This window comes from Manis javanica, chromosome 11, assembly GCF_040802235.1.
Source record: "Manis javanica isolate MJ-LG chromosome 11, MJ_LKY, whole genome shotgun sequence".
Taxonomy (NCBI): domain Eukaryota; kingdom Metazoa; phylum Chordata; class Mammalia; order Pholidota; family Manidae; genus Manis; species Manis javanica.
The window spans coordinates 100,460,956-100,512,645 of NC_133166.1; the positions used below are offsets into that span (position 1 = coordinate 100,460,956).

The following is a 51,690-nucleotide window of genomic DNA, read 5'->3' on the forward strand; positions in this document are numbered from 1 at the left end:
GGCTGTCCCCACACCCACAGCAGCTGCGGCAAATGGACAATGACACCACAGTCTCTGGGCTCAAAATCATCAGCATCCAGATGACACAGGGAAAAAGCAAAAGTGTGCCACGTATTATGTTCCATGGTGTTAAATGGTTTACATGGATATCCTAACTACTATAATACGCAGTAGACAAAAATGCAGAAAATGGAGACTTTTTTATTCTTAATATATACTGTTATTTCATTACCTCTTATGTCAAGGCGTCACAACAAACTATAGCATAACCATTTCTAATACCTGTTGGTGTATGTTTTTAAATATTTACAGAAGGGAGTGGAATCAAAATCCCATTACGGAGGGCTTTCAGATTCAGCAGGGAGACACCCATGTCTAGTAACTCTATGTAGTTTTCTGAGCTGCACTACATTCATCGTAGTGGCAACTACTAACCATGAGCAGCTGTTGAACACTTGAAACATGGCTAATGCTACTGCAGTGGTGCATTTTTTATTTTACTTAATGATAATAACTTGCATTCAAAAACCACAGCAATGTAAATATTTTTCCAATGACATAACTTGACCCTCCCGGTAGGACTGCCTTGTATGTTTACATGCCAAGCACTGTGCACCGCTTCTAGTACTATGATGGAAACAGTTCACTGATCTAGCTGATGTCCACGTATTGATTCAGTTTCCATGATCTTTTCCTATACACCAGTATAACATTATGATGTGTTTATTTGAATATTTTAATGCATACAGTGTAAGTTACAGGGCTATCTCCATAAGTCATAATTGACATTTAAATAAAAAATAATCTTTTTGAAATTCTAACACAATGAAATTATTTTTCTAGGTTAAAAAAACAAGTATGGACCAATTTTTAAAATTCAAAATGAAGGCACACTACTGACACTGAATTGCTTGGAGGTGCAAAAACTAGTAACAGGAAGAACAAAAAAAAGATTGGAAATAGGTTCATTTGTAAATCTCACAATAAATGACAATTGTAATTTGCTGAAGTGGAGGAAAATGAGAAAGCTGATTGTTATATAAAAATATTTAAAGATAATAAAGTGCACAATATTAAGAAATATTTTCAGCAAATACCTAGTGAATTTGATACATTTCCTCTCAATATTCAAAAAAGAATTCATAAAATTAGTTAACTCAAATCAGAATTAAATGCCTAAGAAAGAATGTTTTTCTTTTTTTTCCCTTTATAGACAATCTATCTTCTTTCTCTTTTTTCTTTGATCAATTTGACATGTTACCATTTGTAAATTTAAGGTGCACAGCATGTTACTTTGATACATGTATATAGTATAATATGATTGCCATTGAAGCACTGTTTCTCACGTTACATCATTATAGTACAGTATTACTGTATTCATTATATTATGCATTAGATCTCTATGGCTTATTTACTACCTGTTACATTTGCACCCTTACATGCCATCAATCTTACCCCCAGCCACCACCCCACAAGCCCCCCCAGCTCCTGATAACCACCATTTGACTGTTTCTTTACAGGTTTGTCTTTTTTAGATTGTGTATATCTTTTTTTTTCTTATGCTTTGTTAAGGTGTAATTGAGAATTTTTAAACTGCAGCAACTTAATGTATATAATTTGATGAGTTTGGACATAAGCAAACACTTGTGGTATCATCACTACAATCAAGGTAAAAAAATACCTATTACCCCAGAAGTCTCCTTGCGTCCCTTTGCTGTGTGTATATGAGTGTGTGCGTACCAAAAACACTTAACATGAGATTTATCCTCTTAATTTTTAAGTGCACAATGCCATATAGTTCACGTCAGGCCCTATGTTGTACAGTAAATCACTAGAACTTACTCATCTGGTGTAATTGTAACTTTATACCCGTTGGACAACAATTCCCCATTTTCCCTTCTTCCTGCCCTCTGGCAACCAGAATTCTATCTTCTGCTTCAATAAGTTTGATTAGTTTGCACACCTCATGTAAGTGGAGCCATGCAGTGTTTGCCCCCCTGTGACCAACAGATTTTACTAAGCATAATGTCTTCTAGGTCCGTCCATGCTGCTGAAAATTTTTAAGACTTTTTAAATGGGATCTGAGCTTGTCACTTTGGCCAGATATAAAATTCCTCACATATATACACACATACACCTATGTTTTTAGACAGAGATGGTAAAAGAAACCACATTTTTAGTTATAGAAATTTTGTTAGAAAATTACTAGGAAAATACTAAGGAAAGATATTTCACAAAAAACAAGAATGTCAATTAAGCCACCAAATAATTGCTTATAAAAATTAAAACTTCTTTGACAATATGAAAATCAATTGATTCAAAATCTGAACAGTTGCAACATTTTGTTTTTTGTTTTATTTTGTTCTCTAGATTAAATGAGTTACAAGATATAGAAGACAATGCCCAATTAGTACTCTGGGTATGTTTTGACTCTAAGGGCTTCTTAATTTACAAAGAAATATTGTCCACTTATGGTCTGAAACATTAAAGTCATGCCATAGGTATTTTTCAGTATTTTAACAGCAAAGAAGAATTTTGGCTAGATATTAAAAAAATCAGTTTTAACACAACAGTTTTCCAACAATGTTAGGTAGTAAAACCAGATTATTGTAATTTTTAAAAAGGAACAGATGTTTCCTTAATATCTTTGTTTCACTGTATGATACACCTTACAAATATTTATGCTCACTCTTCTGAAGCATACTCCATGAAATCTGTCCAGGATACAGTTGTTAAATCATTCACTGTGTACATGCAAATACAATGAATCATTACAAGTGAATAGACATATTGAAGGAAATAGAAGAATTTATTAAATAGTGAATTTAATGACATCACAACTACTTTGCCAATGCTCTTTGGTTGAGTCATGGAAGTTTTACAAAAATTTACTGTACTGTTAACTCCAATTAAAGATTTTCTTGAAAATAAATGAATGTTTACCAAGTATCCAATAATCAAAGACAAATATGGCAGTGATTTATATTTTCATACCAATATTACACTGCATATGAATGAACTAAATTCAAAGCTTCAAGGAGAAGAAAATCTTTATTGTGACCCATATAGCCAGATGATTTTAAATTGAAATGTAAACTTTTCATAATATAAATAATAATAATGATTTTTAATTTTTTTACATGAGTCAATATGAAGATTTTAATTATAATTGATAACATTATGTAAACTGGCTGCAAAAACTTCTTACAAAAATGTAGAGAACTGATATCAATACTGATAAAGGGTTAGTTTTCAATCTGTTGATACCTATTGGGTTCAATGTTAATATCAAGTTAACACAGGAGTTAATGAATTTATTTAACTTAGACAATCATGGATTTAAAAATATCTTTTGCTTTAAAGTCAAAGTAATTATTTTAAAAAAGATGAACCAGTTTAAAAAATGTGAATATAAATATGAAAGGAGAATGATTTTTCAGCAATGAGAACTTTTAAGTGTGTTTAGAACACCTTAAGTGAATATACTTTCCCAATGGTAAATTTTATAAAATCATACACTTCAAATATTTCCCATGACAATGGAGCATACACATGTGTTGTGCTGTCCCTGTAAAGTATACACAGTAAGAAAAAGGAATCTAAAATATGTCCTTAATATTTTTTAATATTGATTATATATTGAAAGACTATTTTGAGTATATTATATATAGTATAATAAAATTAATTTACCTGTTTTATTTTTAATTTTTTAATATGGTTACAAGAAATTTTTAAATTTCATATGTGGCTTACATTTTAAAATTATTATTGAAATATAATTGATAAATAATGTTATATTGGTTTCAGGAGCACAATATAGTGATGCAGCAATTATAGACATCACAAAATGCTCAGCATTTCTCAGACAGTGATGACCTGGGGGGAGAGTCTGTGCAAACCACCCCAACAATAAGTACTACACTTAGGTGCTTCAGTTGCAAGGAGGAAGTCAGCCTGCATGAACAACAGCTGCCCTGGCGACTGGAAGGACTTTTTGCCCTGTGGGGTATGTAAGTGTTTGTCAGTGCGCGCCATTGTCTTCCTGCTCTTTCCTCTTCTAACCACGAAAAGAAATGAAAGAGGAAGGTCACTGCTAGAAGTTTAAAACCAGATTTCCTCTGAAAGCCCAGCTCACCAGTTAAAATACGTCAGAGTCTGTTCAGAGACCCAAGGAGTAAAATTGAATCCTTTCTCCAATAAGTGTAAGCAGATAGCTACAGGCTTTTGACCCCAGAACTATCAGAAGCCCTGAAGCAGAGAAAGGGAGACACTCTGGGCTTCTGGGACCCTTGGAAGAGCTAGGACTTTTTGACACTGGAAATTCATCTAAGTATAAGGTTGTTTTCTGTAAAGTAAGAAAAACAGGGTTAGGTGAAGAAGAGATTAGGGCTAAAAGTTGAAGTTTAATGGGGAAGGATATTGAATTTGCCCTTATGTATTTTTATTTCTTGCTATTTTTCTCTAAAATAGACAGGAATCATATTCAGTGCTCAGCAATTAATCATGACCTAGTAATTCATGATCTTATTGTAATAATCGCATTTTGAAGGAATATATCAGTATAAAGGATCAGATTGTTTGCTACTTAGTCATGGTGGGGGAAAGGTTTTGTTTGTTTGGAGAGGTGGAGTGCTGTGGAGAAATAACACATTTACCTAGTGGCAGATACATGGACTCCAGACACGGAAACTGGGAGGAAACAGACACTTTGCAGAGCAAGCTTACAAACTGGGCCGGGTGCTGGGTCTGTGTCCTAAGCAGCTCTCTGCCTGGCGCGGTGCCTGCTACCATGTGGGCGGCCAGATCATTTGTTGGATTAAATTGTAAAGTGAGGTCATGTCCACCAAGAGATTTGTTGTCTAATCAGAAGACAAAATGCAAACCATAAAAAGTTAAATAAATATAACTTGTTATTTTTTGTATTTTTGTATTTTAGATTTATTTCACGAAGTATAAATACCTTTTTTTTTTAGCTTTGTTTTGTTTTTAAGAAAAGACAATAGGTACAACAGAACACAACACAGATATTGAATTTACTACCTGAATTCTCACTCTTCAAATACCTCCTGTAATGATTTGGAACCATTTTTATCCCACCACACATTCCCCTCATTGAAATCCTGTTATAAACCATCTACATGCCAGGGCCAGTGGAAACTCACCATTTGCACACAAGTCCGGGCAAGTACACAGAGGCTACCCTGCAGTCTATCTTAGCTGTTTCCCCGGCATGATGGATTCTCTCTTGCTTGTGGTTTTGGTAGTCTTGTTTAAAACTTGCATGTGATGGCCATCATCTTCCCCACGTTATGAAAAACACCTTCTAAGAAAGTGGAAAAACCTGTGAAAAAAGCACATGCACCAAAGAAGCTTAGAAAAACCCAAGCACTTAGAGAGGTGAGGGAAAAGCATTTGGAGAGGAAAATGTATTAATAAAACAGGCCAGTATAAAGGACGACATAATGTATGTTGGCTCTTAAACAAATGGTTGTACGGAGCGTTCGTCTATACCCCGTGATGAGTTCCTGAAGTGCAGTTGGTGCTTCAGATCCCTTATACAGTTTGGAAATCCTCCATGGATTATTACATAGATTTCTAAGAGTGGTTTAGTGATCTATGGGGAAATTGGTTGGGGTTTTAAGAAATGCTTTTTCATTCTTCTCACTTGAAATAGTGAAATATGGGCTCATGCTATTTGAAATTTCAATATTCAAAATATTTTGAAGCATAAACTGGATTTATATAATCAGGGTGCCTGAGGTCACAGAGTGAAAGCATAATTAGATGGTGTTATGAACAAATCTGTTTTAGTTTTTCCATATCTAGAAAAGCCTTTTAAACTACAAAGAATTTAATATTTCTGTTACTTAAGAGATATTTGGCAAACATGTCACTCTAGATAATGTTCTATAACTGAACTTCAAAGCACTCCTGGGATGTTGAAATAAAGTTAGAATCCTAAATTAAAATGTAAAAAGTTTTTTTGAAATCTTTGCAATCTTTATAAACTCTTCTTTCCCCATAAAAGAAAATAGCATTGAGTGTAGAAGCCATAGTCAGTCCGTAGGATGCTGTGGTTGTTCTTAGCTGGTTTCTCAGTTTCTAGTCATCCTATCCCTCCCTGTCCCCGAGGTCCGCCCAAAACTTTCTGGTGAACTTTCTGGTGAAACACTATTTAATCATAATAGCTTCTGGTTAAGGAAACATCAACTTCCCATTTCTTTTGCATCAGATTGAAACATCTTTCCAATGATCAAGGTCCCGCCTTGCTAGCAAGTCTCTTGAATAGTCATCATCACTGTTCGCTTGCCCTTGTTTGTACATTACTCTGTGGCTCTTTCAAACCTCCTGGGTTGGCCGACCCTCTTGTTATCTGGGACACTGTGCAAAATGATGTCACCCTGTTCAGTTCTTTAGTTTTCTTGGGTCCTTGTACAACAGGGACACATCCCCAAGGAGCTTCAAGGACAATTCCAAGCACAGGATGTGGGATCAAGCAATGCTTGTGAAGTGAATGGATGAATATGACATTATCTGCTTGAGTAACCATCGGAAGTCTTGACAGACTAAGAATCTAAAGGAGACATCTATCTTTAATCGTAGGGCCGACTAAATACCCTCATATGTCTTGCTGTAAAACAAAATAAAAAGTAATAGACATCCTTTGAAATGTAAAGCTGAGCTCACAAGAAGGTAAGAGAAATCCCTAAAGGAAAAAGAAAACAGACACAAAACCGCTGCTCATGCCAAGATGCTTAAAAGTGTTTCTAGTTGGTCAAGCAGAGGTTTTGGTTTAAAGAATCAGAAGGAGGAGATGAAATAGGGCACATTCATTGTGTGACTTGGACCAAACCCCTGGACAGCACTGTGGGTAGAACCACAGAAGCTACTTGTTTAGTGAAAGGAAGATACGGACGATGCATACATCATGTACTGCTACCCTTTCTGAAGCCTCCTTAAAATTAGAGGAAGATACTGTTTAAGAACAAACCACAACAACAAAGAGTGAAGGACAGAATCAAGCAGGAAAACATACGGAAGAGTAGTAACTGACTCAGAATATCATTAGAAGACTGAATCCTAAACCTACCTTAGAGAAAGCTGAGAGAGAAAAAAAAAAAAACTTAAAATGTAATAAAAGAGATGAAAATCAGAGTAAAAACACAAGATAGAAAATATTATTGAGAAGATGAAGATAGAGAACTAGTTCAGAAAGTTGACATTAAATAACAAAATAGTTCAAGATATTTTCCCCAAATAAATGGATTTCCAGAGAGAAAGGATTAATGAGCACCCAGCATTATAAGTGAACATAACCCACACCAAGATATATCAGGGCTTCTCAGAACACTAAGAAACAAAGAAAATGTCTTGTAAGTTTCCAAAAAAAAAAGAAAAATGTTACATCCAAAAGTCAGGAATTGGAATAGCTTTGAATTTCTTAATAGCAACACTAGGGCCTGAATGACAATGGCTCAATGCCTTTGAAATCATGAAAGGATGCAGTTTACAATCAATAATCCTATTCTTAGAGAAACTAAGCATAAGAGTGGAATAAAGACAATCTCAAACATATAAGGTTTGAAAGTTTGCCGCTAGTACATTGATTCTCAGAAAGCTGGAAAAGGATATGCTTATCACACACGAGGGGGTACGCTAAGAAAGAGGGAGATGGGGTCCAGGAACCAGTGAACCCAACACTGGACAGCAGTAACGACTCCCTGGGATGAGGGTGAAGGGAGAGCCCAGGATAGGAGCTCTGCTTCGGGCAGAGAGCGCAGCCATCCAGACGGGGCAGATTCGAAGGCTGCAGGAGATATTTCTTTTTTTTTTTCTTATATTCACTTTATTATCATTAATCTACAATTACATGAAGAACATTATGGTTACTAGACTCCCCCCTTCACCAAGTCCCCCCCCACAAACCCCATTACAGTCACTGTCCATCAGCGTAGTAAGATGCTGTTGACTCACTACTTGTCTTCTCTGTGTTGCACATCCCTCCCTATGCGCCCCCCACATTATACATGCTAATCGTAAGGCCCCCTTTCTTTTTCCCTGTCCTTATCCCTCCCTTCCCACCCCTTCTGCCCAGTCCCTTTCCCTTTGGTAACCATTAGTCAGGAGGAGATATTTCTTTAAGAAGAAGAAATCACAGACTCTTTGGTGTGTCTGAATGTCTTGAGAGGAGACTTCAACAATGGTGAAGGATTTAGACTTGAATCAATGATGAATGCACAGGACCCTAAGCAAATAAAAACTCAAGACTTCAGGGAAGTTTAAAAAAAATAGCTCAGGAAAGGGAAAAATGTAGAAGTTGCTTGGTTCACCTGTAAATAGAGTTTATAGAATATACAATAGAGATCATATGCAGACTAAAATCATATAGACCAATACCAGTGAGACAGGGACCATGGGCTGAGAGCAGAGTGAGGACCTCTGGAAAAAAAAACAAAAGCAAGATAATCCATTGTGGGATTTGCTCTGGCCTGCTGGGGGGCCCAGCTTGTTTTCTGACTTTACCCAGGTGCTGCTTTTCTTCCTCCAGCCCTAAACAAATGATTTGCAACCTGGGCAATGTAGCAAGCAAGCCTAAAACAACATAGTAAAAACTGGAAGGATTCCATCTTGAAAAATAAGATTGCATTTTAAAACCCAATTAGTTAAAAAGTAAGTTTCTTAACATACTCTTTAACAAACAGACAATAACTCAGCCCACCCTGGGAACAAAGCAGGCCATCTTGAGTAATATGCTCCCAGACCAGGAAGCTGCTATCCTGGGAGCAAATCAGAGCAATAAATTTCTTGTAAATAACCAGGAAAACTAATAAGAAACTTAATGTTTCCTCAAAGATAAACATTTTGGGACCACTTAGCAGGTGTATATCCCTAGCCCTTTGTCTCTCAACTGCCTATAAAACCCCTAGACAACACACCACCCTGGGGCTCCCTGGTCATCTCCTGGCCTGAACCAGGAGCTCTGTCCTCTCACTTTCTTTCTAAATAAAGGCCTCTTACTTGCTCTCCTACCTTGAGTGTTTGCGAAGTTCATTCTTCAACTCTGCTAACAAGAACCGCACCATCACTAGGATATAACCACAGAAAATGAACTACTGGTTGTCTTTCCTGGAATTAACCTGCGGGGACAAGATCTTGTGAAGGGGACAATGGAGGAGAGAAGAGACAGCAAGACCTGATCTGCCAGCTGCGGATTTGCCTATAATGACTAAAAGGAAAAATCTGGAAGTAGTAATATGAACATGTTATTCAGAAAAATGGCAGTAAATACCAAAAGAATTAGCTGAAAGAGAGGAAAGGGGCTGATGAGGGAAAATAAGAGAAAAAGTTATGCTTTTCTTTCTTTCTGTTCTTTTTTCTTTAATATTTGGCAAGAAACCCTATGAAGTAATAGGAATCTTTATATTATGGAGAAATATATTTTGATAAAATGTGTGTGTTTGTATTTGCGCACACACACATATGTATGTGTGTGTGTGTATATATATAAATGCGTGTATGCACGTGCAGTTTAACTGATCCAACTTCCATTTTTAGCAGCTTATATACAAAGATACATCACAAGGGAATTTTTCTCTTTCAGTACGGACTTTGGGTCTTGTAGGGTTCAGGAGAGGAGGGGCAAAAAACTTTCTCTAGAGCTCAACTCTAGGCCTGCTCTCATAAGGTGTGGGGTAAGAATTCTTATTTTGAAGGATTCTGCTTACTAATGTATCTCATGCCACTAGCACAGTCTTGGCACTTAGTAAATACTCAATAAGTATTTGCTGAATGACGAGATAAATATATAAAGGTAGAATTAGATCAAATTGCTACAATATAAGACAAAAAGGGGAATCCTAGTACACAGACTTCATTAAAATTAATTCAAGGGTAACTTCTAAAGTAAATGAAATGGAATGTAAAACTTCCAAATTAGTATAAGAGAAAACAATTGAATTAAGAAATATGACCAATCTAAAAGAATGAGGGAAAAAAAAAAGAATAGAAAAAGTGGGACAAATGGCAAACTGAAAGATGGTAGAAATAAATCCAAATATATAAGTAATCATAATAAATGTAAATGGACTGAAAACTTACCAATTAAAGGATGGAATTTAATAAAGTGGATTTTAGAAAACTCAGCTTTATACTGTTCATTTAAGACACATCTTACAGTAAGGACACAGGAACATCAAAAGTAAAAGGATAAAGATATTTTAGGCAAATGCTAATAGAAAGAAAGCTCGTGTAGCTACATTAGTATCAAGCAAAATGCACTTTAATGCAAAAAGCATTATTAAAGATTAAGATCATTAAATATTGATGTTTTCATTCACCATATAACAATTCTATCTTTTTCTAAATCTACTAATACAATTTCAAATATACAAAGCAAAAATTGATAGAACTACAAAGAGAAAATAGCAAAATCCATCTACTCAGTGGAAGTTTTTAATACAATTCCTTCCAAAAATAGAAAAAGCAGAAAAAAGACTGGCGAGAAATAGAAGATTTGAATGCAACAATTAACACACTTATTCCTGGCTGTATAGAACTCTGAATCCAGCAATTGACAAATACACATTGTGTTCAAACACATAGGAATACTTAGGAAAACTAGCATTATATTATTAGGCCATTAAGCAAGACTGTAAGTGAGAAAGCTGTCACATGATAGACACTATGTTTTCTGACCAAAATGGAATTAAGTGTTTTTTAAAAATAACAAACCCAATATTCTTGAAAAGTTTAAAACATACAGCTAAAACATACATGGATCAAAAAATAAATCAAGGTAGAAATAAAAAAATATATAAATTAGAAGGATAATAAAATAGGACAAATCAAAATATGTGTAAAGAGCGAAGTGATATTGGTGGGAATTTCAAATGCTTAACTGTTGATATTAGAAAATAAATAGGAAAGGAAATTAATGAGCTAAATGTCTTAAGAAATTATAAAAAACAACAGAAATGTATTTCTAGGCTCTCTAGTCTATTATATTCACTTATATTTCTATCTTTGTGCTAATACCTCACCCCCTTAATTACTATAGCTTCAGATAATTTCTGATAAAGAGATAGGAGGGTCAATCCTCTCCTCAGTCTTTTCCAGTAAATAATTAATGTACTGAAAATATAAAGATCTCTTGAAGCAATTCAAAATTCTGTATGTATGATATATTTTACAACATAAACATAAAAGAGAAATTTTTTGATATTTAAATGTACATGTTTATATGGATTTCAAGTACGATGCAGCTAAAGAGAATTGGTGGAAGTAGTTGAATAGTAAAATAGAAATGATGAAATTTTCTAAAATGTATCTTAGCTTTTCAAAGAGGTAAAAAATATGAAAGGAAAATAAAGAGAAAAAGAGGATAGATTGAGAAGTTCTGATAGGTATCTAGTCAGAGGTCCAGAAAGAAAAGACTGAGTATAGGGGCAGAGGAAATACTTAAAGAGATAATGGTGGAGACTTTCCCATAACTGATAAATAAGAACACCCACACTGGAAAACAATTTGTCAAAATTTACTGCAGTTGAGCATGTTCTCTTCCTAAGAAACTGGTAATCTTACCCTTCAGTATGTATATACCATGAATAATTTCTTGCACATGTGTACAAGGTAACATATACAAGACTGTTCATTATGTCAGTGTCTGTAGTTGGAAAATTTTGGGAATACTCATCAATAGGAGAGAAGACAAATGAATGATGGTATATCCATATAATGGAATACTGTGCATCACGAAAAATTAATAAATGGGAGTTACATGTATCATCAAATAAATTTTACAAAAACATTGAGGTTGAAAGCAAATTACAGAATATATATAGTATGGTATTTTTTTAAAAACATACAAAGGATTAGCATGCATGGGGGGGAGGGAGAAAGGGGAGGGTGGGCTGCACAACACAGAGAGGACAAGTAGTGATTCTACAACATTTTGCTAAGCTGATGGACAGTAACCGTAATGTGGTTGTTAGGGGGGACCTGATATAGGGGAGAGCATAGTAAACATAGTATTCTTCATGTAAGTGTAGATTAAAGATTAAAAAAAAAAGAAAGAAAGAAAGAAAAGGGGGATTACTCCTTGATAGGATAAAACTATTGGTAAATCAAAGATCAATGCATGCTTTAAATATCCTTAATGTTGATCACTTAAAGGGTATCAGATGATCAGCTATGGAGGTACTCTTTTCTGATAATATTCCTTTCTCTTAATAATAATAAAAAAATAAAAAGCAGTTCCTGTGTGCTGACCTCCAATGAGTTCTGCACAGTGGTATAGAGGGCATGTCAAAGTGTAGGCAAAGGGTCTGTTTGTTTCCATGCAGAAGATCAAGGCCTAGCTTGGATACCCAGAAAATGAACTAAGATACGATAGGAGGAGCTTCCGGCATCAGCACTCTCTGGAGGACTTGTGCCAGGGGGATGATCATCAAAAAGCCTCCACAGGGATCCGGGTGATGCTGCGGTTGTGGCTGCGTCCATCCCACCGTCTCCTGGACTTGCCATAGGAATGGGGAGGGAGATGTCTAGGCTGGCATGTGCATACAGTGAGACAAGGAATTTGACCAGATCTGTACTGTTGGAACTCAACCAGGAGTTGGGAGGGGTGCAAGTTGTAGCGCTCCAGAATCTCATGACTATAGACTATCTACGGTTAAAAGAACATATGGGATGTGAACAGATCCCAGAAATGGGCTGCTTTAATTTGTCTGATTTCTCTCAGACTGTTCAAGTACAGTTGGACAATATCCATCATATCATAGACAAATTTTCACAAATGCCTAGGGTGCCTAAATGGTTTTCTTGGCTTCACTGGAGATGGCTGGTAATTATAGATTTGCTTTGTGTATGTCACCGTATTCCTATTATGTTAATATGTGTGTGCAAATTAGTTAGTAGTTTAAAACCTATACATGCTTAAGGTACTCTACAAGAAGATATGTCAAAGAAATAATCAACCCTCCCATGTTTTCTTCCATATGCTACCTCTATAGCTTTTCTTCTTCCTTCCTAATTACAAACCTTAAATAGAATTCGTGCCTCATATCGAATTTACCGAGTATCATAATTCCTCCAGGTGGTAAAGATACCTCGAGACAAGTGCTGGGCATAGAAGCCACAGGGCATAAATCTGCAAAGAAGTAAAAAGCTAACCTTTGCAAACAATATGGCTTCTCTCTCACTTACCAACTTTACATTTCCCTGTATGGCCCCGGAAGATGACTGGTTAGCCAGAGACGGGTAAGATTCCTCAAGGGAGGAACAACCTAAGACAGGCACAGTCGCAGGGGGGCCATCAGGTGAGAATTTGGGGATCAACAGAGGTGAGGCTCAGAACCTCATCCCCCCCTGCTTTGAGAGAAATCTTCTGCATCCGTGGATGCTTTGCTGCCCTTGTCTAGCCTGGATTAATACTTAGTCCATAGGCACAGACCTGATCATCTACATTTGCCCTCTTACAGCACTAAACTATGTTTTCTACCTTTATCTTGCATCTACCTACCACTTCAGCATTTTATTAAAAATAAAAATAATAATAATAATAAAGGGAGAAATGTGGGATCAACATATAAATCAAGTATAAAAATCAAATGAATATTCATATTTGACCTGATTGTTTATAGTTCATAATGTGTGATCAAAACTGAAAGTTTCTGTGATGACTGCCCTTGCACTGTTCACCATGTAAGAATTTATTCACTATGTAAGAATTTGTTCACTATGTAAGAACTTGTTCGTTATGCTTCAGAAGATTGGCGACTGACGAGAATTAGGCTTGGGGTGGATTAATGATTGTGCATTGAGCATTGACCCCCCTATACAGAACTTTATTGTTGTTAACAACCATTTGATCAATAAATGAGAGATGCCCTCTCAAAAAAAATATGAACTGTGTCATAATGCATGAGCAAAACCGAAAGTTTCTGTGATGACTGCCCTTGTACTGTTCACCATGTAACTTATTCACTATGTAAGAATTTGTTCTCCATGTAAGAACTTGTTCGTTATGCTTCAGAAGATTGGAGACTGACGAAAATTAGGCTGGGGGTGGATTAATGATTGTGCATTGAGCATTGACTTCCCTATACAGAATTTTATTGTTGTTAACAACCATTTGATCAATAAATATGAGAGATGCCCTCTCAAAAAAAAAAAAGTACACACTTCCAATTGTAAAATAAATAAGTAACCGGGATGTAATGTATAGCATAAGGAATATAGTCAAAATATTGTAACAACTTTGTATGGTGATAGCTGGTAGCTAGAATTATCATGTATATAAATGTTGAATCACTGTGTTGTACACCTGAAACTAATGTAATACTGTGTGTCAACTACCCTTCAATAAAAAATAATTTTAAAAAAACATACAAAGGGTGTGTACTACAATATATGTTACTTAGAGATAAATACAAATGTAATGTACATATAAAGAAATGGTCAGGAATAATAAATATCTAATTTAGGAGGCCAATTTCCTTTGGATGAAGCAAGAGAGAGGGAGTTACAATCAGAAATGGGCACAAAGAGGTCTTCCATTATATTGATAATGTTCTATTTCTTAAGGTGAGTAGAAGGCTTACAAGTTCCTTATATTACTCTTTATAGCTGTTTTTATGCCTGAATTACTTCAAAATACGTTTTTTAAAGCAGCCAAAAGGCCTTTAAGATACAACTGAAGATGTCCAAGAATTGGGGTTATTGTAACTGAAATGTTAATGTAAGTTTCTGGAGACGCTTAAGGATTCATAAAATACAGTTTATCCAGGCGTTTTTCTTGACTCTTAATCCTCCTTTCTTCCCTGAAATACACTGAATTTCCTCTGGACTAGTAAAATAACATGTCTTCATGGCATATATGTTCTACTTTTTCCTCCCAACTTTCACAGTACCCTCAGTTTATAAGCACACTCAGGTCTGTACTGTCCTTAATAAAAAAGGAGCTCCTGTCACTTACACCTGCTTTGAATTCCCTGCCTCTCCTCCCACCCAGAGTTACAGGTGGAGCAGCCTTGCTTTGTATCTTTAACCCATTACTTCCATTTCCCCTGTAAACCATACAAGCTGGTTCCTGCCCACTTTGCTGGAGGAACTCACACCTGGGGTGCAACAATCACTTGGAAGTCAAATTCACAGTAACTTTCAGGTTAATAGCCACCTGCCTATTTAACACTGTTTATCTCTTCTTCCTCCCTGAAGCTCTTTCATCCCTGGGTTGTGTCCTTTTTTTTTTTTTTTTCATATTAACCATGCAGTTTACTCAGTTTTGAATTGAATAAATGTGTTGGGGAGAGAGCCCATAGGAAATGGAGAAGTCTTTCCTTGTTCTCACACCTTTCTATTATTCTTCTGTATTCTTCATCATGTCTGACTTGTCACTTTTGTTACAAATCAGGGGACCAGAGGCACATGCACATGTTTCTGAACTCTCTATTCTGTTCCATTCATCAGCTTGCCTATCTTTGTCCCCAAACCACACTGTCTTAATTACTGTAGCTTTACAATAATTTATCTTGATATGTAATAGTATAAGATCTCCAGCTTTGTTTGTCTTCAAGACTGTCTTCGTTATTACTGCCTTTTTGAACTTACACATACATTTCAGAAAATTGGCTTTTTTTTTTTTTTTTAGGTCTTTTTCCCCTAGATCCGTCCCAAAACTTTTTTGGAAATTTTTGAAATTTGAGAATTTTGGCAATATCTGACCTAGTTATTCTTACTTACTTTACAGATTAATTTAGGGGACAGCTTCTTAAGAAAAAACCTTCCCATCTTTCTCAGGATAGGCCATCAGGTTCCCATTTCATACACCAGTAATCCCCGGTGCACATTTTTCTCCAGAGATCTTTTTGGAAATAACTATTATTTGTTATAATGATTCGTATTCAGTATTTCCCACAATCCCTATGCAGTAGGTATTATTATCCCATTTACTACATTAGGAAACCGAGATACAGAGAAGTAAAACCTACCTGCCTTTCGCACAACTGTTAAGTCTTAAAGCTGGAATTCAAATCCAGGTCTGGATTCCAAAGCCTGATATTTTTCTTCATTGTTTACTTTTCCTCTTCTAACAACATATTACTTAATCACAGAATTTAAATTTAATTTGGTAGAGACTGGATATTGACTTTTAAAGACCTAATGGATTATTAACTTTATAGCAAATAGTATTTAATATCTATAAATTAGATCTCAAGATAAACTTTTTAAATATCATGTCTATATTTTCTCATTCCAAATAAAAAATATTGCTAATGTTTGAATGATTTATTGCTGAGTAACAAATCACCCCAGACTGTATTGGCATAAAACAACAAGCCTGTGGTCCTAGTCATGAAGTCTGTGAGTCAGCGCATAGCTGGAAGGCCTTGTCTCTGCCCCACTCAGCTGGGAAAAGTGGAATGGCTGAGACACCTTCCTTTATATGTCTGGTGCCTGATCGGGGGTGGGTGAAAGTCCGGGCTTAGCTGAGGCTGTCAACCGGAGTGCCTAGATGGGCCTCTCCACGTGGCATGTGGCGGCTGGGCTCCAAGACACGGGGCATGTCAGAGAGCACGAATTCCAAGAGAATAGGGAGGAAGCTTCAGGGCCTTTTTCTGATCCAGTCTCAGGAGTCACACAGCAGCACTTTGCTCGTACTCCATTTGTGGAGGCAATCACCAGCCAGCTCAGATTTAAGGGGAGGGGACACAGAGCCTGCCTCTCCATGGCAGGCAGGGCCATCAACAAATTTGGGACCATATCTTAAAACCACCAACGTTTATAAAAATATCTAGACTTCAGTCATGGTTCTGATATTTACACGCTTGTTTCTCTCTTTACTGTTGGTGTTAGGCCTAAGAGTGATGCCTTCCCGGTATCCATAGTTAGACACGTTCTGCAGGAGAGAATTGACATTTCCACAAAAGTCCCATCATGCCTCATATCAGAAAGATGTGCCATTTGGGGGGTACTATTAGAAACAATTTCTAAATCTCCCACTCCTCACCTCTAGGGTTTTCCCATTGTCATGGGCTGTGAAAAGGAGTGGTCTCATGGGGTTCCCAAGAAATGTAATAGGGAGTGCTTACCTGATGAGAAATCTTCTTTTAAATTATGATAATAATAATACATGGCATATAATATAATGCATTATTATTAAATATCTTAATACAATATTGATGTATTATATAATAATAACATATAAGATATTTGAATGAAGATAAATGAACATTTTAGTATTTCATTTGAACAGTAATAGGGTACCTTTATCGAGCACTTAGCTTACCATTTGTTAGCACTGTGCTCGGCGCTTATTGATCTCTTAACATTCCAAGCCTTTGCTACAAGTGTGGTCCTCAGACCAGCAAGATCAACATCACTTGGAAGCTTGCTTAAAATCAGGTTTTGGGGCCCCAGCTCAGACCTCTTGAATCACACCTGCATTTCTAACAAGATCCCCAGGCAAATCGTGTGAGCCTTAAAGTTTTAGACACACTGCCTTATGAAGTAGGCACCCTTACTGTCAGCCTTGCCTTAAGAAACCTGCTGAAGAGTACCCCGTTAGTGAGTTAGCAGGGCCAGAATCCAAATCCAGGTCTGACTGGCCCCAAAACCTACACTCCTAACAAATACTCTAAAAGACCTTTCAGAAAAATTTCATCATCATAGTAGCAAGGGGGTTGCTATGTGGACAACCGCCATCTGTTTAAAGAAAGCTCCTGAAAGTCGTCAGCAATTCTAAGAGGCTCTAGAACAGGTTTCTTCACCAGAGCAGCCCTGCTCCGTCGCCCCGCACATCAGTCAGTCCTGAAGTTCCTTAAGAGGTGGGGCTATTGCCCTGTTGTTGTTCTATCTCCAGAATTAACGCAGAAGCTGGCACATAACATACAAGCTGTTCCTTACGTGCTCATTAATGAATCAACAGTAGGCCTGTTTGTCCAAGTGAGCTGCATGGATTTTGGATAGTTAACTGGGAGCAGAAGCTACTCCACAATAAAAGGAGGTGCAGGGTTCTTTCTGGAATTTACTATGAGCCCACAATTTCAGCTGTAGAAACCCCAACAAATGAGGCTGCTCTTGGCTTGTCAGTGCAGATTATCTCTCCACCCAAGCAGCCCCCTACCCCAGCCAGAAACTTCCTGAGAAAGGTTTGCCTTTCTTTCCCAGCTCTGGAGCACAAGCCCTCTGGGCTATAATTAACCTCTGCCTGATTTATGAAGGGTGGGACCTGTGAAACACAGGGAGGCTAGAGCATAATCCCCAGATTTCTGTGGTCCCTCAATTTCTAAAGCTCTTTTTTATCTATTACATCTCATGTTTTCTTACTCAGAAATCTAGGGAGGGGGTATGGTGGATACCCGGCAATGTTTGGTGGTTAAAGCAACCAGACATCCTGGTTTTCTGGGACAGGCCCCATTTATGCTTGCCGACCTGGTGTAGTTACTAACAACGTCCTCTTTCACTATCAAAAATTCCCTGTTTGAATGATAACATTCTGTCATCACCCTGTCACAGGGGGCTAGTGACAGTCTGGAAGTTAACTCAGGAGCCAGAACAAGGCCAGGCTGTTACGCAGTGACTGGACTGGTAGACCAGGCCGTGCTGGTTGTTTCTGAAGGTGTGGTCTTCAGGCCACCTGCTCAGGCAGCTGGGGAGCTAGGTACACGGGCAGGTGCCCAGGCCCCGCCTTGGTCCCACTCAGAAGCAGGGGCTGCCTTTCCTTCAGGGCCTCAGTTGGACACTCCGCTCTAACCTTAGGTTACCTTGAAAACCGCTGATAACCTTCTGTCTCCCAAGTACATATCCTCTTAACCTTTGGCATCCAGACCCATGAGTGTTCAGTTCCAAGGCCTCCAGCCTCCCACCACCCTCCAGCGGCGGCCTGAACACCACTGTTCCCTGCCCACCGTGGCACTATTATTAGGTGTAGCGTCAGAAGCCAGAACTGCAGTACCCGGCAGCTCTTTGATCCCCGGAGCGGAGGAGAGAATCGCCGGAAGGGACGGCCCTGCCTGAGGTTAGATAGTCCAGTTCTCTTTCCTCTGGGCTCCGGAGGACCACAGGCCAGCAGGAAGGAGCTGAGCTATTCTTAGCCAAGGTGTGGGAGCCTGGCAGGAGCTGCAGGCACTGCCCCCAGGGTCAGAGACAGGAATTGGCCACCCACTCCGGCTGCTTCCCTTCTCTCCCTTGGTCGCCCCTCACACAAGGAAATCACCACCGCACTACCCCACGGATCAGACATGGGCCGCTCCCTCGGTCACCTCAGCAGCAAGCATGGCTCAGCCTCCCTTTTACAGGAAGAGCTGGAAGGCTCCTTAGCACCCTTCTCTGTTCCTTCATAGGCCCCTATCATTGTAGGGATGCCAGGACTGGGCCCCAGACCAGGGAAGTGATTTGTCCAGGTCTCACTGGGTGTCCAGAGTCTGACTCGCAACTCTAACCAGTGCCAGGCAGGGTCATAGGTTCTAAGAGCTGTGAGACTGGGCGAAGGATTCCAAGTGCCAGAGGACCGGGGCTACCTGTGAGAGCGTTTCACAAGCCCTCAGCAAAATGAAAAAGAATAGGATAAGACCACCAAGTCTGCTTTTGAGTTTGTGTTCTTCCTACCTTGAGGGTGTAAAGAATGACCTTATTTTTATGAAGTGACTATATTAGTACATGACAATCCTATGTCAGTCCTTAACATTGAAACATTCTTTCTCTGTTGTGTGAAATAAAAACAGATTGTGAGCCAGGAGAGTAGCGAATGCTCAAAAGAAAATAAAGACCCAGTTCATTCATTCATTTGGTAAATATTCAGAGTGTCTATTATTGGCCTGCACTGTCTTGGGGTACAAAGTGCACATGGCTTCTGCCCTGTGTGTTTGCTGTCCAATGAGGATGACAGGTGAAAAATAAGAAAATGTGTGACTGTGACACGTGATATGCTCCATGAATGAGTATTTAAAAGGCAGGGGGGCATGGTGAGAGAAAGAACGGCCTGGTGGGGGAACTTCTATTCAGTCAGGTGGTCAGAGAAAACCGGAAGATAAGGAGCTAATTGTCCAAAAGTGAGCAGGGAAGAGGGGTGGTCAGGCACGGTACAACCTGGATACAGACTGCAGGTTGGGCAAGGCTGCGGCAAGTTTTGGGAACCTGGAACAGCCTGTGTAGGGGGGGCAGGCAAGGGGACAAGTCTAGGAGAGGAGTTTGGGAGGTGAGTCAGAGGCCAGTCCCTTCAGGCCAGAGAGGCCAGGGCGAGGGGTTTGGTTTTTGTTTTAGAGCCAATGAAAGGCATTGAAGGGGGTTTAGCAGGGGAGTGAAATGGCTCTGCTTCTGTGTGAAGGATGAACAGGAGAAACTCCACCATGGTCAAAGGGAGATCGGCTTAGAGAAAGTGATCCTGTAGGTGAGAAATGAGGAGCAATGGATTTAGAGAAGTGGCAGACTCAAGGTCCCCCCAGAGGAGATTATGGTCTCCTTGTCGGGCAACCAGATGCACACACATACACACAAATACACACGTACACACACACACACTAAATGAGTCAGGTTATCTGGCAAATGCGGTAAAGCCATATATCGGGACACAGATTTTCAGAGAGAAGAGCTGAGAATACTCCAGAACCTTCCCACTCCCTCTCTAGTTCTAAACCCCTGGCTTTACTTTGGGGTCTTCAGATGGTGGGTGAGCTCTTACCCCTCGGTTAATACATCCTCAGAGCAGTCTCCCAGCCCCTGTCCCAACTGTCCCCAACCAGTCCTTGCAAAGCTCTCCGGCTTGGATATGGTCAGCTCTAGAGAGAATGCACATCTGGAAAGCAGCTGCCTGGCCACTCTCTCAAAATCATCTCCGTCTCATCCAGTTGAAGCTGGAGTGGAGAGGAGGCGAGAAGGAATAAGGAAACGCATGCAGCCCGTCCAAGCTGGGGTCTGAGCAGGGTCAGGGGCACCGCCCCAAATCTTTGGAGCCACTGGGGCTTCAGCCGGCCTTTGCGCCTTCCTCTGATCCCTGCCTGATGAGATGTGTCGTACAGTTGTCTAGCATCTGCCACCCTCCATCCAAGAGGAAGCCACAGTTTGGGGGGTTAAAGAAATGAAGTCAAGAGAATGACTTTCCCTTGGCTCTGGAGAGCCGGTTGTGGGAATGAGGAGTCTAGATGCCCCACGAAGTGAGCAAATGGCCTGGCTTCTGTCTGCACAGTGTGTCCCCCAGAACTCTCCCAGCATGGGGAAAGTTTTCAAGAAACTGCCTCATTCTGGGGTTTCTAAACTCCTCTTCTACTAAATGCTTCATAGACTCTTAGCTTAGAAATTCCGTCTTCCCTCCTTCCTCTGCCCCCTGCCCCTCTCCCTTCCTCCACACCCCAAACACTTGCACCCCAGGCTCCCAACCGGAGTCGTCATGAGTCTCACAGCATCTAGTCCAGCGGACATCTAATCCTCCCCCAAGGAAGGGAACTGTAGTCCCGTCCAGCAGATGATGTGATCAGCCCCTCCCTGGTGCAGCCCAGACATATGGAGCTTTTTAGAGACTCAGGACTTTTGGCATCCGCGTTTCACACCCTCCACGCCCTGCTGCTCTGCCCCAGCTCTGCCCAGAGCACCCGGTGGGAGGGAAGGAGCCTCGGACAGCCTCTTCCATTCTTGCTCTGCCCTCGTCCCTGCTCCTGGCAACTCTCTACTCAAGCTGGGAAACAAAAAGGGTTGCTCTCCAGGCCCAGCCTTTGGCTGAAAACAGGAAGGAGTTAAAGGAGAGAAAGGGAGAGGGAGAGGAGGGGAGGGTGGGGGACAGGGTTGGAAGAGGAGAGAGAAATGGGAGAGAGAACACAAAACGATCCTGGTCAGGTCTTCAAAACAGACGGGGAGCCCCTCAGCCCAGCTACACACTCTGTGTTGTCCTCCCCCTCTTCTCCCCTCCCACCACTCCAAGGAGAGCCGTTTATATCTCCCAGGGTTGTGCAAACAGTGCCGCTGGGTCTGCACAGTGTACAGCCTCAGCACCGTCTGCTGCATGCCTGGCTCCTCCACCAGGTAATTCGTTCTGGGCCTCTGAAGGGGAATGCAGCCTTGCTCAGTATGCTCAAAATGATGGATAAAGCTTCCACTGAGGCCAAAAGATGTCCCTGAAACTTTGCAAGTTCCTACATGCCCCCTTTCTTCCCCAGCTAGATACATAGGAGGCTGGCATGTCTTGGAGGAAAGGGAATTTTCTTTCTGGCTGCCCCTAAAAGAGAGAACAGCCTCCCTGCTCAGGGACCAGCAGCCAGCACGGCTGAGGAGAGAGTTCTGGCACCCAGAGGTCATATTGTCCCAGCAGAGACCTCTGGTGACCCCAACTGGGGAGACTGCAAAATTTGAACCCTAAGGGGTGGGGCCATCTTGGATGAAGATGCTAAACTAGGAGGGGTCTGAAGAGTTCCCGGGAATCAGGCTGGCTGTCCTTGAGCCGTTCCCCCACCCTCTGCCTCCGGGTGGTCTCTCCCAGGCCTTAAGCCTAAGCCCAGAAGAAGAGAAGTAGGGGGAGTGAGAACTGAGGAATACTCGGCCTTCGTCTTCTGGAGCCAGCCTGGACCAACCACTTTATTTTATTCTGATGGTTTCAAGACAGAAAAGACCTCTATATAAAGTGCAGGAGTCAGTAGTTTGGGACAGATGTTTCCTCACCAGACCCATTTTCCTGCTGTTTTCCCAAGTTAAAAATAGCCACTCTCTTTGCTTTGGCTTCCTTAAAATATATGACATTAAGACTCTCCATGTGGATTTGCAGAGACAAAGACTGGGAGGTCCCTGGATTTTACAGCCTGTGCGCCCATGAAGTAGATACAGTATTGGGTGCAAGATGACCCTGCACCTTGAGATAGATTCCTGGACCTTCCAGGGCGGGAAATTGCATCGCCACACAGGCCTTACATAGCACAAGAGGGAGAATTTCCAAGTAAGCTACTGAGCTTGCCAAGTTGCTCCACTTCTGTTTTTCCAAGTAAATTCTTCATCTTGGAATTTTCTTGAATCAATTACACCCCCATTCCCAGGAAAGCCTGGACCCCCTTTGACAACTCTGGCTGTAATGGACATGGAAAATGCTGCCTGGTAGCTCTCATGAGTGATGCTGAGATAGGCCTGCACTGTCTGGAAGATTTATTGAAAGCCTACAAAAGCTACAAGGGAAATGAGCAGAGACAATAGCACATTCACACACAATGGGTTTCTGACCCTTCGCAAGGAGCTGCTTCCCAGGGCTTAAAGGATCTTTTCCCAGGTTGCCCTCATGAGTGACATATTCACCCTTTAGCCAAGCTGTTTTCAGCTGTCACATGGCTGCTCCCACAGACAATCCAGGTCCTGGCAAATCTGAAAAAAAGTACTATAATAATCAAGGCCACACCTTTTTCCTTTTCAAAATGAAAATAGCCTTATTTATTATTTTTTGTTTGTAGAACTAACACAGCTATTGTAAAAAAAACAAATATATGTGCTGTGTGCAGAGGTGAGGAAGAAAGTGCAATTTATCCACGACTCCACCCCCAGGGACATCATAGTGTATGGATGTCATGCATGTGTCACGTGACACACTGAGCTTTCGCCCCCTTCCCGGAACAAAATAGCATGATGCTGTGACATGCTTTTTTCCCCACATACGTGTCAGATTACCACCTCTTAATGGCTGGAGCAATGCACACAGAAGCTTTAGATTGTGTAGCTAACATGCCACATATTTCTCTTACCCAAAAGCTTGTCCCTTAGGAGGCAAAGCTGGCATGGCAGCCATGGGCCAGTGTTTGGAGGTGAGCGGGAAGTGAAGTATTGCATTTTATGTCTCTTTTCTGAACATGATTATACTTTTGCCTTTAATGATATCCTAAGGGGCCTATGAAAGAGGCCAACAGATTCTCTTGGGCACCTACACTGGCTGATCAGCCCAAGCTCACGCTCTTCTAAGGAACAGCCCCACCTACTCAAGTATAAGAGATGGTGTTATCCCAAAGAAGAACAATCTCCAACCCACAGGAAGCTATTACATGTATATTTTAATATATGTGTATATGCATTACACCTATGAGTACTTTGAAATCTTTTATAACTCATATTTTGTAAAAACTTAAGACACAAAATTATTCATAGACAAGCAATGATATGGATCCAAAAGGGGACATGCTCTAAAGTATAGATTAATGAACTAGCGGAAATTTTACTAACAGCAATTTGAAGATTTTGAGAAATACATAATGTCCTAGGGAGATAATAAAATTTACTGGAGGAAACTTTTAAAACTGAAAGCACTTTATTATAATAATTACAGAAATGGAAATAATATTGTTAAAGTCCCACACAAAATACCAGGCTCAAATGATTTCATAGACAAGTTTTAAAAAATCTTTAAGGAAGCGATCATTCTAACTTATCAAAAACTCTTCCTGAGAAAAGAAAAAAAGGAAATACTTCCCAACTCATTTTATAAAGATACTTCATAACTCCAGTACCAAAACCAGACAATGACATAATGATGAAGGAGAAAAGACAGGGCCCATTTCAGTTATGAATATAGAAGTGAAAAATCATACATAGAAGGTTGCATTAACACATTAAGTTCTACAGGGTATAAAAATGGTAATAAACTATGACAAAGTCGGGTTTAATGAAAAGTTGGTTTAATCTCAGAAAATCTATAAATGTAATTCACTACACTGCCATATTAAAAGAGAAAACACATATATCACTTCAATGTATGTAGATCAAACATTTAAAGAATATAAGTTCATTTTTGAAGAAATAAATTTTTCAGTGAGTTAGGAATAGAAGGGCATTTGTGTAGCATGAAAGAAAGTACATGTAAAAAATTAAGCAAATGTAGTCCTAAGTGGGGAAACACTGGAATATCACCATTTAAAAATCTTGAATGAGGCAAGAATGCATAGGATTACCTCTTCTTTCATCCTTGTTGTAGATGTTCTTGCCAATACATTAACTTAAAAAAAACCCAGTAATTCAGAGAAGGATCAGAAAGAAAAAAATAAAATTATCACTATCTGCAGTTGATATGATCATTTGCAAAGAAAACCTAAAAGATTCTACAAATACTCAGAAATAATAGGAGAATTTAACAAGGTGGAAGAATTCAAAAGAAGATTAATATAAAACAATAAACTGTATTTTCATACACAGCAACAAAAATAATTAAAAAGATGATCCTATTTGCCATAGAATTAGAGGACATCAGTTACCTAGGAATAAATCTAACAAAAGATGAATTAAAACCACTACAGAGAAAAATCATAAACTTTAAAGAAGACCCAAACAATGGAGGGCTCTGCCAAGTTTACATTAAGCTACAGAGAAATTTCGATCAAAACCCCAAAGGCCGTTTTATGGAAGATACGATAAACAGATTCTAATGGATTTGGAAGAGTGAAAAGCCATGAAGATTCAGGTCCCACTTTTCTGAAGAAAATTAGTCTTCACTTGCCCTACCTACATCAGGACCCTTTGAAGCTACAGTAAATACGGCAACAGTTAGGCACTGGGATACCTGTGGTGACCAGTGGAGAGAGCCCCAGAACGCATACAGGCCCACATATGCACGGAATGTTGGCATCTGACAGAAATGCATTTCAGTTGAGCAGGGAAAGGAGATAGCGCTCAGTGAACTGAGCTGGCTAAGTGGCTATTGTGAAAAATATATGAAACTGGATTAATGCCAGTTTTTTACCCTGAGTCTCTCAGTCCCAAGCCCATGCTTCTATACTCCTCTCTACAATGCCACATATAATGCGTGTTTGCTCTAGGAGGTGAGAATATTCAATTCTGCTACAGAGGCCAAGAGAAGCCAGGAGGACAGGTAAAATTCATCTGCTGCATTAACTACAGATAGAGTAAGCAAGGAATTTGTGAGACATAAGCAGAATTCAGATGTGCCAAGAATAGGGAGCAAGTTTCTAATGGGCAAGACAAGCCAAAATAGGATAAATGGAATATATTATAAAAAGAATGGAAGAAAGATGAGTGTTACTTAGAGCTAGGAAGGGATAGGAAGATCTAGTCCTAAATCACACGGTCTAGAGCATACCACCCGAGGACTGAGAGCCAGCTCATCCCTACATTGCCTACCTATTGGTGATGCCATTCCAGCCCCTGTATGCTCTGCCCCAGAAATGCTGACAAATGGGATGGCTGCCCAGAACACTGGCCTGTGGCCAAGCCTACTTGCAAAACTCCCAATAGGGTTAATATAAACCCATGTGTACGCTGGTTCCAAGCATCTTCCACCTACTGATCCCTTTCTTAACCTCAGTTCCTATTCTCATAACCACACTATCAGAGCACAAAAGATTCAGATAATTTGGTCTTTCCACCTTGCTTGTACCCTATACCCTATACAAAGTGGGATAACTATGCCAGCTCTTACCTCTTGGTTCTAGCTGTATGTTTAAAGTAGATTCAATAACATATGTCATTTGATCATCAAAATTTGGTCGGAGCCATCGTGGTCTGATTCCCCTGGAACCAATGTCCCACAGGACCCTGGGGCTGGGAAGGTGCATAGCATATTTTCCATCCCCTCATCAGCTGGTTTCCAGTTACATTCGGCTAAAAGGAGGCACTGGAGAGACTAGAAAGCAGGAAGAGGAAAGAAGAGACACGTTAGACTTCAAGTGCTCATTGTCTCCCTCTAGCGTCTGAACACCTCCACCACCAAGGACGCACACTGCCAAACTGGGTTCCAAACCCTGAGAGCTTTCAAAGATCCAAAACAAGTTTGCAAATGGAAAAAAAAAAGAAAAAGAGTTGGTTCCAAAATATAAAACTGCAAAGTCAAAATGAGCAAAAGTTTTATTAAAAGTCTACAGAAGGTAAACTTAGCCAATTCTGTAAACTGCAATTCAACTTTTAACAGTTTTATGTACATATAATGAAGTTTGAATCACAATCACCAAATGAAGAACATATTTTAAAACTCAAAAAATTTTTAAATCATTTTTTTGACATCAAAGAAGTTATATTTAACAGGAGATGAGGGTCTCTTTTAAATGGATTGATCTGACGTGTATGTTTTGGGGCTGGGGTGCAGAGGTGTTCGGTGTTAAGAGTGGTCATGACCTAAAGGTCTATGAGGGGCCTGACAAAGCCTCCCACTCCATATATTTCTGCTGTACCCTCCACTACATGCAGTGGAGCCAACATCGTTTTCTAGCAACAGCAGAGACATGAAGAGCAGCCAGTTGTCACCTAGTGTCATAGTGCTGGTGCCATCCATACCCTTACAGGCCAGAGAGGGGCAGCTCTGGTTTCTCAGAGCAAGGAATTTGTCAGCCTTCCACCCCCCTACTATTCTTTTCCCTCCCTGAAGTCTGGGGTCCACTTTGTATCTAGTATGTCTTTTTTCTGTACCAGGGCTTTTTAAGCATTAGTTAAGATCATGGAGAACGCCTGATAGAAGTGCAGAACCCCGGGGCTTAACCTTGGAGAGGCTCTGCTCCATAGGATCCTTCTCCCTCTTCTCTGCACCCAAAGCTAGTTAAGAAATTCTGGAGACAAGTTCTTCCTTGTTTCCGGTGGTCCAGCTAGGGGACGCGAAGGGCATTTGGAGCAACCAGAAGAGATTACTGAGAATGAAGGAAGGGCCTAGTGGGCCCAGCTGGTTTTCACGTTTAGCAAGGATTGCAACCCCACTTCTTGTTTACCACCTTTCATTGGGTATGAAGCCAACCCAGCTCCTGGAGCTGAGAGAGCAGAGGACGGGGAGGAAGAAGGGGGGGCTAACTCCTTGTCTGTGTTAATTGGGAGTCCCAAGGACAAAGGCCTGATTAAAAAATGTATTTTGCAGGCCTTTTTGTTCCCAGCTGCTGGCCTGTAAGATCACAGTGTGGTCAGATCTGAATCACTATGTGCACTTTAAAACAGTCCTATCATACCACGGTGTTCTTTCAGATTTGCATCTTAAGCCTTTGGTTTCATCATATGATGAAAGGCTTTGTTTCCTATTTAAAGGAAAGTTAGGCAACAACCTCAGAATAGGGAGTTTTGGGGTTTGTCTTTAGACCTGGTCACCCTTCCCTTGTACAAACCAAATGCATAGCAGGTGAAAGGATCATAAAAATCTACTTTCATAATTCTAGGGGATCTGCAGGGCAGTAAATCAGAAAGGATCAGAGGAGGGAGTAGTGGGGGGTGCTATGTGGCGCAGACATCACAGAAGAAACTGGACTGGGAGTCAGCAATCCTGCGATTGCACGAAGGATGTCAGAGCATGTTCTCCGAGACGGCGCCTTACTCCCTCACTGGTGCCGTCATCTGCTCCCCAATCCCATCTCCACCTCCCCAATCCAATCTGTGATTAGGCTGACGCCCCGGCAGAGTTTCTGCAGCTCAGTTTACCCACATCCAGAACAAGGGGTTCTAGGATCAGTCAGGTAGTAGAGGGAGCAGTCGGAGGAAGTCTTTTTTCTCATGGGAAGTGAGATGAAGTCCCAGAGACTCAGACCCACAGCTGGAGGGGGGAAAGCCTGGAGAGAAGGTATCCCAATGCTAGGGCAGTCCTTCGTCTTTATGATGATGGGGAGGGGAACAAACTGTGTGGTTAAATGGGGACTGTCGCAGGGAAGACTCTCTGAACTAATACTAACAGATCTTGCAGGAAAAAAAAGTGTGAAGAAAAATCGACAAGGATGGTTTGAAGGGGTAAAATGAATAATGACGGTCATTCACGTGTCCTGCTCGCTCTTTATGCTTCGTTACCTGCAGCAGATTCTCTGGTACGAATCGAAGGTCATTAAATGCATCAGATGGGGACAGGTGGTAAGTTTTACCAGATTAGCAAAATGCTCACACTTGTAAAGTCACGTCCTCACAGATTCCTCCTGCAAGCCTGTTCTTGGCTTAAAACTTAAAAATAACGAAAAACAGAAAGGAAAGGAAAGGGGGAAAAAAATTAAGGGGAGACTGGCCCCTGCCCCAGCCACCAGCAAGGCTGTCACAAAGGGCTAAAATTGAAGTGGAGGTCCAATACTCGCAAAAGTAAGACGGGGCCTCCCCAAAAAGTTGAACAAGTAGTGCAGGGCCTGCACATACCTCCAGCTTTTCTGGCCTCGACGGCAGCCACCCCAGCCTCCCTGCTAACGTCCTCCGCCTTTGGGGCTAAGCAAGCAAGCAAGCTCACGTTAGTGGCAGCCAAGGAGAGGGGCCGGCCTTGCCAGGAATAAAGAGGGAGGGGAGGGGAAAAAGCAAGAATCGCCCACCCCACGGCCGGGCGGAGGGGCGGGGGCAGCGCGCCCGGCGGCCGCGCAGTGTCTCGGGTCTGTGCACCTCTTCGCAGCGGCGCGGGCAGGATGCTGGGGCGCAGGGGCACGCGCGCGGGGCGCGGGATGCCGCGGGGCTGGACCGCGCTCTGCATGCTGAGCCTGCTGCGTGAGTATCGGCCGCGCGCCCGGCGTGGCGGCGGGAGGGTGGACGCGCCCCCGGAGCTGAGCGCGCAGGAGGGCGGTGCGGAGCGCAGGCAGGGACCCCTGGCCCGGCCCGCGCCCCCGCGCCCACGGCGGCCGCGGGCTGTGCGGGGACCAGGCCGCTTGAGCCCAGCGCCTCGCCTGGAACCGGCGGGCTGGCACGGGAGGGGAAGGCGCGCGCCGGGAGCGTGAACCAGCCCAGGTGGAAACCGGGCGGCGCGCCCCGGGCTTCCCACAGCCGGACTCCGCGATGGCTCGAGTTGCCTCGTAAAAGAAAGCGCTTTGAAGATGCCAGTGTGTCTTCGCGTTGCCAGAGGTGCGGAGCGCAAGGCTGGAGCCAGAACCAGGAGAAGGAGGGGAGAAGTAGGAGGAATTGGCGGCTGAGCGTTGATTCGGAGAGCCGCGGGGTGCGGGGAAGGGCGCGCAGGCCGTCCAGCGACCACCGGGACAGGGGCAGCCGGCGCTGGACATTCACGGAATGCTGGCCAAGCCACCCGGGACGAGGCCCCGGGTCCAACGCCCAGGAGGCCCGCGAGCAGGCTAACCTCGGTGATCAAGGGCGTTTGCAGCGAAGAGCGGTCCGTGAAAAAAAAAAAAAAAAAAAAGCCTTTCATTTAAGATCGGAAAGTTCAGTTACAACTCCCTCTTCCAACACCCACACCCACCCACCTTGCGGAAGGTGGTGGTAGATGGAGTGTGTGCCGCGCCCTGCCTCCCTCTCCCCACAAGAACCCCGTACCAGGGAACAAACCTGTTACATTTGGGGTTTTCTTCCCCTGCACCCTTTTGTTTTAAGACTAGTGGGCAGATCAGCAGGCTAGTGGACAGGCTAGATCCTCCAGCCAGCTGCACATGCCGCGATTACTAAGCCCTTGCTCTTACTTTAAAAAAAAAAGAACTCAGCAAGCATGTATTCCTAATTGCTTGTATTGGGGGCAAATGTTCTCCATCCCATCTCATTGCCCTTGGAAGATTTTAAACATACTAAGTTGTTTTCCCCTTTGCTCCATATTCTGATGCCAGCCTTCCAGGGCTCCCAATTCCCTATTCTTACTGTGTCCCAAAGGCCACCCACTATGGCCCCACAGAGTGACCTGAGCCAGTCAGCTAGGCCTCCTGGCTGTCAGTCTCCTCTGCTGTCCCCCTTTGGGTTTGCCCAGTTGGAGAGAGACACTGGGCTGAAAGAAACTCTAAACTTCACCTCTGGGTTGACCTGTTTGGAAGCCCCAGACATGCATGCCCTTTGGGGCAGGGAAAAAGCTGCCACGGGTGTGAAAGGCCTAGAATGGGTAAGTCCTCTGGGTGCTAGACTGCACCCTCCTAATGGGGGTGCGTGGGTCAAGTGCTCTGATTCCTCTCGGATGCTCCAGTCTCCTTTGGCTGCACAGCTAGTGATGACCTGGTCCTGGGCTGAATGAGGCCCACCCTTTTCTTATTTCCTCAGCTGGCTGGTCTCAAGTCTCGCCTTGGCCTGCAGCCCTGGGGGTGGGGGAGCAACTTAACCTTGAGCAGATATACTGAGAATTTCAGTCTCTGCTCTGGGGGTGAGGACTGGGGAATAGGTCTCTATTCTTAATCTTGCCAGATTCCTTGGGCCAATTTGCAGCTTTATACCTGCCTCAGAAGCTTTGTGGGGTCTGTGTGGTTTATTTATTTTTTGTACTAGTAGGAGGTATTTTCTGTCCTGGGGTACATTGTGGGGAAATGAGTGACTGCACCTTGAAATGCTAACAAACGGACATTGAAGAAAGTCGCGTGTGCTCTTACCACTGTGAAATTTAGGGCGGAAAGGGTTCTGTGGCTTTCTCATTATTAACCCCGAGAAAACTTTGTTCTGGGGAGGTTTCTGCCCCTGTGAGAAGTTGACAGGGGGATGGGTACAGCAGCCAACCGAAAGCAGGCTCTTTGTTGGAGATGGGGTGACTCTCGGTGGTGACCAGAGTCGGGGCGGGGGCTGAGAGGCCACCAGGTAGCATTGCCGTAGCAGGGAATGCGTCATGAGGGAATCTCATTTGTGGGGCTCAGGGTATCACTTCCCTGCAAGCCCTCTGCGGCATGTCCTTCCTCTCTCCCTAGTGACACCCCTCATTCCCGCCCCTTCACATTCCTCTTCTTCCTTTGGGTCCTTCGTGCCTGATGACCCCACACCCATATCCTGTCTGGGGCTACATGTAAGAGGGGGAAAAAAGAAAAAGGAAAAGAATTTTATCAGATATTTTCCGGAGGAGAGAGGACTCCACCCTTTGAACCTCTGCCACATGGCGACCAACGAGAGGCAGCCTTTAGGACCTGTGACTAATTCCGTGGTCCCCAGGGCCCTCCCTTGCAGGGTCAGTCCAGCTGGCACAACCTCTGCAAAAGTCAGTCTTCAGCAGCATCCCTGTGTGGCTGATAAAGCGCCCGGGCATCTTTCTTATCCCTTTGGCTCCACCTCCTGGGCTTCCTGCTCACTGGTCCTCATCTCCTTCCTTCCCTGAGTCTGTCTCCGGAAGCTCAGGGCAAGGAGGGCCGAGTCACAGCAGATAAACCCAGGCTCAGAGTCTTACCAAAACAAATCCAAAGGGGCAACAGATTCCATGTCCTACGGTCTCACTGCCTGATTCCGGTGCACCCTGGGCCAGCGGGGCTTGGGCTTTCCTTCAAGGCTGATGGTTATCCAGATGCACCCTAGGGTGCTCAGGCCTCCCTCTTATTGACTTTCTTGGGCCTAACTAAATGGCCCTGAGTGTGCAGAGCTGAAAATGTGAAGGTGTGGAAAAAGAATAAAAACACCACCTTCTCAAGGGCTGTATCTCACCCCTTCAGGAAGCACACACTGGCCTCGGTCCATGGTGCTTGGCTAGCCCGCTGCAGCCTGAGGCCAGGGGTGCACAGAGCTGAGAAACAGGTGTCGGCGGCTATGAGGAAAATGGGAGAAGAGGTGACTGAGACAAAGGCCCCCAAGAACGCTCAGGGATTGGGGTTCCACAGTACGTGGATGGGGTTCAGGACATGCTATTTGACAATTAAAGGGAAATCTCAGTACACTGGGAAGACTCAGGCCACACACACTTGGTTTATGTTCACACCAAAGGCAGGCATCCACCCTGATGTCTGTCCTAGTCCAACATGGCCCAGACTCACTGAGACAAAGGTGCCTCCCGAATGCTCCCAGGAAAGATGTGGGGCTCACTGTCTCCCAGAGTAGTTCATTTCCATTTTGTTAAAAAATAGTCATTTTAAGCTTTTCTTGTATTGGAGTGAGAGTAGCTTTCCTATAATTTCTAATCATGAAGTCTTTTTCATGACAATCCTTAATGATCTTTCTAGTTGGCCCCATTAAACTATAAGCTCCTTGAGGTCAGAGTCTTATTTAAATTCTAATGACATGATCAAGCCATGGGAAAGACTTTTCTCTCCTTTTGTGCTTCCACAGCACTTGGCACATCACTGGTGCTTATGAAAAATAAGTGTGAATAAATCAGTGAAGTGAATCTTGAAACATTCATTCTCCCACCTCAAATTCTACTTTTCTGGATCAGAGGTCAGCAGACGTTTGCTGTAAAAGGCCAGGGAGTAAATATATCAGACTGTGGAGGCCATATGGATCTCTGATGCATATTCTGCTCCTTTCTGTGTTACAACAGTTGCAACACAAAAGCCTTTCTTAGCTCACTGGCCATGCAACAGACAGCCCACGGGCAAGATTTGGTCTAGCAACTATGGTTTGCCAACCCCCGATCTAGATGAAATAACACTAGGCCCTCAAGCATATGACTTGGTTTCTAAAACTCACTTAATTCTAATTACCCTCCCATGGATACTCCTTAATTTAATAAATTTCCTCTTAAAATACAGCACTGAATAAGACCCCTCTACCTACAGGTGGTTGGTGTGAACCTGCCTGACAGTCTCCATTCAGTCCAAGTGCTTATTCCAAGCTCAGGATCGTGCTAAGCACCCTGAGTAAAACCCAAGTATAAGAGGTGGTTCTGGCACTCAAATGTATCATGTAACTGAGATTACAACTGAGATTACAAGGAGACAGCATATATGATTTTGTGCCAGATAAGTGATGGAGATACATGGCGTAAGGTCTCTGAGAAGCAGAAGGAAAAGGGCCTGTCCTGAAGATAACCACCATTTCATGAGTGTTTACCAGACTAAGTGCTTTCACCTCTTATCTCCAGTATTCCTCAAAACAACTAAGAGAGGGGGACTATTTTTATCTGCATTTTACAGGTGAGGTTCAGGGAGTTAACAGAAGCTTCCCAAGACCACACAGGTAGAAAATGTAGAGGAGCCTTTGAACATGGTCTAATTTTAACACCCGAGTTCTTTGTTCCCGGGCAATGCTGTTTTCTCATCAAACAGGCTGTGGGCTCCCAGCAGAGGCCAGTGTATTTCTTCTTCTTCCTAGGGTTCTTTCTCTATGGGTTGAGACACCCAAAACACTCCTCCAAGAAACCCCTCTTGGGCCAGGTGCTAGAATATTCCAACAGATGAGCAGAATGGGGCTGGTTAGGGGATCAGGCAACATCATCACCAAAAAAATGGGATCGGAGGATTGGTACACCTTCGTTAAAGACTAAAAGATGCTTCAACTTACTAAGTGTAGCTAGAAATCTCTTAACAATGTATCACACACCCCTCTCCTTCCTTAGACTACCAAAAAAAAAAATGATTCAGATGTTTCATGAAAATAATTTGATTAGGGTGCAACTCAGTGATATGCTCATGCTTATTAAAGTGTATATATTTATTTACTCCTACCATAAATGATTCCAGACTAGTGTGGGTTTTGATAGTCATGTATGTTTTTCATTTATTTCCGTTTCTTCATTTCAGCCGTTGCTGCTTCTAATTGTTTGCTTCTAATAGCCTCTTTTTAATGTTTAGCTTTAGCTGAGCTTTCAGTTAACCAAGCTTTTTAGAATTGTGTGCAAAACATGAGTAATTGCCTCTGAATAAGGACCCTGACTTTTACTGTATGAATCATGTGACATTCTATTTGGCATTTTAGAATCTTCATTTTGCTAACTTCCTGACACCCTGTCTCCTCCCCTTGCTCCAGGTTCATGAGCTGAGATCAAATAGGATACCTAGGGTCCAACAGTGCCCTTAGGGAGACACAGTTCAGGAAGGTGGGAAGAGATGTGAACAGTAGAAGCTAGCCTTCCGCTCCGTTTTGAATTGTACTCATGTTCCGTTGGGTTGGGGGGAAGGGCTATTCCACCAGTCTGGGATGGAATGGAGCGAAGGTTCCATGGACTCTCTTAGAATCTGACCCATAGGCTGGTACTACTCCCCTGGGGTTAAGAAACTCATATAAACAAAGGCGAGCATGTGATGGTTTAATGCCATGGGTGTGTGTTTTAGGGGACTGGGGGAGGTAGGATAACAGCGAAACCTGTGGTCCGTCTTGATTCTTGTAAATGTCATTCCTCCAAGATCCAGTCTCCGTGGGGGCTCTGTAAAGGGAGCCCTAGGGACGGTGAACCCAAGAGGCGCCCTCACTGTCGGTTCCTACGCTGCAGCATGTTGAGCCCTGCCAAGGTGTCCCCTCGATTTATACCAAGTTGTCCCTAAGCCCTGCACTTAGCCTTGCCTTTCTGCTCTCCCTCTTTGTCCTGTTTCTCCAGGGTCTCGGAGGCTTTCCCGGTCACCCTAGGCTCGGGGACATGAATTGGAGGTCGGGGGTCTGTTGGCTTTGCGCAGGGACCCTGCTACCTGGTGCTCAGGGCTTGGCCAAGTGGCGGGTCGGGGGAGGTGGCTGCAGCCAGGAGCCCGACCCCCGGGGAATGGAGGCTGGCCTTGCTTCAGGGTTGCTTCACTCATCTGGCACAGGCACTTCTGTCCTCAGAACTAGCAGCAGGTCTCTCTTCACATCTGGAAAAGTTCAGATCTGTTTGTCTGGGTGAAGGAGGCCCTGGTGGAGGGGTTCAAAAGCATGACATCACCTCAGCCAGGCCCAGCTTCCTTTGGAGGGAGAACGGGCTGGGCCAGATGGGATTCCCAGTTACTAATGTAATGGGAGGGGGGAGAGAAAAGCGTGAGCAGGGAGAGTGGTATCAGGGGGGCATTCCAAGGGCTCACTGGAATGGTGTCTTGAGAGGGTGTCCTTCAGGTCGGTGTCCAGATGTTAAATGTCGCCCCCTACCTGCCCCTACAATGAAGTCATACCTTATAGTCAGATTGCTGAGTGGGTCCTATTTAGGGCAGGAGAAGGCTGGACCTGTTTCCCTAACTATTCTATTTTGATAACTGCCCCCCTATCCCCACTGACCTAAGCCAGACAGGACCCATCCTTTTCTATCCACAGGGGTGGGGGACACATTCCAGTTCTCACAGTGTAGACCCTCCCCAACCCACAGCTGCTGCTACTTGAGAGTCAGCTAAACCTTAGTGGCCCCCCTGCTTCTCTCCCCGTATGAACCATGGCCTTCACTCCTGGCCAAGACCTTGGTGATTCAGGTTTTAACCTCTCAGTTGAAGATAGTGGTAACACTTCTTCGTGTTCACCTGACACATAAGATACCATACGATTTCTGTGCTCACCGCTAATAACAATTTATTGGCAGCAGGTTGGGGAGGGAGGCAGATGTGAGAGGGTGAGACTAGTTGCCACCTTTGGGGGAAGCATTCATGGCTCCAGGTTAATTGCCCTGAAACTCAAGCCTAACTTCCCTCTTGATGCTAAGGGAAAGAAGAGGTGTCATTCTACAATGCTATTTACCTGGAAACTTCTGAAAAACACAGGCCCGGATCTAATCAGGAAAACTTAGAGACAAGCTTTAGGGTGGGCCTGGGACCCTCAGGAGCCTTTCCTTAAGGATGGTACTGCAAAGCGTGAGATCTCAATACCAAGTCCACCCCTAACCTTCGTAGGGCCCAAGCCAGGAGTACAGTGGAGGCCCACATACTCCATGTCTAAATACTTCAAAGTTATACATCACACCAACCAACTGATAAATAAAATATTTTCTATCTTCTTATCCTGAAAAACATACCTCCATGCGTCCTTGGAAGGCCAGGTTTGAATATGGGACTCTCCCAGTCTTGGATTGAGTGCCCCAGTGTAGCTGAGCAGGAAGAGATGGCCCATGGCCCCAGCCCACTCCTCTGCTCTCTTACCCAGGACTCTAGCTTGCATTATAGGGGAACTTGCATGCATGCAAGGGACACCCCACTCACACACTTAATAGCTAACCCTTCTCCCTAGAAAAAGCCACCCCTTGGCCACCCTTGGGGCTTGGAGGTGCAGACGCTGGCTTTTTAGTTCACCTTCCGAAGGATAGACTGGAAGAAAGGCCCATGCAGGGCCTCAAGTGGGCAAAGAGCCATTTGAGCAAGAAGTCCTAGGAGTTCTGGTCCCAGCGTATGATCTAGAAGAGAGGGTACCTCTCTGATGGTCCCATGGACTCTTCATGGTTTGGGGAAGGGCAGAGCAAGAAGAGGGACAGAGTGTAGATAGTAAAGCACAGGTCAGGGAGCTTCTCCTGCCTGGGTCTAGGGATGGCACTGCTGGCTACCCAGGAAACCTGGAAGGGCAAGGACCCCAGGAAACCCGGAAGGGCAAGGACCCCAGGAAACCCGGAAGGGCAAGGACCCCAGGAAACCCGGAAGGGCAAGGACCCCAGGAAACCCGGAAGGGCAAGGACCCCAGGAAACCTGGAAGGGCAAGGACCCAGAGGAAGATGTTCAGCAAACAATGAGAACAAGGAACACTATTATAACAATTTAACAATTGATTCTCCCAACAATCCATGTAGGGAAAGACCTTCACTTTAGAGACTGGTAAACTGAGGTACACACACACACATGAAATTACAGAGCTATTGGCTGAGCCAGAGCTGAACTCTCTGATCTTCCCACAATGTAAGATGAGAAACCAGGCCTTATGCTGTCTCGTCCATCAGCCGCATTCCCAGGTCAGAGCTTCCAGAAAGAGATCTTGGAGTTGCTTGCTGCGGCTCTTCTGGGCAAGGAAAGGACAGGTTTGAAGGCCATGAAGGAAAGAATGAAGGGAGTTTGGGAATGGGGAAGTCTGGGGAGGATGGATTTTTAAGGGGATTGCATAGAGATGGTATGAATCTAGTAATCATTCCAAGAGGTAATATGCTGGATGGAGAATAACACAAAGAGAGGGCACATTAAAAAGGAAATGAAGGCACATCCTCCCCAACATTTTAGATCCTTGCAGTATTTATTCAAGAACAATTTGATATTTGAATATTTTGTTTAACATGTTATGAGCATTGCCTCGTGTTCTCATGGTGCTACAGTTTTTTTTTTTCATAATTTTGTATTTGAAATGATCATGGTATGTTAAGTGCCTATAACATTTAACATATTGTAATTCATTTAGTTGCTTGCAGCTTTGCCTTCCTAGAAATAATATTACACCAGACACTTGGTACATACAAGCATTTCCCGTTTCCTCAGGAAAAATCTAGTAGTGGGAAATCAGTTGCCTGTCCAGGAGGATGTTTTTGAGGCCACTCCCTTACAAATGGTGGCAGTGACGTTCTAGATGGATTCTACCTGAAGTCAAGAAATTGAATCAGGTGGTATCATGAGGTTCCAGGATGATTTAGTTTCTGACCTTTCTTCCTTATCTCCCTATAGCCTCTGGGTTCACAGGTTTGGAAAACTCAACTTCTGCTGCCACAAAATCATCTCCCACAGCAATAATTTCAACTGTGGCTACAACTGTATCCAACGAGGAAACGACACCACCAAATATTCTTGGAAATACCACCTCCCACCCTGTCTTTCAGGACAGCAATGTGACTACAGCAGCCATCTCAGGTAGAGTATTGGCCTCAAGCCCCAGAGGGATGCTGCTGGTACCTGGGTAAAGCATTACGATGCCTCCCCTCCTGCCCTGCTCTCTGTTTCCCAGGCAGATAGGAATATTCAAGCCCTTTCTAATAATGGCTTGGGCATCATGTTTGGGGAACCTTGAAGTATAAGGTCTAGATAATTCTTCCTGTAGTGACAGCTTTCTGAGGCCAGTGCCTTGGTGGCTAATTCTGATCAGGAATGCTCCTGGGACCCTGCTGTCCTGCTGAATTCAGCTTAGTGATAGAACAAGGATCAGATGAGGACACCCTAGGGACCTCTGCTCTCTTCTAAGTAAAGGAAGGCATGTACAGGTTCACACTGGGGATCTGTGACTTCTCTAGGTTGGACCAGCACCCAGTTCAGTCTCAGAATGCTGAAGACGCCACTTACACATCCTAGATTACAGCTGTGGTTCCAACAGCTGGCTTGAAATGAAATGAATTTGGTAAGGGTGACATGCTGCAGCTCTACATCCCTCAAGCTCCCCTTTCTGGGTTCCAGTCCGTGCCTATGTGATTATCTAAAAGGTCTTAATTCAAGACAGTGAGTGAAATGTGTGTGTGTGTGTGTTTATGCAAATGTGCTCACATGCACACTTGTATTTTGGTCTATTCCAGAGCCTACAGTCAACCTCACGTCTACCTCTGTGATCACCCCAGTTCCCACAACTATGAACTCTTCTGTGCAATCTCAGACCTCTTTAGCCACCACAGTATCTTCTACCCTAGTCAACTTTTCGATTACAGAGACAACCTTGAAGCCCAGCCTGTCACCTGGAAATGTTTCCAGTCCCCCATACAATATCACCAGCTCTGTGATAACTCCCACTGAAACCTATACATCATTGTCTTCTACCCCAAGGACCATCAAGGTGGGTGAATTGGGCCAAAAATGGCAGATTGTTCCTTTACTTCATGTGTGTACAACCTCTCTTCCCCACAACCTGCCCTCATCCCAACAAGTGGGATTTGGGTTTGTAGGCACTAGCATGGAAAATATGGAGCTTAAATATTGCTGGAAAGGACCAAAAGGGGAAGGAGGGCAGAGTCGGGTGGCAGGGCTGATCTGTGCCATAGGTATTGCGTTTCTACGGTGTAGAGAGTAAAGGGGATTCTCAGGAGTCTACCCAATCCTCTGTGGTTCTTTTTAGTACCTCTTGGTCTGGGCTTTGACCAGGTACCATTTCCCTTTGGGCATATTTGCAGACCATCCTCCACTTAATGGGGCTCCTTTCTCCAAATATTTAGGTCAAAACATTTCCTCTATGTGAGAGGGTTGGGTGGTTGTGCCAGGCACAGAGAGGCAGTTAGGAGCTGGTGGACCGGGGATGGTGAGCTCAACCTGCCCTTCTCAGCCTCGGCGCCTGTGGCTGTCAACAGCTTTCTGCAGGAAAGTTAGAAAATATGAAGGCATGGAACCTGGGGTACCTGCCTGTTTTCTGTTTTTAAAGTCCTCGGAGCCAGGAGGAAGTGAGTGTCCCCAAGATCTGCCTGGCTACCCCGTTATCTGTTTGGCTGTGTGGCCTTACTGCAAGTGCCCAACTCACTAGAGGGAAAACAGCCCCTGTGAGAAAAGATCCTCCCCTCTCATTTCTGCACCATCCCAGCCAATGTTTACAGAGATTGCAAATAGCTACTTGCCTGCAAGCCCAGGCTAGTAACAAAAGTTTTGAGTATTGGGTGGAAATGTGGGGCGGGTGGGGGAGAGTTAGTGGGGGGGTGGCGGGAGGTGTGAAGATACAGGAAGAGTGACTATTACAGATCTCTAGACCCCAAACAAAATTTTAAATTTCCTCTTCTCCAAAACCTCTTCAGAGAATACCTCGCAGAAGTCAAGCTGGACAAGAGATGGGGATAAAAATGAGGGGCAAAGACACTGGTTTATTTACTTTCTGTTCTAATACAGGGAGAAATCAAATGTTTCCCAGTCAAAGAAGTGAAATTGTCCCAAGGTATCTGCCTGGAGCTAAATGAGACCTCCAGCTGTGTAAGTCAAACTACACCCCCCCTCCCCCTGGCACCTCGACCCTCACCCGTTCCTTCCCCCACTCCCCTCCCACAGTCCCCCAGGAGCTTTCTTAGGCTCTGGTGGCCTGGAGGGGACTCTGGTGGGGGTTGAGGTACAGTAGCTGGATCAGCTACTTCCAATGCTGAGTGTTGGGTTTAGGGAGTAAGAGGCCCCATCTGGTGGACAAAGAAGGCAAAGACAATTTTATTTCAATTTACTTTTTCTCCCCTCTGTAGTACACTTTAATATATAAATTGTCAGAGATCCGTTTGCTTTCATGTTAAGAAAGTCCTTTGTGAAACATAAATTAGTCACCTAAAATATCAATTCGTTTATTATTATGTACATATAGCTCTTTAATCCATGTAGATTTTTGTTTGCTATACTGCTGTATTTTCCATAGAACCCTTTTTCCTAACATTGTTTATTGAATGATTCCCTCTGTTGATTGGAATGCTTCTCTTAGCTTATGTGATGTTCTATATGTCCCAGAGCATATTCTTCAGATATTTTATTTGTTCAATTTGTCTTTTTTGCCTGTTTTAAATTTTTAAAAATTACTATACTTTTACATTATAATACTTTTAATATCCATTCAGGCAGGTCTTTGCTCATTACACTATAAAAACTGTAAAGTATTTTTTTCATCTACTCTTTTAGAAAAACTTTAGGAACATCTTGAGATTAAACCCTCCCAGCCAAAAAAACCTCATTTAAATTTTCATTAGAACTGCTGTAAAATGCCTCTACTTTTTCTAGTTTTTTAGTGTTAAGTTTTTTTTTTTTTTAGTTTCTAAAAATTAAAAACTAGTTCTTTTCCTTTTGGTTTTATGGATTTCTTAAGAGTATTTATATTATAGATTTTCCATTATATATTCCAATTGAATATTGCTGGTAATATCAGAAAGTTAGCTTGAGTTTTGAATATTATTTTGGGTTTATCCATTTTCTTTAACCTCCTTAGTAATTCTAAGAGGTCTTTATAGGTTTCGTTGTTTTTGCTTTTAAAATAATCTATCATGTTCTCTATCATAATGATGCCGGGGTTCTTGTTCAGGAAGCCAAAGAATGAGCTTCACAAACAGCCAAGGTAGGAGAGCGAGGTGCAGGCTTTTATTTAGAGAGAAAGTGAGAGGACGGAGCCTGGCTCACGCCAGGAGGGGACAAGAGAGTCCTTAGTGGTGCGTTGTCTAGGCGGTTTTATAGACAGTTGAGGATTTTTCGAGAATGTGAAAAAGAGTTTAGGGGTGTGGACTTGTTAAGTGGTCCCTGAATATTAAAAATTAACATAAAGAATTTCCTGCCTTGATTTCTCTCTGGGACACTGGCGTCTTGGTCCGGGAGCACATCAAAAGGCTGCCTGCCCAGCCCCCAAGGTGGGCTAAGGTATTGTCTACTTGCTGAAGAATCCTGCCTCTTGAACTTCCTGGGTGTTAAAATGCAATCTTATCTTCAAGATGGAATTCTTCCTGCCTTTTACTATGCGGTCTACAGCTGGGTCGCTCTGTTTGCAAAATCACCTCATCAGATCTGAAGGAAGAAAGACAGCACAGAGGCCTGGGCCTTGTAGCATGCTAACGTGAATCTTACACACGATTACAAATGATTAGCATAATAAAACATGTGCTACTCTTCTTTATCTGGGAAACATTAACTGATCTCACTGAAGAATGATTCTAGAGCTTAATGTTTAACATAAGAGTTTTAGTAGGGGGGGTTTCCTTGCATGTAGTTACATTGCTCTGACTGCAGACATCCTGCCCTGCCCCCTCCGGAGGCCTTTACTCTACTTGGACTACATCTACGGCCCCTGTCTCAATAATATGTTGTTTTTCTCCTTTATAGTAGTGATACCTTGTTTGAGTTTCATGTCTTATTGCATTGGTAAGACTGTACAACACCGTATTCATTTTTAATGGTGATAGTGGAGTCCTTGCTTTGTTTCAGTAAATGCAATTTCTTGGCAGTAACAACTTCCTGGGTAAAGGGTGGGATGACAGGAAGAACGGTCTTTACTTATAAAAAAAACCCATTTTCTTTCAAGTTGGGAATCCACTTAAAGGAACCGTATATGTGATCTAAGTTAATTCTGTAGATTGTAGAGGGCATTAAGTTACTGATTTTGTCCATTCTGACTACTGATACGTTATCTCTGATTTTCAGGTGGGGAGTTGTAACTCACAGATCTTTTAAAATTATACCTAAGGGAATTATTTAACCTAGCACTTTAAAAAACAACAGGAATTGTGAAGGCATACATTCACACAATGGAATACTTAAGTGCAATTTGCAAAATAGTTAACTTAAACATGAATATACAATGGACAAGTAATACTCTTTTTATGATGCAAAAACTTTTTTGCCAACCTCTTTGCAAATGATAGCTAAGGACAATTAACCCTCTTTTTTGTTTGTATCCCTCATTACAATGAGTTGCCTGTTATTTAACACCTATTATGTAACCCTCTTTTCTTTTTAGTATCATCTTGGTTGAGCACTTATTTGCTTGTGTATCAAACTGGTGTGCACCTGAAATCTACTTCCTTATACCACCACCTTAGAGCTAATTGCAGAGCATTCTGTGTGTCTGTCCGTTGCTCTTCAATGTTCACATTTAACTAGGGTCATCATAAAAGACAAGTGCTAGAAACTTACTGCTGTTCGAGAAGTCACTCCCCTTACTGTGCTGTGGTCTCTTTCTCTCTGTGGTCCAATCCATTTTGTGCCACAGTTGAGCAGGTCTGCACACTCCTCTGAGATGTGGGGAGGAGCCAGGAGTGGGGATGTGGAAAGACAGCAGCAACAGCCATATCCTGAAGAAGCCTTCCCACTGGACATTACAATGAGTCACCTGTTACGTAACATGCCATGGTATTGCTTCCGGGGTCCTTCCACCACTGTTGATGCCCCTTTCTTCCTGAGGGCTCCTCTTCCCCAGCCCCCCAAGAAGCAGTGTCTCCTGTTCCTTCCCAAGGTAATTTTTCCTGGTCAACAATTATTACTCCAGAACTTTTAGCCACAGCTCCTGATTGTGTCCCAGATTCCTTTTCCTTGAATCCTACGGCATGCTTGTCTGATAATCAGTCTGTTCCAAAAGTCGTGAGTAATGTAGTGCCTCTTAATTTTCCTTCAGTTGCATTTGTACTTGTGGTGTCAGAGGGCCTTACGCACTGGTTCTAACTGTGGGAAACTGCCTAATGAGAAGCAGGAAGGATTTGGATTCTCCTAACGTCACATCCTGGAGTAGTTATGTAGTGGCGCCGTGCTCCTGCATCTAGCATATTCCCATGACAGGAATAATGCGTGCTTGGTTCTCAGTTATGCAGATACTGATCTGTACTGGTGTAGACTGAGTACCCAACCTGTTACCTCTTGATCTGTGGATCATTCAGGCCTGTCGTCTGTATGTGTGTTCTGCAGACACTGGTCTCCCAAGCCCTCTCCTGATGTTCCCGGTCCTTTACCCGTAGGCAGGAGAAGGGAAGGCAATTCCACACTCTTCTCCCGGGACCTGTTAGCATCCCAGAACCCTCAGTAGAAGAATGTGTCCCCGAAGTCTGATTTTCATTCTCTCTGCTTCAGTGTCGTCTTAAGTTGGTGTGGTGGTAGTTTCCCAAATAGTTTCCAAAATGGGAGCTTACTTTACTCTCTTATGCTATATGCATTTATCCAGGGGAATCCACCAAGAATTTTTTTTTTTATGGTGGTGGTAAAATAAACATAGGATGTATGACCTTAACCATGTTTGGCACAGTTTAGTACTTTGTCAGGGACATTCACATTGTCGTGCAATCTTGTCTCCTTCTGCAGGTGAAAGTCTACACTCATTAATTGACTCCTGTCCCCCCTCCTCCCAGGCCCTGGCAACTGCCATCCTACTTTCTATCTCTATTAATCTCATTCCTCTAGGTACCTCTCATGAGTGGAATTATACAGTGTTTATCTTTTTGTGACTGGCTTATTTCACTTTCACATACTATCCTCAAGTTTCATCTGTGTTACAGCCTGTGTCAGAACTCCCTTCCTTTTTCAGGCTGAATAATGTTCCATTGTGTGTTGCTACCCCATTTTGCTTATCCATTTATCCACTAGTGGTCACTTGGGTTTACTTCAACCGTTTGGCTATTGTGAATAATGCTATTATGAACATGGGTATACAAATCTCTCTTTAACACTCTGATTTCATTTTGGGGGTGGGGAATATCCAGAAGTGGAATCGCCTCATCATATGGTAGTTCTGTTTTTTAACTTTTTGAGGAAGCACCGTACTGTTTTCCATAGCAGCTGCACCATTTTACATTCCCACCATCGGGACGCAAGGCTTCCAACCTGTCTGCAACCTCACAACCTCACCAACACTTGTTATGGTCTGCTATTATTATTTTTTTCTTATTGTAGCCATCCTATTGGGCATAGTGTGGTATCTCATTGTGCTTTGGACTGGCATTTCCTAATGATTAATGAGTCGAGCAACTTTTCATATGCTTTTTGACCATTTGTATATCTTCTTTGTAGAAATCTCTATTCAAGTCTTTGCGCCGATTTGTTTTTTAGAACTACCTTTCTTTAGAGCCACATGTGTTTATCGGCAGGGGTTGTATTTACTAGGTTGCTCACATCGCCCTTATTCTGTCACTTTGACTTCATCTGAGGCAGGCTGCGTCCAGATCATATGCCTCCAGCCCACGCCTTCCTTACCCTCTTCCCAAACACCAAAGGTCAGTTTCCATTCAGAAAAAATAACTTACAGATGGAGGACTGAGGGAGACAGCGTGTCTCCTGGAAAGAGCCTAGCTTCTCGCCCTTGGGCAGCTGCCCACTTGTTACATGACTTGTAACAGGTCCATTAATTACACCAGTCTCTGTATGAAAATAGAGGTTTCAACCTGCATTGTCAAACTCACACCAAAGTAGATAAAATTATTGACAGAGTGAGATAGAAAGGACAGGGAGGAAGAGAGATGAATGGTAGAATCTCTACCCTGGAAAATATCTTAAAGGTCGTTTTGAAAAATACTTGTGCTTCTCTCTGCTGACTAATGCTTAACATGTTTCTTTAACATGGTAAGAGTTTTTACAAAGTTTGAGGGTGCTACTGTCAGAAGGTTGGAAGTTTCATTATTGTGGTTATTATTTTTGCAAAGGAACACCTGTGAGCAAATGCAGTGAGGGGCTTGTAAATCTGATTCCCATGAGTGAAGAGGTGAGGCTGTGGCTTCCTGCTGCCCACTCTCCCATGCAGGCTGCCCAGGCCTCTCTTGGGGGAGGATGTTTATTTCCAGCATCCGGAGAAGCATTGTGCTTTGTTCAGGATCCACCTGCTCCTCTCCAGACTCAAACACAATTCACTGATGCTGTTGGATTCCAGAGTGGGTGGCTGGCCACTGTTATTCCCTTGAATTTAGTCCAAGAAACTAAGCAAGGGGTGGAGGGACCCAGTGTAGAGGCCAAACCTGTTAGGATGTTAAGTTGAACAACAGCTCAGTGAGTCCTTCTGTTTGGTGCTATGCTTAGTGCAGTCTGGGTTCAAAATTAGGTAATACACACCCACTCCCCCCACTAAGAGGTCTTGCAGTCTAGTTGGAGAGAAACGACAATAACAGTAAGGCAGAATATGATTGACCTTCAAAATTCTACACGCTGTAGTATATAGGTTATTACTGTTATTAATAGTGGTAATAACAGCTGCCACTTATCCGGGGCCCATTTGTTCCAAACACCTGGTTGGGTAACTCCTCCTACAACACCTCTTCAGGTGCCGCAACGCAGTCTTCAGCTCAGAAACCTGACACTCAGACTGGCTGCATGACTTGCAAAGAATGTGGTAAATAGCAGAGCAAGGGTTGGTGCCCAGTCTGATGGGAGACAGCCCTGGCTTCCCCAAGGAGGGGGGATCTGAGTTGCGCTTGAAGGATGGGGACCCCAAAGGGGAAAGCAGTGTTCATTCTCCTTGCGACGAGGGTTGTGAAGGTTGCAGGCCTGGGCTTCCTGGTGGTGGTACTCCGCGGTCCAAAAGCCTTTTCCCACCAGCCTCTCCTGCCTTCACTGTACCGTGCGTGCTTCAAGGCCTGTGCAGAGCGGTTTCTGATAACCACAAGCCGGACGTGTGCGCAACCCCACTCAGTGCCCACAGCACCTGAGTTCCTCCTTGCTTACGGTACTTACCGTGTAACTAACTCTGCCACCTTTTAGTGTCTTTGTGCTTCAGTTTCTTCATCTATAAAATGAGGAGAATAATTGTCTCCATCTCATAGCTGGTGGGAGGCCTAAATGAATCAATGTGCAAAGCCCTTAAAACAGCGCCAGAGACAGAGTAATGTTCAATGCCACGCAAACTGAGAACGTTGACCATGTGGAATTCGTAGTGACCCCTTCCGGCCGCACACACACCACACAGGATGCACACGCGGGTTTTCACAGTGTCTTCCATTCAAGGCTCGATAAACATGAGAACAGCTGGCTGCCCTTGAGGTGCAGCCTCTTAGCACCCAGCGGGTTGAGGCGGGTGACATTTTGTACGGCTTGTTTAGACTGTGCAGCTTTCCCTCTGCCTCTGTCAGGAAGGACACGCATTTCAAAGAAACCCGTCGGAAGCCCAGAGTTCGCTCCTCCTCACCCACCCGGCATGGTGCTAGGGAGCGGGCGGTGCTCACACGAAAGCGATGTAAGGCCATCCGACGAGAAATGGGCCTGGAGAGGAAAGAGGCCTCTGGTCATATCCAAAGTGGTGTCCAGACTTCCTACAGCAAATGCTACTTTAAAGAGCCGGATTTTTCCAGAAGCAGAGCTTCTATCCAAGGATGTCCTCAGACACCTGTAGGATCAGTCCTTTCTCTGAGGGGAGAAGCCGCAGCGGCCTAATCCATCCCTCTGTGACCTTGGCTCGTGGGCTGCACTGGACTCCCTCAAACTCCAGCTGATAGAAGAAAGCTGGGGCCTGAAGCCAGCCTTGACCCTGCCTTGGGCCACAGCAGTAGGAAAATACTGCGGCTGCTTTCCCAGCTGGGAGGGCTCCCCGGCCTTGCCACGAGGAGCAGTCCTGCCCCACAAACAGGAAAGCTTTCTCCTCCACGGAGGCTCAGTCCCGACGGGCCCCACATGCCTAACAGCTTTCCCTTCACAGGAAAGTTGTCAGAGCTGCTCAGGCATTTCCTCCTCCGCCATCTGCCATCTGGACAGAGGAGAGAGTCTTGGTTTTAGTCCTTTCCTGTGTGGGGAGGCCGGTTTGATTGGAGGCTGCTGGAATAAATCCCAGGAGGTGTAAGAACAGGATATCGGAGGGGTACTGCCAGTGCTTTCTGGGACTCCTCTGTTGAAGAATTATCCGAGCCAGCCCTCTGGGTCCGAGTGTCTGGGTCCTATGGACACTCAGCCTGGAGCAATCTGTGAACCTCATGCAAAGTGGGGTTCCATATTTTCAGTGGGAAAGGGGGTGGAAAGCTAGAAACAGCATTTCAGTTGGAGCTGTGCTCACCGGTGGAGTACGAAGGATTGCACTGAGTCTATAATCATGGATTTGTTCCCTACCTCCCTCTTCCCCTGGCTTTTGCTCCAACATCTGTGACTATTGTAACCTTGAAACAAAGGATTTTCTCTTCATTAGTATTGCACTATTAGTATTTTCTGTGTTGACAATTTCTTTCAAATTTAATTTGAATAGTATATGAGGACACGGGCAATCCTTAAGGAAGATGATGTTTCCTAAATTTGTCCTCTGGCATTTTAAGACACTCATAGATTTATGTTTTAGTACTGGACAGGTTTTGAGCTTTTTTTCTATTGAGTTTTTGCACATACACAGCTCACAGGATTTTTCTTTTTCCAGTTGGAACTTTAGGAAAAAGCGTTCTTCTGTTTGGAGGGTAACAGTGTGACTTTAGTTGGAATGATTGCCTGAGACCCTGTATGTAGTTCAGGGTCTATGAGCAATTTCACCTCCTGCTCACCATGTTTTTGGGCTTCCCAGGAGAATTTTAAGAAGGACCATGGAGAGGAACTGATGCAAGTGCTGTGTGGGAAGGAGCAGGCGGAGGCTGGGGCCAGGGTATGCTCCTTACTCCTTGCCCAGTCTGAGGTGAGGCATCGCTGCCTGTTGCTGGTCTTTGCCAACGTAACAGGTAAGGGGCACATCTGTTTTGGGGTCTAGGGAGGGAACAGGGCAGAGATTAGAGGATCCTGTGTAAAAAATCAGGCATTGTAGTTCAGAGAGCACAGGTGCTAGGGAAGGGCTGGGCTGACTAGGGGAGGCCCTCTTGAGATGAGCTGCCCTCGCCCTCCGAGCATCTTCTAGAACAGTGCATAGTAGGGCAGACCAGGACGATCTCTTCCAGCTTCTCATTTAGCCACCCCTGTTTCTAATTCTAGAACTTCACAGCAAGTTCCATTTTCTGAAAGAGCACAAATCCGAGCTGAGTAAGGTAAGTGTTTTGAAATGAGGGGACTCAGAGGAAATACTGGGTCCGAGGAGGTTACCAGAGTAGGGGAGAGAGTAATTCTCTGCTCTAGACCTGTCCTTCCTCCACCTGCATCCTGCTCTGACAGTCCTCACCTTTCCACGCTTGAACCAAAATTTTATGGTGCAGCTTAACTAAGAAATGTCAGTCTTAAATCCTGTTTAGAAAATCCATGAAGTCAGTGTCGTCTTGTGTTATTTCACTTTTGGGTCACACATAGGGGTCTAGTGTGCGCTGTGTTGTCTTCAAGAACATGTGCTTCATGAGTGACAGGCTCTCTTTTCTGTGTCTTCTCTTCAAGCTGGGTATCCGTGGCTTCTCTGAACAAGATGTTGGGAGTCACCAGAGCTATTCCCGTAAAACCCTGATTGCACTGGTCACCTCAGGGATCCTGCTGGCTGTCTTGGGCACCACTGGCTATTTTCTGATGAACCGCCGCAGTTGGAGCCCCACAGGGGAAAGGCTGGTCAGTTCTGTTGTCCATGGCAAAGAAAATGAAGATAGCAGGCTTCTGGAGAGGTCCATAAATGTCATGGTTGGGGAGGAGAAATACTAGAAAGGACACCCCTGCGCCTTTACACAGGGATAGGCGTGCATGTACACTACCATGTCCGTGGGTGAGTCAAAACAGTACCTAGCAGGTTAAGGAGGCTGCTTGCACTAGGGCCAGTCCACCTGCTCACTGTGGTAGCAGATATTTCATTTCATCTATTTAGACTTTTCCTAGGATAGTTCAGCTGGGTATAACCAGACAGGCTGCTAAATGAGCCACACTTATTTGCATGTAATTAAATGTCCCTGGGTGCCCCCTGGCTCACAAGAAGGGGACACATGGAAGGAAAATCTACTTTAGAAGTGTTCATGAGAGGGAGGGCAGGCTGTGGTTTGACTCTTGGCTTTGTCTGTTGCTCTGAGGCCGTCATCCCACCCTGGGGCCTGCCCAGTCCTTGGCAGGAACAGGCCGTTGAGCTGCGGTGGCGCGGCGCAGTGCCTCTCTTCTGCCCTTTCTCCTCTAGGAGCTGGAGCCCTGACCGCTCTTCCGGAAGCAAGGAGTCTTCACCGCAGCTGCAACCACTTCCTCTCCCCCCACCGTCTCACTCTCCTGCTTACTAGATAATGCTCCTTTATTTATACACCGTCTAGGGCGAAGACCCTTATTACACGGAGAACAGTGGAGGCCAGGGCTATAACTCAGGCCCTGGGGCTGCCCCTGAGGCTCAGGGAAAAGCCAGTGTGAACCGAGGGGCTCAGGAGAACGGGACCGGCCAGGCCACTTCCAGAAATGGCCATTCAGCAAGACAACACGTGGTGGCTGATACTGAATTGTGACTCGGCTGGGTGGGGCAGGGCTGGGCAAGGTTTGGGGAAGGGGCCTCTTCCTCCATCTGGCTGCACACCGCCTCCACGCTGAAGGTGCCACCCTTTTGTTCTGTCCTTTCCCGCTGCATGCAGCCTCGGAGGCTGTTCCTGGGGCCCTGTACTGCCCCAGGCTGAGGGGTTCTCTCCACCTTGGGGAGAGGCAGGTAACCCCTGCCTTTGACTTACCTATCTGAGCCCAGACTCTGGTCTTCTTTGAGGAAAGGTATGGGGGGCTAAAGCCAAGCTGCGGAGAAGCTCCTGGGGGTGGGGGACGGAGTATGGTCTTGTGGCTTTCACACATGGGTCCCTTCCTCTTCCGTCCTCTGCCACGTTATGGGAGCTCCTGGAGGAAAGCTTGGGCTCTTCTGGGATATAATTCCTCCCAGGGGGCTTTGCCATTTCCTGTTTCTTCCTTATTTTTGTTTTCCCTACGTTAGGAAAACCAAAGCATCCCGTAGCACCTGCTCCTCTGTAATGCCATAGCCAGAAAAGCTTGTTGTCTTATGCCCTCTCCCTTGCTCCCCTCCAAGTCACTGTGGGTTCCGTCACCAGCTTCCTTCTTGCTGCCCAAGATCCCCCGAGCCCCACGGGTTCCTCTCCCATCTGTGCACAGAGGCCCGTGCGGTTTTCTGGCTGAGTCTGGAACGAGGCCCCAAGTTGTACAACAGTGTCCTGTGTCTGTCTGGGGGACAGGTGGGGGCGCATGGGTGCACGTGTTCCCACCTGTGAGGGCAAATGGGTGGCAGCAGACAGCTCAGTCTTGGTCTTTCGGGGACCACACAGAACCTCTTCTTGGGCTCCTGTTCCTCCCTGTGGGTCAGAGTGGACAGGACCACAGGGCCAGATCCCTGAGCTCCTCTGAGGATGCTCCCTGCTCTCAGGCTCTCCTTGGGTCTCCATGGCTTCCTCCTTCCTCTCCCCGACTCCTTGGTGGAGCTGTGGCCTCAGTCCCCCAGCAGACTCCTTTCTGTCTCTGCCTCCCCCACCTGGGCCCCCTGCACTGCTCTGCACCCTCACATGGTCAAGGTCCCAGGACATCTCCAGAGGACCCTTGCCAGAAGCCCCCTCTGTTTGGGACCCAGGCCCTCATTTTTGTCTGTTTTTTCCAGAGGGGTGAGCAGGGATCCTGGTTTGAATGACGGTTGGAAAAACTTTCCAGAGATTGGAACACTGGGTGCATTTTTTTTTCTGAATAAAAAATGGTGTGTGTAAATATTGTAATTAAAGTAATACTGAAGCCCATCTGTTCTGTGGCTCTGTCTCAGCGAGGTGTGTGTGAATGTCGGAGCAGTCTCGCCAGGATGGCGGGGCTAGCCAGGGAGCAGGTGAGACCATCTCAGGGGACACAGGCACCAACCAGGATGCTGTCCTTTAGCTAAGTCTGACAACTGCTCCCCAACCCAGGGGCAGACTAGGGAGGCTCATAGGGAAGCTGGCTGGTTCTAGTAGAAACGCAGACCAGGATGCCGCAAACCTTCAGGATGGAGGGTGGTGTGCTGAAGACTTAAAGCTGTACCTTGCATGGACACCTTTTGCGATAGAGGCACATTTTGGTCGGTATGCAAAACAAAGGGAAGGGGCCCTGTCCCTCGCACCTTCTGTTAGCACACATCCCCAGCCCCTCG

The 51,690-nt window shown here is 43.9% G+C and overlaps 1 protein-coding gene across 3 annotated transcripts; it reads left to right on the forward strand.

The window, feature by feature from the left end:
* The first annotated feature begins 29,227 nt into the window (after positions 1–29,227).
* CD34 (CD34 molecule) lies at positions 29,228–51,307 on the forward strand. Of its 3 annotated transcripts, none has more exons than XM_073216996.1 (8): positions 29,228–29,385; positions 38,028–38,210; positions 38,864–39,117; positions 40,152–40,232; positions 48,220–48,370; positions 48,618–48,670; positions 49,008–49,172; positions 49,850–51,307. In XM_073216996.1, the coding sequence occupies exons 1-8, from the start codon at positions 29,307–29,309 to the stop codon at positions 50,033–50,035; spliced, it is 1,152 nt and encodes a 383-aa protein (XP_073073097.1). In that variant the 5' UTR covers positions 29,228–29,306; the 3' UTR covers positions 50,036–51,307. The 3 variants fall into 3 exon arrangements, with proteins under 3 accessions (XP_073073097.1, XP_073073098.1, XP_036871114.2); XM_073216997.1 differs by having other exon boundaries at positions 49,723–49,861; XM_037015219.2 differs by lacking the exon at positions 29,228–29,385 and adding an exon at positions 30,691–30,709.
* Positions 51,308–51,690: the final 383 nt, after the last annotated feature.

Excerpts from the sequence above, each read along its gene's own strand:
- CD34 (XM_073216996.1), top strand. The coding sequence starts at position 29,307 with ATGCTGGGGCGCAGGGGCACGCGCGCGGGGCGCGGGATGCCGCGGGGC. Across the intron at positions 38,211-38,863 it reads GACTACAGCAGCCATCTCAG|AGCCTACAGTCAACCTCACG; the intron begins GTAGAGTATTGG and ends GGTCTATTCCAG. Across the intron at positions 39,118-40,151 it reads CTACCCCAAGGACCATCAAG|GGAGAAATCAAATGTTTCCC; the intron begins GTGGGTGAATTG and ends GTTCTAATACAG.